Source organism: Mercenaria mercenaria, chromosome 5 (assembly GCF_021730395.1).
Source record: "Mercenaria mercenaria strain notata chromosome 5, MADL_Memer_1, whole genome shotgun sequence".
NCBI classification, from domain to species: Eukaryota; Metazoa; Mollusca; class Bivalvia; order Venerida; family Veneridae; genus Mercenaria; species Mercenaria mercenaria.
The window spans coordinates 33279445-33350192 of NC_069365.1; the positions used below are offsets into that span (position 1 = coordinate 33279445).

The following is a 70748-nucleotide window of genomic DNA, read 5'->3' on the forward strand; positions in this document are numbered from 1 at the left end:
TTCATTTAAAAAAAGTTACTCTTTCCGTGTAAAACACCGGCTGCTAAAAAGACTCGACGATAATATCTATTAAAAAGTGATCCCGACCAAACCTAACGGACAATTTTACTAGGTCTACAACTCTAATACCCTCCATTGCCAATAGTTAACATTTTCATTGTACTACTACTACCGGTGCCGCTACTTCTATTGCTATTACTACATGTACTTCTTCTTCTTCTACTACTACTACTACTACTACTTCTACTACTACTACTACTACTACTGATACTATACCTGATACTATACCTGCTTCCACTAATACGTCTTGTACATCTACCTCTTCTTCTCCTGCTGCTGTTGTTGCTGTCACTTATTCCTCTGCTGCTGCTGCTACTGCAACTGCCACTACCACTACTACTACTACTACTACTACTACTACTACTACTTTCTATTGTTGCCGCTACCGTACTTTACTGCCACTGCTAAGTATTGCAACTTCTATTAATACTAAGTTCTATGCTAGCAGTTTCTTGTGCAGTTTTCTTCTGAAGAATAACTTAATACCGAAGTTCGCAAGGATTATTGACACTGGTGTGTTTTGTGAACGTATTGTGAATTGTTATTTACCTGAAAAAAATGTATACACCAAGATACAGCGTCTAGAAATAGAATCCCTTTTCCCGTTGCGGAATGCTCTGATTTCTGTGTCAAGTGATAGTATCTGGGGCTAATGGTCAAACTGAAGGACGGACGGACAAGTGCAAATCTATATGACCCCCCCCCCCCCCCCCCCACTCCTCCGAGTAGGGGCATAAAATGCTGCAATTAGGCCTTAGATACATGAGTTATTACTAAATTTGACCAAATGACCGGGGGTCGTTTTTTTATGGGAGTCAATATTCTTCGTGAGGCTCAGTTTACTTCACGTGGGAGAGTCATAGTACTATGATCTGGAGGTCATACTACTACTACTACTTCTACTACTACTACTACTTTCTATTGTTGCCGCTACCGTACTTTACTTCCACTGCTAAGTATCGCAACTTCTATTAATACTAAGTTCTATGCTAGCAGTTTCTTGTGCAGTTTTCGTCTGAAGAATTACTTCATACCGAAGTATGCAAGGATTATTGACACTGGTGTGTTTTGTGAACGTATTGTGAATTGTTATTTACCTGAAAAAAAAATGTATACACCAAGATACAGCGTCTAGAAATAGAATCCCTTTTTCCGTTGCGGAATGCTCTGATTTCTGTGTCAAGTGATGGTATCTGGGGCTAATGGTCAAACTGAAGGACGGACGGACGGACGGACAAGGGCAAATCTATATGCCCCCTCCCCCGAGTGGGGGCATAAAATGCAGCAATTAGGCCTTAAGTACATGAGTTATCACTAAATTTGACCAAATGACCGGGGATCGTTTTTTTATGGGAGTCAATATTCTTCGTGAGGTTCAGTTTACTTCACGTGGGGGAGTCATAGTACTATGATCTGGAGGTCATAATACTATGACCGGGGGTCACTTTTTCTATAGAATAATGACCGGGGGGTCATTATTCTATGGGGGTCGAAATACTTCATTACACCGGCCCTCCTAAGTATATATGAGATTTTATATCAATTTAAAGCTATGAGAAGAACTTTACATTAAAATCTAAATTGTAGAAAATTTTCTATTCGGGAAAATATTATCAAAATTGACAAAAACTTGCTTGAAGTCCAACAGTTTTAAATCAGTCGTGCAAAAGCCGTATTTTTTATTTGCCGAAATTGCTACATAAGTCATAATGTTTCTATGAGTCAAGATTTAATCAAATTCTACCTTTTAGATTTGTGTTATATTTCAGAAGGGTAGAACTGACTTTACGCCCAGTAAGCAAAAAAAAAATCATATAAAGAAAAATGTCCGTAGACATATAACAATTAATAATCTAATAAAAGCAACTGTTTATAAAGGTTTAATTACATATAATATTTAATAAATTTAAGTTTGAATACGTTTCTGTTTATATAAAACAAAACAAAAAGAATGGAAAATAGTGTGATATATGAATCACTCATCGAGCATTTCACTGATTTTACAAAAACAACATCCACATTTACAGTCTGTAACAATAACAATCCTCTCAATAATCAATATAGAAATATATCTAACATTACAATATATAAATTTAGTCAGACGCATATACTTTAAAATAAACTAAACATATCATAATACAGCATTTGCCATCAGAATGTCAAAAAGGGTCATCTTCACTAATTTTGGCTTCTCCATGTCCAGCCTGTCCCATTCTTTACCGCGTACTGATCCTTTCTTCCTTGTGCAACACCTTTGCTAAGCAAGGGTCCATCCTTATGTAGACACATTGCTGGCCAAACAATAAAGTCTAGATATTTACCACGCCTCGTATACTCTTTGAATAGTTCTTTATCAAACAAATACCCCGCTTCAGCATTTGTCGGTGTTTCTTCCTTCATTTTTTCATTTGAAACAATAGTGTTTTCATTCTGCTGTTGGTTTAAATAATCGCTAGGAGACTCTCCTGGTCTGCCGTTGTCTTTGTTGGGATCAGTATGGACCGTATCATTCTCCAAATGCGAAAGCACCCTTTCTCCCACGTGTAAATTGTCGCCAGAACCTTCGTCCGCCGATCCACGACTTGAATCTTGATTACCATTTATCAGTCCTTCCTGTGGCTCTTCTTCAGCTTTGGGTACACTTCCCGTTCCGTTATCTTTTTGTACCCCGTCATCTGTCATATTACCAGAGCAGGTAGCTCCATCGCCATCAAATCCTGTGTCATCTTGGTTTTTAGACTGCTGCTGAGGTTGTAGTTCAGAAGCATCTTTATTTTCAATGACTATACTATCAGCTCGATTGTTCATGATATCATCGGAGCCCGGTACATGATCATTATTTTGATTTTTCTCTTGCTGTAATGGCTGTGGTAAACTGTCCGGGATATCTTCATTAGTGATACTATGGTTTGTACTGTCACTTTCATCTTTTAGGTGCGGGTCTTTTACGTGTTGATTTTGGGTCTCTGGTTGCGGTTCATCGATCGCTTGATTTTCTTCTGTATTAGCACGTATTAACACTTTCTCTTGCTGGTCTTCTTCTTGAGTATAGTTATAATCACCTTGTTCTGTGTTGTTGTTGCTAGCGGTTTCGTTATGATCTTCGTCTTGTTGTGTGTTGTTACGACTTGAGGTTTCAGTATGATCTCGATCTTGTTCAGTATTTTCATGGCTTACGGTTTCGTTGTCACCTTCACCTTGTTCCATGTTTGTATAACTTGCGGTTTCGTTCTGATCTGCACCTTGTTTCGTAGTGTTATCACTAGCGGTTTCACTATGATCTTCATCTTGTTCATTGTTGGTTTCTCTATAATCTGTGTTAGTATGACTTGCGCTTTCGTACTGATCTCCGCTTTGTTCCGTGATAGTAAGAGTTTCGATTTCGTTCTGATCTCCACCGCCTTTCGTGTTGGTATGACTTTCGGTTTCATTCTGATCTCCGCCATGTTCCATGTTGGTATGTCTTGCGGTTTCGTTCTGATCTCTTTCCTGTTCCGTGTTGGTATGACCTGTGGTTTCGTTCTGATATCCTTCTTGTTCCGTGTTGGTATGACTTGCGCTCTCGTTCTGATCTCCGCCTTGTTCCGTGTTGGTAAGACTTGCGATTTCGTTCTGATCTCCGCCTTGTTCCGTGTTGGTATGACTTGCAGTTTCGTTCTGATCTCCACTCTGTTCCGTGTTGGTATGACTTGCAGTTTCGGAAGGATCTTCTTTTTGTTCCGTGTTAGTATGACTTGCGGTTTCGGTAGGATCTTCACCTTGTTCCATGTTGGTACGACTTGCGGTTTCGGTAGGATCTTCATCTTGTTCCGTGTTGGTATGACTTGTCGTTTCGGTAGGATATTCACTTTTTTCCGTGTTGGTGTGACTTGCGGTTTCGGTAGGATCTTCACCTTGTTCCGTTTTGGTATGACTTGCGGTTTCGATCTGACCTTCCATCATTTGGTTTGTATGAGTTTTCTCTTGTTCATGTTGCAGCTCTTTATCGTCAGCAGTCCTCTGAATGGCATCCCAGCCAGGACATACCAGAACAACGGGTGGATCGGTTGCCACCATTAGCAGACAAAGCTCGATACATTTCGTAAAGTAAAATTTTATGTCGGTTTGCGACAGAAGTGGTTTCAGGCTCTCTGCAGTGCACATTCTCAATATTGCCTCACTGAAATTCTATACAAAAAGAAAAGGTTTTTAGCAATTTTTTTACCTGTAGGCATACGAGAATAATTTGAAAGGCATCCATTTAAATGTCATCAAAAACGGATGAGTGATTTAGGTTTGATTAGGAAACACTGAAAATTAAAGGCGTTTAAAGAAAAAGAAAGGTGTGCTTGGTAATCGATAGTCAAATACTAGTATAAAGCAGTTTTCTTCATCGTAATTACGATACACTAGTTTCCCTCAAAATCTAAGAATGTTTCGGTTCTAGGTAACTGTTGTTTCTAATACAACTACTTAGAAGGTTTTACTAAGACTTTTTTACTTTTTGTACAGTAGTTCTACTTTATCAATTAATCAACAGTGATAAACATTATATAAAGCATTTATACGGAAGAGCTTAAGTACCAGGACGTAATATTTATTGTCTCGGAATTTCGAGAAATTAACTGGAAATTTCGACTTATAAACTTGAAACTTCAATTTACTTTCCTCGAAATTTGGACAGGGTAACGAAATATATCGACTTAGTATCTTGCCCTCTTATTCGTAAAATTTCAACGTCTGTCCGTTTGTCAAAGCTAATATAACACCAATGCTTGGAAGGAATTTTATTGACTTTACATCCTTAAAATGCAAGGTAGTATTCACACATCCATGGTACCCAATATGTACGTACATGGACATAACCTACAGTAACCATACATCCGTGTATGGCTACCTCAGCCTCTAGAGTTACACCAGAGTTCAAACTGAGGCTAGGATATATACATAAATGTCAATCTATAGTATGTTTCAGTGGTAGGGGCTCGAATTAGGTCGAAAACCTTCCAGACATGGTAAAAAGTGAAATACTCTAAGTTCGAATACTACTAAGTCAACTTCTGTGACCTGCAATCAAAATCCAGAGCTACTCCAGGTACCCGATCTTTGTCTCAAGGGACAATCATAACCTATGAGTAAAAGTTTGTGTAGGGTCTGTCTATATGTCATGTTTCCAGCCGTCATTTTACTAGTGTTGATGGACACCGTATAATGTTTATGCGTCAATAAAATAATCTTGAATCTTGTTAGAATAGTGATAAATTATATACATGTATATTCATTGTTTTGATGTTTAATATAGAGAGAATATTACAGGAATATTTTTGCATACTTAATTTATTAAGGAAATTGAATAAGATGATAAAATTTCGAAGCTCTGTCAAACACGTTATCAATTCTATTAAACGAGTTTAATAAATCGACGTGGAAAGATACAAATATAATATTTCTGTTCATTACATGTTTATCACATACTGAAACATCTTTTTTCTTTACCCAATATACACTAAGTCAATTCAACCAGCGTCTCCTGTATTTATTACGACGTCAACGTCAAAGCTTTAAATTAAATTACATTTGTGTTTTAGCAAACTTATGTAATGGTTTTCGTTCACTCCTATGACGTCAAACACGCAATGAACGTTGTTTACTTGTTTTATTTTCATCTGCTGATTAACGTCAACTGAGTTCCATTAACGAATCATTATCATATCTCTGTTAGCTAGAATAGTTTGATGTATTTGCGGCTTTCGTCTCTGTCATTAAAAGTAAATGTGAGATATACGCACATACACTTGACAAAGATCGATTTACCTTCTCTGTTTCAGACACCTTTTTCTGAATATTCGTCTTACGACTATCCTTAAGCCATTTCGTTGTTTGCTGGACCCCTGGAAGACTCTGCAAAGAAAAATACAACCCTGCAATCACTGCATACTCTTTCCTTCGCATGAAAACGTAATATTTCATGTCAACCACTGTATGTAAGGGATGCTTGTGGTACAATCATAAGGTCAAGTCCAAACATATAGAAGATATATATGGAATATATTACATAACTGATAAGCTATATCAATGGTAGGGCCACTCTACATTGATTATTAATTCTTCTGGATTTTTTAAAAAAAAAATAAAGGAGCAAGCGAGCGAGCGAGCAAATTTTTATTTTTTTCTCAAGGTAGGTATATTTTTTAAGGATCGAGTGGGATATTTTCAATATTTCTTAAATTTATGTTAACTATTTTGATGTCACGTTTCCAAATGATACCGCTTTGTAGCATACAAATGTCTACAAAAGTGGTATTTTTAAAGACAGTCTGTAAAAAATCTATACATTTACATATTTATAAATGTACGAATTTACAGAACTCGTCCTCAAAATCACAGGTTGCAATATATTGTCATGCTTATGGTATGTATAAATGAAGATCATATGCGAGTTTCAGTCATTTTTTTCTAACTCTTGATTTTTGCAATTACAGTGAAGGGAAATTACTGAAACTAACAAAATGAAGTCTTATGGAGTACCTTGTTACATGTACTATAAAAAAAAATACAATTTTATAAAATGCAACAGCAAATATTTGAGTCAAATCAGCACATGCACACGTTTATCTTCAGGTTGTAATACTTCATATCTTTATAATGTATTCCTTTTGGATACAAAGAAGGTAGTTTTCCAACAGTCCATTTCTCTAAAGAAAATGCCTATTTAGCTTTTACTGACTGAATATTTAGACGCAATCATCCTTTTCTAAAAATATTTTCATTAAGTTTTTTTTGTATTTTCCAAGAAACTTCTTAATAGAGATAAGTTCTTAGATGACAAGTTTATATATACAAAGCAATTATTTACGTAAAATTTTGATAACATATAACTACTTGTTCTACTGAACAATGTGTTCCACAAGACTGTGAAGGGAGTATAAAAGGATAATACTACCCTTAACAGATTCAAAATCTGGTTCTGTTATCTGTTGAGAGAATAGAAATAGCTCCAATCCCAGTAGAGGGTCATATTTTAAGAAGCTGGTTCATTTTCAGTTGAAGTATGCGCTTAAATTCCACTTAGTGGTTAGTTTGCTTTTGCTGACCAGGAGCAAAATAAAAAAAAATGTTATTGTACAAGCGAGGGGGTGAATTAAATTTTTTCTGAAATATGAATTTTTTAAGAGCTCGTTCCAGTTCCATAAAACTACTAATTAATTTGATATGTCCTAGTGAGTGATATGCAATGAGTGATATGGATTATATCTCACTGATAAAACACAGTATTTATCAGTTAGCATAAAACAAAATGTGTAATCTTGTTGATAAAACATATACGTTACAAAACTAAATAGATACCTCATCAATAAACCAGTCTGTCAATACTTGCCAAGGTTCATTCACCTTTGTCTCACAGAATCCATACGCTATCTGTATAATGAAAAAATAAAAATATATATTCTATTATAAGTTCTTTAAACTACATAAAGCTAAACATAAAAATGTGAAACAGATTTGAGCGATATCGTAGACATTTAGTTCGATGAGTTTAAGATCATCAACATTGGAAGGTCAAGCCTAAGAGATATTCGTTCATTCTGACAACTCGATTCCAGAAGTAATGGTAGTCATAATTTACAGAGAGATGCCTGTGCAACCCCACCCCCTCCCCCCACTCTCATCGCATTAAAAATATGATGGCTGGGATTTCCTTAAACCACTATAGACCAAAGTAAATCAGCATACCATTACAGTATCCAGTAAAACCACAATTGCCTGTTCCTCTGTTAAAGCGTCTTCAAGTACACTGAAAGCATTCGTCCATTCATTGTCGTACAACTCGCTGAACATCTCTGCAAGTTTTGTTGGTCGACACTGGTCACTCAAATCCACGATGTTTGGATTGTTGTCTCTAAGTTTTACTGACACTTGTTCACTCAGTCTAAAATCATATAATATCCGGTTAAATCGAGATATATTCTGACAAAGAGAGATAGAGACAGATTCTGAAATCGTATTATTTCATTTAGAAATAAAATCTCATAATTAATTAATAATATTATGTTCTCAATAAAAATACTTTTATCATCATAAATCAAATCAATACATGTTACAAAAAAATATAAATGAAAAGCCGTTGTATGCACACTCGTTTTGCATCAATCAGTAACAGAAAAAGTGTGAACATTTTATTTCTACAATACAATCCCTCTCTAAAAATTTTCTATGATTCTGAATGTAAGACACAACAACTGCATAAATATGCAAATTGTTGTTATCTTTTTCAAGTTTATATTTTGAGATGCAAACTGATCTACAACGGTACCAAAAACATAACTTTTTGCAAAGTTCGCTTCTAACAGCCTTCAAAATGGTATGTACCTTCTAAGTGCATCTAACTTTTCTTCCTCTAGAACACTCTTCTCTTCAGTTAAACCCTGTATTCTATCATGAAGCTCTGAATTTTCACATATTTCAGTCTTTAGCCTGTCTTGCAATAAACATGCATTATTTTTCAGTGACTCGATCTCCTTACTCAAAGTTTCAATTTCCACGAGTTGAATAGCGATTTCTTTATTTACTGAATCGATCTGTTGTGACTGCTGTTCAATTGTTTGCTGAAGGTTTTTGTTCAATCGTTCTTCTTTTAAGTTTTTCTCGTCTAGTTCTTTGTGTTTGTCTGCTTGTTCTTTATTCTTCTTCTCTAGTTTGCTGCTCTTGTCCCGAAGTTCTTTAATCTCTCCGTCTAGTTCTTTGTGTTTGTCTGCTTGTTTTTTATTCTTCTCCTCTAGTTCGCTGTTCTTGTCACGAAGTTCTTCGATCTCTTTATCTTGTGTTTCGTTCTTAACCTTTAAATGTTTTATCTCTTCGGCTAGTTCTTCGTTTTCAAACAAAAGTTTACTTTTTGAGTTTTCTAGGTCTTCCTTTGATTCTTTAAGTGCTATGTTTGCATCGGTTTCTGCGGTGTTTGATTCTGTTAAGCGGTTGTTTTCGTCCCATAGTTGTTGCTTCTGCGTCGTTAATTCTTTTATTTTATTGGTAAGTTTCGATATTTCTTGCTTTGAATCTTCTGTTGTTCCTTTTAAAAATAAAGGCGACCTTCCAGCAACTTTTCTAAAAAAAAAAAAAAAAAAAAGAAATATTATATTATTGCAACATTTTAAAGTGTTTTTAATCAAAGAAACAAGATGATGCCTAGTAAATATAGTGTGAAGTAATATGATAACCTGTCACTGGTTGTAGATGCAGATCGATGGTACCTGTTTTCTTTGAAACTATGCCCGGTATGAGTAATGTCATCGGAAAAGTTAATATTCTACAGGCTAAAACAACGACAACTGTAGTTTCATCATAGTACATTTTAATATTATAAAAACCTGAAACAGTATGAAATTAATTTCACATATGAATATTTTCATTATCTGTTCCAAAACATGTCATACTTACTGATATGTAAATAACTGTAGCCGCAAAATACTACTGATAAACCAATCTATGACCAATGAAGGGTAACTTATGCATCTCCTCCCTGCAAATAAAACAACGTATTGATTTCATTCAAAATACCAATTGTATTTACAGCGAATAGTTAATATAGAGTCATGCCAGTCAGCAGAAAAAGATATCTACAAACATGTTGCCCTTCCCCAGCAACTTAAAATGATTAACGTCATTACATATCTGTTATATACATTTATGCTTAAATAATAAATAATTAAAGAAAAGCTATTAGCTAATTTGCATGACTGCGTGCTTGCAATTGCTGGTCTTGACATTTTTTGTAAAACTTTTATTCATTTCGAGAAGTTATCGCTGTACGTTATCAATGTTTTTGCAGGAGATATAAGCGCTATGTATATCAGTAATACTGTTTATTGATGTTCACTTGCTTACTAGACATGCATAAAAAGAGACATATTCACGAGTGTTCGGCTTGCTATCTAAGTTGACATTCATAAACACAAAGTGTCTCAGAAGAGAAATTTACAAACCGGCTATTTCATTTAAAGTGGTCTTGCAAATCAATAAGAGACCGCTTTAGAGGTTTGTTATAACTTACATATGTGTCTTACCTTTATTTTTCACTTTAATTTTCACAATACAATAGAAAATTAAAAGTCTCATTAATAAACTACAGAACTTGGAATTACGCACATACAGTCGGAAATGTGCAAAATAAATTTCTCAAAAATAATCTTTTATTACTATTACACAAAAAATGACAATTATTATTTTGATCTTCCAAAAATGGTATAGAAAAACTTCAAAATGATATTTTCCTGTTAATAAAAAATTAGTATTATACGCCAATCGTGTTGAAAAAAATGCAAAGCAATAAATGTCCCCTATTGGAACGGGATTTGGTTATATTTGCTGCCATAGGAATCTTTTTTGAAGACTGAAACATACTTGAAGAACCTGCATATTCACCACATACCCTACATCTATAAGTCAAGTTTGTATGGTGGCATATTTCTGCCAACCACATATCCACTTATTTATGTAGACAGTTTTCACTAAAAAGATCACATACCTAGTTATTTTCTGGCAAGTGGCAAAATTGCGTGTTATCCAGGTAATTATGTTAACAGGACAAAACTGCCTGTTAGTCCCCACTTCTGCCATCCACATATTTACTTAAATAATCGGTTATTGTGAAAGTTTTCTTGATATCCAGTTAATATTCATACCCAAATTGGCGATTAACGGTTAGACTAGACTATTCGTCCCCTATACGGAATGAATGAGTGTATATCCACCTCGTCCCCAACCACCACCAATAATGGGTTTTGCAACTTATAGATATGATTTATAACATTCAGAATTTATTTATTTGGTTGGGTTTAACGTCGCACCGACACAACCATGGGTCATATGGCGACTTCCAAGCTTTGATGGTGGAGGAAGACCCCAGGTGCCCATTCGGGCGTTACTTCATCACGAGCGGGCACCTGGGTAGAACCACTGACCTTCCGTTAGCCAGCTGAATGGCTTCCTCACGCCCCAAGTGAGGTTAGAACTCACATCGACGAGGGGCAAGTGATTTTGAAGTCAGCGACCTTAACCACTCGGCCAAGGAGGCCCCTATAACATTCAGAAGGAATGATAAATTTGCATATTTATTATGCCCATTTATGTATTTCATTCATTCCGTAATGATAGGGGACGATTATGGTATATTACCAATCATAACTGACTATAACGTAAGAGAATATGTAGATGGCAGTAGTGGGCACTAACAGGCAGTTTTGTCCTGCTAAGATACTTAAGTGGATAACACGCAGTTTTGTCACTTGCAATTTAATAACTGCATAAGTGACATTTTTTCGAAAAAGTTCCAGATAAATCAGTTGATATGTAGAAATATGCCACCAGAGGTTTGATAAAAAATCATTGTACTTTGAAAATTTAGAACGGATACATCTTTTCAGACTGATGAATGGACGAACGGTCGGATAATTATGTGGCAAATAAAAAGATCTGTATTATCCTGCTTACTTTCCCAGGAATAAATCTCTTGCACAGGTATACTATTAAGAGAATCCACTATTTGTGACTGATAAGACAGACGATTAAAAAGAATAATGTACATGTTTCAAAATGTCTTTTGCGTATATGTATTTACCAAATTTCCCGAAAATCCCTTGGTTTTTTAAATTATCCAAGAAATATGTTTGGATGATCTGTTATCATAGCAATTGCACTTGTTGTCATAGCAACACAATATAATGACTTGCATAACCCCAACATTACCATCTATCTAGGTATCAAGTTTTATGGGAATATATTGTGCTTTCAAAGTTATTGCAGGGTCCTACTCTGCCACATTTTGTCATATTTTTGCTATTTGTTGTTGTAGCTACCACAAAGTTAGCACACCAACAAAAAATAGACGTAAATAAGGCAAATACTGTTGCCATCTATCCGTATACAAATTTACATGAAAAAATATCCTGTACTCTTAAAGTTACCGCAGGATCCAACATTCGGACTAACGGAAAGGCAGACACGGGAAGGCGGCGGGATGGAGGCAGGGTGCAAACTTTTAATTCCAGGGATTTAAAAGATTATACCAATCAAGGCAAGCATATTGTTTTTCTAGGAAAACGTTGTTGAGCATTTTAATATGTATCAACTACATTCTGGGGTAAATAACGACATAAGTAGACAATAATTGATATCCAATTTGAAAAAAAAAACACCAGAAAATGAACGGTTGACTTTCTGTATTAACCTGACAAGGTTAACATGATATGCCAATGTATTGAGCTTGAATGTGACAATATATGGATTAAACCTGTCTGTTTACCTTTTCAAATCTTGAAATAATGTACTTCCAATTTTCTATTGTTTTGATAATTAACATATTAGTGATTACATACTTTTTCAAGCTGTTACTAATAAAGGAAGTTAAACTTGATTATTGACATTTCTACATAGTTTATAACAAAATCATCTTTGCTCGTGTGTCTGTTTTGAACTTGAACGAGGGTTATTCTAAAATGCCCGATTGTTCCCCCACCCCAGCTTAATATGTGGGGTGAGGGCATTGTAATATGTCATAAACTCCCTAAATTGATAAGCTGGCCATTAGATTTACCTTTTTCTTTTTTCAGGAACAGAAAAAAATATTTTGATGAATTGAAATTAATCCTTTCGCAATGAGTCCAAAACTTGTGTCTGTTTCAACAACTGATTATTAAAAACAAACAACAAAAAAAAGAAACAACAACAATCATACGCTGCCGCAGGACAGCGACGTTCGACTATTCACAAGCTTTGTCACTAAAATGTTAAGATAATGAAACCATTTACATAGGTACAAAGGGGTCATAGAAAATTCTTTAGATGCTAAATGAGATAACCGATAAAAGCAAAACAAATTCAACAAGAGCGCCGCCAAGCGGGGCAATATACGCCCGAAGGGTTACATCAGAGGACGGGAGTAAAATTTAAAGAACTTGACTGTTGAAGCCCAAAGGACAGGAACAAGAAAATGAAAAAAATTCAAAAAAAATAATTTCAAAGTCCACAAAAAAATCTTACCTGGTAAACTTATGTCAAAATACATCTAAAAATTGGATGTACCATCCATGTTGTACCACAGAAAAGTGGTCTTGGTTTTTCCCTACTGCCAATAATAAAAAAGTTTCAAAATAACCTATTTATAGTAACACAAAAGAGAAGTAATTCAAAAAATATTGTAAGAGAACAAAAAGGGATCTGCCAAATAAAAACAAGAGCACTGCAATGCATAGCAATATACACAAAGCAAAGTCATATATGACCTTTCACTCCTAAGTGTGACCTTGACCTTGAAGCTAGTCATCCAAAACAAACGCTCTGCACGTCGTCTCAGTGTGATGAACATTTGTGCCAAGTTTCTTTGAAATCCTTCAAGCAGTTCAAGAGTTACAGACGGACACGAAACACACTCATATGACCTTTGACCCCTAAGTGTGACCTTGACCTTGAAATGAGACATCCAAAACATGCGCTCTGCACGTCGTCTCGGTGTGGTGAACCTTTGTGTCAAGTTTCTTTAAAAATCCTTCAAGGGGTTCAAGAGTTACAGAGCGGACACGAAATTGCTAACGGACGGACGGACGTACAGACGGACACCTTTCGGGCGTATAAAAAGGGGGCATAACTTTGTTAATACTTATTTTATTTTGTTGCGTTTAACGTCTCACCTACACAATTTTAGGTCATATGGCGGCTTTCCAGCATTGATGGTGGAGGAAGGCCCCTGGTGCCCCTGGATAGAACCACCGACCTTCCGTAAGCCCGCTGGATGGCTTCCTCACATGAAGAATTCAACGCCCCGAGTGAGGCTCGAACCCACATCGATGAGGGGCAAGTGATCTGAAGTCAGCGGCCTTAACCACTCGGCCACGGAGGCCCCTCATAACTTTGTTAAAAAGCAAAACATGCCTATATGACTTGTACACTGATAGTAAAAAGGTGTGTGAAATGGTTATTCATTCCCAAAAAGGGACACCGAAATAGAATTCTGTAACTTATGCACTGCATGTCAAATTTTCACGGTCCCAGAGTTGGTTATATACTGAGATACCAGCTTACATAAAAATAACCTAATCGGGACGCACGAGTGGGTGCAACGGCCTTACCTATTCTTCGAATAGACGAGCTAAAGATGGATAGTCAAATCTAACTGCTACAAGTTAAAAAAATAAGTTTACCATAGACTCCTACATAGCATTTAACTATTTTAACAAATGCGTCGCTGGCTGTAACTTTGAACAATAGGAATAGGGTAAGGGTGGGGGATATGTACACTTAACAAAATTCCTAATTGGTCAGTTTATATTGTATTACTATTTTGTTAATAATGCATGTATTTAAAAGAAATTTCACATACCGACATTTGAATAGGTACTGCAGCTAATTATTGATTTAATCTTGGTCGACTCATGGCCAGCGTAACCGCATTAGGCGTTTTGACCAATATTGCATATTTTGCACGTGCAGGGCAGGCGCACTAATATGCACTTGTTAGTGAACATTTTTGGCATTACTGACGAAAGTCCTACTAGAAAAACACATATCATTGTGAAATTGACACAAGAGCAACGTGCCCGGGCTGTCGGAATTTTACAACAAAACTCAAAATCGGTCACTTCAATGAATTGTCCTTGGGTTAAATTTTTGCCAAAAGAGCGCGGATGGTAGATAACCAACGACTGAAGGTTCTTGTAAACGGAAATAAGGTTAAAAATGGAAATAACCATCAAAGTAACAGCTACAAACAAATTATATCAAAATTCCTTTGAAATTGCAAAAATAATTACTCGCATGTCGTAACATTCCGACAGCTCGATCGCGTTGCTTTTGTGTCAATTTCACCATGATATGTGTTTTTCTAGTAAGACTTTCGTCAGTAATGCCAAAAGTGTAAACGAACACGTGCATGTTGGTGCACATGATCTGCACGTGCAAAATATGTAATATTAGTCAAAACGCCTAATGTCGTTACTTTGGCTGTGAGTCGCCAAAAATAAATCAATAATTAGCTGTAGCACCTATTAAAATGTTGGTATGTGAAATTTCGTATGAATACATACATTATTTACAAAATAGTAATACAATATAAACTGACCAATTAGGAATTTTGTTGAGTGTATTATCTGTTCACCGGTTGTAAAATATATATTGAATATTTTTTATGTAATTAATTATATTTTGTTTATTGAAAAGGTTTTGTTCATAAAAAAAAATAATGTAGTTAAGAGAGAACGCTCTATCGGTTTTCAAATCGCCACCCTGGTCTGTAAGTACTACGCGTAAATATTCTATTATGTGTTCAATTTTGGTAAATAACCTAGTGCATGTCTGTAAATATAACAATATGACATTCCTCCACTAAAATTAAGAAAGATAACACGACATCATTTACACATGAGAGAGGAAGAGAGTATACTACAATTAAGTACCTTACCGCATACTTCCGTAACAATTTAAACACAATACCAAACTGTTTATCCGGTATATAACAATATACTAGAAATATCACACAAGCAGGAAGGAAGTATAAATCCCGCACGATAACTCAAACGATAACATGTTAGATAATTATGTTTTTTCTTCATTAAAACGTTTCAATACAGAAAACGTTTTTGTATAACATTACAGTATGCACTTAACTTCTTCAGTTCCACGATGCATGAGAACCATAACAATCAAACGATAATATAAACATGCTGTCGTTTAAATTATCGTGCGGGGTAAGTAGACAGTAAGTTATTTTGTAAATAATATTGCTGATATAATCATATGCTGATTTCGTTCCTTCCCTGATATGCCTGATGAAGAATTATAATATACGAAGATGATCATAACATACAAATAATATAATACTGTTCACATCAATTATTTGTACACGATAATGCATATCTAAAAATAAATAAACAAACAAAATAAAATGAATGAATCAATAAATATACAAACAAGAAATATCTTTAAAAATGATGGTCGGCGAATTGTAATAAGGAAAGAAGTTTATGAATTTTTCATCTAACATTCATCTTTCATCTAACATTTTTCAAATTGCAAAACTAAACACCGCACTTTAACAATTTAAATGGTTCTCTTTTAATTTTTCGCTAAGGTTTCGTAGGGTTGCAATTTTGTTTCGTTTATCCTTAGACGAATTATTACAGCAGTAGTTTGATGAAGATATATGAAGCGGTTCATGAGAAGAGGTCATTAAATGTGTTTATATTTTTAGCTAAATTGGTCCCTATCCCCATTTGTAACAAAATAGCAGGAGACCTTACGATATTGTTACACATCGAGTTTGATAAAAATCCATTACATTTTAGTGGTTAATACGAAGAAAGGCATATCTACTTTTAGCTATAGTGGTCCCTAATAGGGCCCAAGTTCCTATATAAATAAATTTGGAAGAGGACCTTATAATGATGCTCCAGACCAAGTATGACAAAGATCCACCAAGCTGTTCATGAGACGCTGTATAAAGGCATTTCTAGTTTTAACTCTAGCAGCCCCTAAAAGGGGTTAAATGTCCCAGCTGAACAAAGTTGGCTGCGGGCCTAATATAGATGCTACAAATCAAGTTTGATTAGAATACATGAAAAAAAAAAACCAATTAAAGGATTTTTTATTTATTATTTTTATTTATTTCTAAAATAGGCCAACTGATCCCGCTTTAACAAATGCATATTCGCTATTCATGAATCTTTGGACAATGACGTCACACCTATAAAAAAAGTGAAGGTCAAGCAAAACATACAATTGTAACTATTTCAATATTTCTGTTTCATAAGCAAAGTTTGACCGTAGTTATATCACATAGATAAACTGTATGCAGCGTACCTTCATTTCAATGTAATGAGATTCAGTCATTATATAGCATATATATAATAAAACAGATTTCAACTCAGTTCAATATTTGCATACCATACTAAAGAAACATATTCATATATAATAAATCAGTTAAAAAATTTATAACAAATATATCAAAGCAAACAAGTATTCATTTTAATATGCAATCTGAATAAGTCACAATAGCGAGAAACCTTTTCATATACAGACGACAATTGTAACAAGGAAAATCTTTTTAAAGGCACTTCTCTACATAAAAGACTCTTATCACACTCTTATTCATGTGATACGCAGACCGTATTCAGCTCTTTCTTTAATTTGATATATGTTGGTATTTGAACAGGTTGTTATCATATTTATTAAACTTACTTATCATTTTGAGATATATCAATATTCTTGCTAAATATACTGAGCCAAAGTTAGATTTAAAACTGTGAACAGCGTCGTTTAGGATAAACGCTTTGTCTACATTTCACTCAGCGTAGCACAATCAACAGAGTGAAAGAAATTGACACTCTCGTCCAATCAGGCAGAGTGTTGCATAAATCTTCCATTTTGATAAATTATCCATAATGCGTTAACAAGTAGTTTGATTTGCAAACTGAAGTCACGTGGCAAAGGTAACGAAAACGAATTTAGACGGCGTCGCCGAAAAAGATAAATACTAGTACATAAATGCAATAAAAAAGCATTGTGTATAAACGTAAACGACAAGATAAGTTACCAACAGGTCTAATGCAAATGTTTTACTTCCGGATAGAGTTGGAAACGACTAACAAGTTTATGATAAGCATATGCATAATTATATTATGTATACTAGAGCAAAACATGCACTTCGTTCGTTTTTGTAGTTATCTTTGATCTTGTTATCACAGTACGTGTCGTAAAACTGATTTGCACTTTGTTAACTTTGAGCAACAAAAGTATTTCTAAATTTAATGAAACTTACAAAATGATTCCGATTTCCTGGTACCATTCAGCGGATCTTCCGCGTCAGTAGCCATTTTCGCTTCTACTTTCACTTTTTCCCGAGTGTTTGACTTTAATTTCGCCTTAAATCGAAAGAGGAAGTAAATTAAAAACTGTTTGAATCACTTACTTATTTATATCGATTAAACAGCTTGTAATTTAACATGAAATATTCATGTACATATAACAATGAATACTTTTGGCAATATTTTAATACCTTTTTTCTCCGTGACATCTTAAAGCCTGTAATTTACGTGTAATCTGCAAGGTGTCTTTCCACGAAACACGCTATTATCCAATATTTATATCTACCTGTTCATAGTTCGCTGAAAACCTTTTATCAGTAAACCGAAGGTTAAAAATTAAATGACAGTAATGTTTAAATGTATAAACCTTTTCGATCAAAGAAGTGCATTTATGCAGAAGAAATAAAAAGCGGTAGTAGCCTACGCGAAGAATAACGATGTTATATGTTTTAAACCACCCTTTCTTAACAAACGGACTCTAATTATTTTACCGTGGCTACAATAAGCTTAAATATGGCCTAAAAAATTCCTTGTTTCCGGTAACATGATAAAAAAATAAGAGTAGGTAGGTCAACATTTTTTATTATTATTTTTTTTTGGATTTTTTTAATAAGGGAGACTTTTCGGAAATTATTTTCATGTCAAAAAAAAAAAAAAAAGAATAGAAATAAGGGGGTTATGCCTGTAGAGCATCAGTAAATTGATTTCTAGCATCACTGGTCATGTTTAAAGCATAAAAAAACAGTTTTGCAACTTTTTGTTAAATTCTCCAAGGACATAAAAACATTTAGGGTCGGGCCAAAATTTTAGGGTAGGTCGGGATACCGGAAACAAACATTTTTTTACGCCTAAAGAGACTCATACTGCAGATAGAAGCACGTGCCCTACCAGTCACTGAATTTCATGCAAATAGTAAAAGCTAGCGCTCTCTTGAGTCGAGTGGTTAAGTTAGCTGACTACAAATCACTTGTCCCTCACCGCTGAAGGTTTGAACCCAGTTTTGGATGTTAAACTATGTCATGTGAGGAAGCCATCCAGCTGGTTCACATAAGGGCGGTGGTTTAATCTAGGTGGCCGCTCGTGCATGAAATAATGCCAGGAGATGCACACGGGGTCTTCCTTTGCCAGCAAAGCTGTTAAGTCGTCATATGAAACTCAACATAAACAAGATGCCCAAATGGGCCTAAGTCGCTCAAATGAAGAGAACCTTAACCATCTGACCCTTTCAAGGACCAAACACCCCAAACTGAAAAAAAAATATGAAAGTACCTTATATTAATGCTACAGACCATGATCTTGAAACCCTTTTTAAAGACAGTGGGACTTTAACACAAGTTTGTTTATGACATACCAGTAAATGACATTTTTCTAATTTAAACGAGAAAGCGGTTCCTTTCAAACGTATTATTCGTGTGAATAATAATGATCTCCATGTTCAGAACCAACTTAGACTTGCCCGAGAATCTTTAACAGATTGTATTAACTATCACAACAGCAAGCTTCGTGTGGCGGTTGTAAGTCGCCCCCGTACTTGGACTCTGTGTTGTTATATGAGCCACACAATGAGAAAACCAACATAGTGGCTTTGCGATCAGCATGGATCCAGACCAGCCTGTGCATCCGCGCAGTCTGGCCAGGATCCATGCTGTTGATTAACAGTTTCTCAATTGCAAAAGGCTTTGGAAGCGAACAGCATGGATCCTGATGGATCCTGGATTCATGCTGATCGCAAAGCCACTATGTTGGTTTTCTCATGGTGCTGCTCATATTTTCTGGTCCTTTGGGACCATGGGGTCCATTCAATATATGTGTAGTAGAGTTCCGCTTAATAATAAACCGGTGATAGGGGGTTTTAGAGGTGTTGCACGTTTCATTACCTCTCGTTAACAGACTCAATCGAACCGAGTCTGCTTGGTTGCATTCTATACTTCAAAAGGATCTTTTTACAAATTTTACAAACTATCACAACAGCAATCTTTAAGTGCCGTGTGGCGGCTGTAAAATGTCTCCCCGGACTTGGATTCAGTGTTGTTATATTTTCTGGTCTTTAGGGATCACGGAGTCCATTCAATATATGTGTTGTAGAGTTCCGCTTAAGTCGGTGCTAGGGGGCATGAGAGGTGTTGCACATTTTATTACCTCTCATGAAGCATAACAGTTGTGTGCCAAAAGTATTTCACCTAGGGCCATGAAACATCACAATAATATTATTCAGCATGTGGAATTGTGCACTTGGGATTTTGTTTCAGATTTTTGTCAGTCAGGTCAGAATTATGGCCCATGATTGTCAAAAATATGCATAAATGGTATACAGGATTTTGTCGCATGTATCTCAAAACGTATTTGACTTGGAGTCATAAATCTTTAGGGGATTGTTATATAGCATGTGCAGTTGCGCCCCTGGTGTGATTTCACTTTTGGAGTTTAATCCTTGACTTAGTGAACAAGAGTGCCAGAATGTCACAATATACGCCCGTCACAGCAAATTTCTTTACAGTAGCACATGTATTTACAAATGGAATTTTAATTTTGTGGTTGTTTAGTAATTATTGTAATTCTTTTGTTTCTCTAAGTCCACAAAAAACTCCTTACCAGACAGAGATACCTTTAAATACACCTAAAATTTGAAAGTAACATCTATGTTGTACCACAGAGAAATGGTCTTGGTTTTTCCCTGCGGTCAGTTATAATTAAGTTACAAGTTAATCTTTAAAAAAACAAAATAAAAAAAATGTAAGTCCACACAAAAATTCTTACCAGGTAGAGATAGGTCAAAATACACCTCAAAATTGGATGTAAGTAGTCTCGATTTTTCCCTACGACTAGTAATGAAAAAGTTACAATATAAGCTATTTATAGTAACAACGAATGGAAGTAACTCTAAAGAAGGGACGTGCGCATGACACTTCGTCTCATAATGGTGTACAATTGTGCCAAGTTGCATCAAAATCTCTCAAGTCAAGTAACATTAAAATCCCTTCATGCATGAAGAAGATATGCTCCGGACAAAGTCTGTGGACGTTGCCCGCACGTTCGCCCATCCGCCCACAAGTGGGGTGGGGGATTCCCATAATACGTCCAGTTTTTCAAACGGGCGTAAAAAAATACACGTAATGTGCTTTGAAGTTTTTGTTGCATATATCTTAAAATATTTAATCTTGAGTCATAAAACCATGTACATGTAGGAATATTATCATCCAGCATGTGAATTCGTACACCTTAGCTTTTTTTATTTCACTTTGCAAGACCAGAGTCATGGCCCTTGACTTAGTCAATAAATAAAAGTTTGTGCCTCATGTGTCTCAAAATGTACTTGACCTAGTGTGTAGCTGTGAACCTGGTGCTCCCTTAGGATTTTCTCAGCTAGGCCAGAGTTATGGTCCTTCACTAAAGATCTTAAAAGTTTTGTGTTGCAAACATCTTAAAAATATTTGACCTATAGTGATGAAACCATATTCAGAAACTGGAGTGTGTGTGTGCGGGGGGGGGGGGGGGGGGGGGGTCTGCACCTTTGTCCTATGCACATACTTTTAGTTCTTCCTGAAAGTTGTTGATAATATCAGAAGTACAATGAATACGATTTACACTAATTACAGAATATATAGCGGAATGTTTAATGCATAGATGTTAGGTATGTTTTTAGTGACAAAGCATGAATTATCAACAGCTTCCCAGTCCCAGGCTAAGTGCGGACCGTGAAATACTTCTTAGTGTACTTCGTTATGTTTTGTTAAAAGTTTATATATTGACAGTAGGTCAATGCTAAGTTCATTAAAACAGTAGATACCAGTTAATTTCACAGTATAGTTCCATTATATATGGTCCTAAACTTATTAAAAGTCAACCATGTAATAGCAATCGGGATAGCAGAGAAAACACTTTTATTAATTTTTCAAACCATTTATTCACATTTATATGTAAATATTTTTAAAAACTGCACAGTTTTGAACATGAATGATTCGTGTTTCCCAAACACACAAATGATACAAATTTGACAACGAGGTTTCATAACTTTTTCTTGAAATATATCAAATATATACCTGTCTCTATACGTGACATTTTGTATTAAATGGTGCAGAGAAAGTTCACAGCTATATCATTTAACGGAGATTTTATAGAATAGGAAAGCTCCATAACATTTACTGAACGACTACCCATGATCATGTTTTGGGCTTTACTATTGGATGAATTTGGATAAATGCAGGACATTCGGCAAACACTTGCCCTAATTAATGCATTCTGTGAAAAAAATATTTTTCACTAAATTTCATTAGTCTAGGACACTTCCATACTTAACAGCGCACATACAATATGTTCCATTATATTTTGAAGTTACTTGTTTGTTTTTTAAATATAAAAGTAGTTGGATTTTTTTTGTATAAATAATAATTCAAAAGTCGCCATATGACATAAAATTAGTCGGCGTGACTTTAATCCCAACAAAAACAACAAATAATAATTCAAGAGCAGACATAAAATGTTGGTATTAGAATCAATCAAAGACGAAATTCTTATATATTTAAAAACAATGACATTTCTGAACTTAGTATTTAGAATAAATTATACTTGTTTCAATAACAGAATCTGGAATTAACGTAATTTCTGTACGTGTCTTACTTTCCATGTCTTGGCTATGCTGATTTACTCTGGAACGAAGTTTCCTTACACCCTTCAGATAAAACATCAACATATTTTGCATGTTGTCTTTAACTTACAAAATTTCAGGAAATTTGGAACTATTTGGGACTATTTTCTTAGGTATATTCTACGTACCTTTTTTTTCAGCCCGCCCGCTTAGCTCAGTAGATAGAGCGTCGGTCTACGGATCGCGGGGTCGTGAGTTCGATCCTCGGGCGGGACGTTAGTTCTCCGTGACTATTTGATAAACGACATTGTGTCTGAAATCATTAGTCCTCCACCTCTGATTCATGTGGGGAAGTTGGTAGTTACTTGCGGAGAACAGGTTTGTACTGGTACAGAATCCAGGACCACTGGTTAGGTTAACTGCCCGCCGTTACATGACTGAAATACTGTTGAAAAACGGCGTTAAATCCAAAACAAACAAACAAACGTACTCTTTTTTATTTTCTTTATTCAAGGTTGTGAACTGGCTATTGAAAATAACTTGCAGTTTGAGACATATTATCCTACACAAGTACATGGTAATAACATGGAACTAGACCTGAATTAAAGCCGAATTTATTTCGTTTGTCCTACTGTCAGCCATGTCCATCCTTCTTTTTCTTCCTCCTGGTACTGTTCTGTGCCCTGTGCAATACCTTTGCTAAGCAGCGCCCCATCCTTATGCAAGAACAAGGCTGGCCAGACTACGTAATCAAGATATTTACCTCGACAGGTATATTCCTTAAACAGGTCTTTATCGAATAATAACTTTTCTCTAGCCTCAGAAGATGCATTTTCAACAATGTCAGTTAATTCGTCATGAGTTTTTGTCAATGTAATTTCACGTGGTCGCATGGTATCTTCCTTTCCTTCTCCAGATTTGCCACATACTGACTTGTTTGGTACATCTTTAGTAGACTCGCTGGTATTTGGCTGAGTTATAGACGTCCATTGAGGACATTCAAGAACAACAGGCGGATCAGTTGTTACCATCAGCAAGCAAAGCTCAATGCATTTGGTCCTAAACAGTTTCATTTCCTTCCGCAACAATAGCTCTGCTAGTTTGTCGTTCTTACATATCGCCATTATTTTAAGTTCATATTCCTAAAAATGAGATGTTATTATTTCATTTTGTCATAACAGAACCAGGCTCTTATAAATTGCTTGCAAAATTATACAGTAAAACTTTTAATATAGACGTACTCGTAAAACAGCGATAAAACGAAATAAAGCACAAAATATGTAAATAATGAGTATTGAGATGTTTTAGCTACTGATAATAAACCAATAAAACAAATAGTTTTATTTACATTTTCTACAGCATGAACTTTTGTACGGATGGTAGCTTTAAGACTGTCCTTTAGCCACTTCCTTGTTTGTTGGGCACCGGGAACACTCTGAAATAAACAGTGTTGTTCAATGTTCAATGTTCAATGTTCGCAATTATTGTATATAGTACAAATTAAAGTTAATTAAAGAGACATGTAACATGGCTTAAATGGTCAGTTGCGTGTAACGGACAGAAAATCAATTGCAGTTGACTTAACCACATAGTGCCCTTTAAAATTATTTAAATTACATCCATATATGTAGAAGCAAACCAGAAAGCATAGATTTTTCTAAACACAAGACACATTTGAAATAGTATTAATTCTTTGCAAATATTCATATGTTACAGGAAAACAGTCCTACCATATCTAGAAACCATTCGGTTGTTACGGTCCATGGTTCGGCTACTCTTGCTTCGCAAAATACATAGGCTTCCTGGAACAAGAAGTGGGATTTAAAATAGCAATAACAATATTATTAGAATCAAAATTGCACAAAGTTTGTATTAAGTTGCCACTGGTTGGACAATAGTATTTAAATATATAGGTCATATGTTCTTCGAAGTTGTTTGCACCGTTATAATTCCTATTGTCTAGTATACAATCAACATTGTATTTTCGAATAGAAAAAAAAACATCCTGCAACTGCACCGTTTTCAGGTCTGATACACAACATTCTAACGGTAACGTGAACTATGTTACCATGACGATGCCAAGGAGAACAACGATGGCAAGCTCTTCTTCTAATGGTCCTTCGAGTAAAGCATAAGCGCTAGTCCATTCGTTGTCATACAATTCACTAAACATCTCTGCCAGTTTCGTCGGACGAAATTGATCATTTAGATCTGCTATGTTCGGATTATTGTCGCGCAATTTTACAGACACCTGTTCACTTAATCTGAAAATATATCATTCAAAATTCGTATTGATTAATAGCTTTACAACAAATATATGTACAAGATGTACACATGTTTGTTGAAGTAAAGCGTTTTTTTCTGAAAATAGGAACTTCTTTTGCTTGATCTATGGTATATTACGAATATGACTTGTCAATTTGGTCATCTGCTAAATAGTGTTTATTGCTTGATACTCTGTTTTGTTGGGTTTATATTCAAGCGATAAAAATTATTACTTTTGCATACATCGTGTTTTTTTTTGCAATGCAAATACATGCACTTTTAAAATTAAATATGTTTGCTCGAGTTTAACACCCTTTTAAGCAGCATTTCAATAAACCTAAACCGTGTTCCTGGATGTTTCACCAGTATTAACCTATTCTATGCAAGTAACTGACAAGTGACCATCAGACCTTTCACGCAATGTTCTCAGTCAAACATCAAGATGAACATAATCATGTCCAGGAATTGAACATATGACCTTTAGACGTCCTGTGCCTTATCTATTATTTGTATATGTATATATCAAACCGTTAACTAAATCATTATCCCAGCTCTCGATGTCATCTTACTCAGGCAAACAAATTCTATATTGCATTCAGACTGTTTAAAAATTGCTTTTACTCCGTATATCTATTGAGAAATATACATTATTTACTGCGTTTATGCTGGATTATTGAGTTAGAGTTGACAGGTTGGTTTGAAGGAAAGCTATGTATATTTATTCCTCATATCAACAGATACAATCTTCATAGAACAATGTTCAACCTCTCTGAACGTAACAAACAATTCACTTGTAACAATACCTTCTGAGCGCATCTCGTTTATCTTCTTCTAAGATCTTTTTCTCTGCTATTAATTCCTGTACACGTTCTTTCAGTGCCATATTTTCAGCTTCAACTAAACTAAAACTCGACTCTAAATGTGTTATCTCTTCTTTCCTTGTTTTCCTCTCAGAAACTGCGCATTCTTTCAACTCTTTGATTTTGTTCTTCAACCCTTTCACTTCTGCATATCTTCCGAATGTTCCCCTGAGAGAAATAAGGAAATAGTTTGTGTGATATTTTTTCATGTGATCGTGTTTGTAATACAGGTATTGTTGAATAAAATTATTAGTAAATATCGTGGATAATGTTATGCATGTTACATAAACAGTAGGTATTCACATGTACCTTTAATATATACTCGAAATCTCGGGGGTTAAAAAGAAAGCATCATGTACCTGATATTCAATTATTTTGCTGGATAAAACATATCTCAGAGTACTTATATACATTACATATAAAAATCAGTCTACTTATACTACGAGTTAGTCAGTTACACTGCGCATTTAAAAATGGCAAAAATTTAGTTTGAAAATTAAAAAAAATATATATTACATGTTACCTATATATAAACAATGTTAATCGAAACATATTGCTTAAGATCCAGTTTTTGATCTTAATTGCCACCGACGCTACTTTTTTCGTGTAGTTCAGTAGTAGCGACCCTGAAATAACAATCTAACAGTCAATTTTATTTCAAAAAGAAAAGAAAGTATGCAAACAATTGTATGAATTAATAAGGTAAAGGAACTTTTAAACTGCGTCGGTCATATATCAATAAATGCAAATGTTCAAATAAACACTTGATTTTCATTTCCACTCGTCATGTAGTGATCACTTTTCACTTTATTATCATACGAAATTTTTTTATTTAAAAAATGAACATTCTAGCATAAAACTGTTGTTCTTGTCACTTTTCGATGGTGTTTTAACAAGAGAAAAAACGTGTGTTAACAGAGAGATTCTCGCGCTCACGTGCTGTTATAACACCCTTTTATATATGCGCGTTCCGTGGCAAAGCGTAAACGTATTACGGCTCCAAAACGGATAATTCAAATGGAAATGACGTCAATGTGAAAAAATAACTGAGATATTCCCGCGCAATTCATGAAAATCTAATGACGTTGAGGTAGAATGTATTCATTTATTAGTGTTTTTGTTCGCGTTTTATGCTAGAATAGAGTTAACGCATGTTCAGTTCGCGTTATAACATCTTCAGAATCCCTCGGGATACGTTGGTACCCTTGCCCTACGGGCTCGGGTACCAACTAATCCCTCGGGATTCTGCAGACGTTATAACACGAAAAAAAAACATGCGTTATCCGTACATTCCAAATTTGTTTATTTACACTAATTTATTTTTGGCCGATTGTCAAGCAAGATCTACAACTTTGATTAATCACTCTCGACACCTATTCCGCCACGAGTGTATAACAGAAGAGAAGCCAGTTCCCCCTTGTAATGCTGAGCGCCAAGCAAGGGAGTTACTAGTACCAGTATTCATGTCTTTGGCATGACGCGACTGGGGATCGAACCCACGACCTCCTGCACTCGAAGCGGACGCTCACCACCTAAGCAGGCGGGAGGGGGGACGGGTATTCAAAATGTGTCATAAACAGTGGGAACATATTTCCATTTTCTACGAATAAGACGCTTGACTATTATAATAATAAAAGGTCATTTCTTTTAAGAATAGTTACATTGTTATTATATATATATAGTAAGAAAAATGGTCATTTGTTTGAAGTACAGTCGCATTGCGATCATTTGTCACTAACATAATTTGTCACTAATAAGCATTTCTTTGGCCCGCAGTGAATCATTTGAACGAGAAGACGTATTATCGCGGCATTTATAAGCATGGGGATTTGTCTATCCATTCGTGCCTTATATAATACTTTCAAACAATGCATGTAATAGGTATTTTCATTCATGTCATTCAAACTACGTTAACGCATATTTTGATTACAGAGTAATTTACTTCCTACCCAAGCTTATTCGTGCTTCCGGTCCTTTCTTTGACCTTTTCCCTGGCTTTCCCATATTCCTGAACAGCGAATCGAAAGAGGAAGTAAATTATTATTATCAATATAACAGTAAAGGCACTAATTTACATTTAAAGTTAAATAGTATTCTATTGTATCCAAAATATTTAAACCTGTATACACATCTCTATTAGTGTAATATCCTTTAAAAGTTTCTATTAGTGTAATATCCTTTAAAAGTATACTAAAATTTATCTAAAATAGGAAGAATATTGAAAAAGCTTGATATAAACTGAATGTACTGATAGCTGATAAGGTGAAGGCCAAGTTATTTATATGTTCATAAGTTCAATAAATGTAGTACCGGTGTGATTTAATTTGATTTAGCCATATAATATTTTATCATTGTCCACAAGTATTGACCTGGCACTCATGAATATTCCGTATATTTTCGTTAACTAATTTTCGGTGTCCTGACCTAATTAATGATATAAAACAATAATATTCCCCTCTTAATTTACATCATCCTGTCGCATGTCAGCTACCAATGTCGGGACTGTTGGCTCCAGTCTTCTGTCTGAGGATATTATTTTTTTTTCATCTGTAAACTTAACAGACGGGAACATGGTCACACTTACCATGATTTACCGGTTATTTATTGATAAATACCTTATTACTCAATATCCTCCTACGTCTATCAGTAAACCGTCGACTAAAATCTTCAGCACAGGACAGGTGTTCATTCATTCAACGGACAACGGACTTGCGTCAGTACACGGGTATCGATAAAATTGTATTAGGTCTACACTGAAATAACATAAATGGTCTGAACTGAATTCGAACCCATGGTATCGGAAAGCTTACCACTATGCCACCGTACGTTCGCGTACTATATCGGCTATTTAAATTAATGTAGATGTTTCAGGATACATAACAATGTTGTGGTCCTACATGACAATGTTTAGTTAAAAGTATTTTTGCTATAATTTCACACTCGAAGGTACATTTAAATAACGAAATTTTAAATTGACACCACTACCTACTTTAGTTTTACATGTGCAATGAATGTACGTGTCTTTGTTTGTTAAAGGTCACTACATTACAGTACATATCAGACTCTCAATCACAGGGTCGTAGGTTAGAGCTCCATTTGGGTCATTTAATATATGAAAGTTCTGGTTTTCCAAGAATGTGGACTCTATAGTGATTAAAATAACCTACAAGCATTAATCACCATCGAGCTAAAATGAATGAGTTAACATTGAAGTAACTAAAATGGTCGCCAATGTTCTCGCGTAAAACTCCCCATTGATGGTATGTAAATGGGACAAAACTAACTATCCTATACAGAATATACATGTATGCGACCTATTCATAACTTAGACGCGTGTTCATAAAACTGGACTTGCACTTCAAAAGGCTTCTTTTCTTTCGCTCTATCATTGTTAAATAAGCTCATATCGTAATGAACTTTGCATGTTTAGCGAATTGCAGCTGCAAATAGTTAAGCAAACTTTCATTTGTACAAAATTTTACGCAAATTGAATATTTACAATTATAAGTCCAATATCAAAATTTAATGTTGATGAATGCGACTCAAGTATCGTTTATGTATATGTGTTATATTTAATAAATTGATTGATACCAATTTAAAAGTTTTGTTTTAATACTTGTTATATTGCTTCAGTAACATCACCAGACAATACTCGTGTTGACATAATGTTACTCTGATCTAGAATTTAGGCAGTTCTCCTATTTTTTTTCAAAAACAAACAACAAAACACTCATACCAAAAAAGAAAACAGGTAGATATAGAAGCGTCTTTGTGCTAGCAGAGAGATTTGTAACAGTTCCCACATATGACATAACTTAGTTACTTTTACGGTCGACTTACACTGTCCTGCATTGTCTTTGGAACATAGTGGGGGTAAGAGTGAGGTTGGGTGCGCATCATAAACCGGTTTAAGCTCCAAAGTGGCGATTTTGACACTGACCTTTCCCAGGCGGTGCCCCACTGTTTTCCTTTATTTGCTCGTTTTGTCCTAGTGTGTCTGCTTTTTGTGAGATTGTGTGTGTTGGTGGTTTTGCTTTCTGTGACAGTGTGTGTTTGGTCGTGTGCGCGTCCGCGTGCTGGGTTAACGTTTGGGGAGGCTGCGTTTTTGGAACGTGGCATTTTTTGTTTGATATTTATTCTTGGTTTTACTAACACCTACGTACTACTCAATAAATCCTACGTACGGCTTAGTAACTTCTACGTGCGGCCTACTAACTCATTCGACTTATAACTCCTACATACAACTCAGTAACTTCTACGTAAGACTTATTAACTTCTACGCACTACTTACCAACTCACTCATACGTACCAGTTACGCAGCACTTATACATACGACTTATTAACTCCTACGCACGTCGTACTAACTTCTACGTACCACTTACTAACTTACTCAAACGTACGACTTATCAACTCTTACGTAGGACTTACTAATTTGTACGTACGACTTACTAAAACACTCAAACATGCGACTTAGTAAATCTTATGTACGACTTAGTACATTCTACGTGTGACTGACGTACTTCAGTAACTTCTACGTACGACTTGACTTACTCATACCTTCGACCTATGTGCCTTGCAGATTGAAGTAGCTTTACTGCTTCATGCGAACGTAACATTTTGGCAAGTGTTAACAGGTAGCACTTTTGGAATAGTTATGATTACAGGCTGTAATGAAAATGTGTATATATGTTTTTACAATTCAGGATGTTTGTTTTCATGACGGTGTGTAGACACAGGCGGTGAGACTATACATACAAAGCATGCAGGAGAAGTGATAATTCTTTTCGAAGGTTCAAACCAAGAATACGTTTACAACTAAGCCAGGTGCAAATGTTCTAATATTTTACTTAATATGACTTCCACAGTCAGAATATAGAAAGATAAAACTAACTTATCTCTAGCTAATGGCGCAAGTCTTATCTGTAAGCTCGTCATTAAGATGCAAATCGTAAATATTATAGCATTTTCTGTTTACATAATAAACATATGCACTGACATCTCGCAAAATTAAGATCACCGATCTTATATTTCTGCTATGAATTTAGATGTATAGATTACTTGAGGAGTGTTTTTACTTTTATTTTTAACTAAACACATTTAGTGACAGTTTAGGTACAGGCAAACATTTTAACCCTTAGTCTGCTAGATTTCAATAATGAACTTGTCAATATTTCAATTTAGGCATTACCATATATTATTCGAAGGGGTGTTCGCTGAAAACTTACTGACAGAATGGCGAACAGTGCAAACCATGATCAGCCTGATCTTGGTCTTCACTGGTCGCAAAGACAAAATAACTTGCTGCCAGCAGGCTAAAGGTTAAACGTATTTTTCACAAATAAATTATACGTGATTTTTGAAGATATGAAATACTAACTTTCCGATCGTTTTTTTTTTTTTGCAGATGTCCAAGTACCCCCCCCCCCCCCCCCCCACACACACACACCGTTTAAAGTTTTCATACCAAAACAGACTTACAAAGTTTTCGAAGAGCTGCGACGAATTGCTGGACTTATTATCAAAGTACATTACAAAGAAATGAATTGACTTTAAAACATTCTGTTCACGTAGCAAGTTTGTGTTGTAGGTATATATTTCGTTTGTTGTTTTCCGTTTATCTAAAGAACTAGGAACAGGAACAAAAACATATTTTCACCAAGTTGAAAGAACGCAAAGCAAGTATGTGAAAACCTATGTTAGAGACAAAATACTTTATTTTATAATGCATTTGATATCTCATATCAGACTTTGTGGAAAAAATAAAATGTTTATCTATGTCATGTCAGTTATTCTTTTTCTGGTTCCCTGCTTTGATTAACACTTCCTTGTGCAATACCTTTACTAAGTATGGGTCCATCTTGGTAAAGGAACAATGCTGGCCAGACGATATAATCAAGATATTGGCCTCGAACAGTGTATTCCTTATATAAATCTTTATCGAAACGTTCTCCTTCTTCCTTCAAACTTTTTTTTGGCTCAGCCTCGTCTTTAAGCAACTCTTGCTCGTCTTTCTCTTTTTCTTCGTCGTTATTATCAACTGCTTTTTCGGCCAAAGATTGACTTATGTTGCTATGTTCTTGATTCTTTAGACGAGCACTCCAACCAGGATATAACGGAACAACTGGAGGGTCAGTGGTTACCATCAATAAACACAGTTCAATGCACTTTGTTCTGTAATGTTTAACCTCTATTAATTCTGCTACTTTGTTTTCTTGGAATCTGTATAATGTTTCCTTTTCGAATTCCTAAAATTGAAATATAAGACCATAACACAAAATAAGAACAAATGACTTTATTCAGGAACTGTTAAGCAAAACAGTTGTTAAACTCTAAGTCAATAATGGAACCAATGAAACTCTTTTACTAATAAATTATTTGGTTTTCAGAAATGTTAGAATGTAGAATAAAAGTATTGAAATACAGTTGACTTTATGCTTTACATTAAATATTTACATTTGCAACTTCGGGAACTTTGTTTCTTATATTAGTCTTACGGCTGTCTTTAAGCCATTTTGATGTCTGTTGAGCACCAGGAAGGTTCTAAAATTCAAAAATCAAATCATATATAAAACATAAAGATAAACAAAAGACTTGCATGCAGAATGAAACAACACGAGCTGGGTAATATTTCACATTAAATGTAAATGTAAATGTCTCTGCCTGCATGCCAAGACATCCGTTAACTGACACACATCTTTAAAGTTCTGACACCGTTAAATGAATATCAGTATTTTATGTACATTGGGATAAAACTTATCGAAATACAATATATCACATCAAAAATATTATGAGTATTACCATGTCAAGAAACCAACTAGTAACAATGTTCCATGGCACAGCTACTTTTTCCTCGCAAAATTCATAAGCTTGCTATAAAATTGAAAACAAAGCATGTATGTAATTGCACAATCTACTACTTTATTGCTTTCCACAGGAAAGCATTAACAAAAATATTAACTGCTTATTGTGTGAAAACTAAAGATCTTAAACTTCAGTTTGCAGTTAAAGGGAGACTACTTTCGAAGATTTTTTAGACTAAATTATTCATGTCAATTTTGACAAATTTCATATCCATTTTTGTGCAACGCAGTAGCTTTTATTATTTTGATACTTCATACCGTAGACATTGCGTCTCTTTTTACGACAAAATATATTCCTTGATAATTCCCTCATCCGGATTTATATCACAAAACCAACATTTTAAAAACAATCTATAAATATCCAAATTCATAAATACTATTTTTCGATTTGCATAAAATACTTTGTAAATTGTAAGTAAATATCGTTAAATGTCGATTGTTTTTACTAAACAAGCTTACCATAACAGTATCTAGAAGAATTTTAATAGCAGATTTGTCACCAACTGGTCCCTCTAGAACAGCAAAGGCGCTTGTCCATTCGTTGTCGTACAATTCACTGAACATCTCTGCAAGTTTCGTAGGTCGACATTGATCGTTCAGGTCCACGATGTTAGGATTGTTGTCTCGCAGTCGCACAGAAATTACCTCACTTAGTCTGAAACATGCAGCGGTTGGTTATTTAGGCAAAAGGAATGAAAAAAGCAGAAAAATACTGACCCAATTATGCAATATTAATGACATGAATGCCATTTTTATCACGTGTAAAATTTCATACTGGATGTAAGCCTAAACGTAGTTTCTTTTCTGGTGATATCATACAGTCTCAGTAAAGTGTAAAATACATTTCTTCTAGTATATGAATTGTGTACTGTCATCTGTCTTGGCACTAATAGCGTCAAAGAACTTTAATAATTTATATCTTTTATGTTCGGTGATGGCGAAAGCTCTTAGTCAGTTTAAGTCGCTCTCGAGTCCGTGTGCTTGGAGAGTCAGTGATGGTAGTAAGCATTGATTGAAGTTCGAATGACATTCTTCCCTGTCGATCGGCCTATACCTTAACCACCAGACTGCGGTATGTGACGAAAAAGGCTGAACAATCGATATACATCTTACAGTCCTAGTGGAGGATAAATCAACTGTGGTACGAAACACATGAATACTGCATGAATTCATCAGCTACCGTTACTTTACGTTAAACTAATAATGAATAAACAAACCTCCTCAGTGCATCTTGTTTCTCATCTTCAATAGTACCTTTCTCTTTTTTCAGTTTCTCCTTTTCCTTTTTAAGATGTTCAATTTCCTTTTCCTTTTTAGCTATTTTTTCAGAATGTCTAAATTCTATACGTTTTTCTAAAAACTTCGGATATCTGCCTACTATGAACCTGTAATAGATTGTAATGCAGCAAATATTTCTTGGTTTTAAAATATGACGTGTATGTTGGTGTACAACTGATAGCAAGTGCTCGAGATAATTTTATTTGTTTACAAGAGAGTTACGATGGTTCTAGATTGATCATCGCGGCAAACAAGCATTCTTGAGCAGAAATAATACAAGGACGTTTCAGTGAGTTCCTAATTATTTTTATCATTTGTAGAGTAACATTATGTTTTTTCCGTAAAATGCTTCTTTAAATTGAAAATTATACTATAAGGCACAAAGAACAACTATCAAAAATTTTGATTTTTATCGTATTTTACATAAACAATATGTAATTAATACGCTAACCATTGTCATTAACGGCATGAGAGATATATGGTATGTGGAAGTCAGACGGGTTTTGCCGGCATTTGTAAAATCCCCGGAAACGCCAGTCCAACGTGCAAGATATTCATATTATTTAGATAAAAGAAACAAATTGAAAGTACTGTTTATAGAAATATTAAAAGTATATACCAATATACGTATAACTCTAGTCGAAAGATATTGCTGGTGCCCCAGTCAAAGAACCTCAACGGTGTATAAGTACACATTTGTATAAAGTGGTATACCAGATTAAATGCTGAAAAAAAGCAAGATTATTTCAAAGCAAATTATATGAGCTTTGAACAGTTAATATATATTTTGTCAATGATTTTTGTCTGTTTGTTACTGAAAATCTTTCCCCGCTGCTGCTAATTCTATCACAGTTGAAAAGTGCGTGAAAATTCTGTCAAAACAAATGCCCAATAGAAATAAAACGTAGTAATGTGCAACTTAAAGCGCCCTTAATCTCGAGAGAACGTGTTACAATCCACAGATTAATATATATACTGGACAAAACAGCTTATCCGCCTCTTGTTATTCTGCTAATATTTCATTCTTTAATTAGAAATCTACGTACTCCTATAACAAACAATGTTGATAATATTTCTATTTTCAACAAATCAAACTATGACAACATATCATTTTACTAGCTTTACAACTTCAATCCATGTTAAATACACTATTAATTAATCTAAAAATTACAAACTAGCAAAAAACGATAAAAGGGGAGAAAACGACAAGAAATAACGTCGTTTCCATGCCCTTACGATATTTAATCAATTTCTAGTGAAACAAAAAGTATCAGTCAAACGTGCATGCACTCTGCACTTTTACATACGATCGGATATTTATTAGGCAAAACAAAAAAAAATGTAGTTCTTAAAGTAAAGTTTTCATGTTTTTTTTATGTAGAACATATTTTGCAGAACAAATATTTTACATCGTGATTGTATTAATCATAATCTCGGAAACTTTGCCAAAAATAAGACGAAAAAGGAGAGGTGAGTGTGTGTGTTTGTGTGGCGGGGGGGGGGGGGGGGGGGGGGGGGGGTGAATGCGAAATGACCATTTTTGAAATCGTCAATGGATACGAAATAAGAAAAATGGGAACGTGTTGATTGGGGGTCGAGTTGACTAAATCGTTTATGACGTTTTACAAGCTATTTTCACAGGAGCAACGGATTATACTGCCTAACAATACAGCTCAGAGCACTTGTACACCCCTTTAAATAAGAAAATGTTATCTATTCCATTCGGAAACCTTTGGAATTATTTATACACCAATCAAAACTACAGTTTTAATCAGCTGTTAAATGACATGCACCCCAGATATAAATAGGAAGTGGAAAAAAATACAATTCTGTATTCCTCTCGTTTTCTAAAACCACAAATTTAAAGTTTATTTTTGAGATGTGGCAGCAAAATGAACATTATTATATATTTGCTTGAAATCTAATTAAAAACAAATTACGCCTTCAGTATTTTTATAGCAAATGAAGGGTTAGCTGTTTTGTAAATACGAATATACCTTAAACTAAATAATTTAACAATATCTTTTGATGTACATGACCGGTCTAATTTAACCCACACTTATACGCATTAGTCTATACATGAGTGATAAAGATAATCTTTACTTACATCTTTCATTTCTGGGCTTTAACCCGCCATAACCTCCAAGCATATCAATCATGGTGGCGCTTTTGGGATCCATAATTAACAAGGTATTCAATTCGCCCTTCACTCCGTTTGATTTGAAAACGAAAGAGGAAGTAAATTGACTTTTTAAGGTACATGTAGCTACATGTAATAAATTTACAATTTATACGTTTAAAGTTTTTTAAGGTTAACAAATCACTTGCATTCACCCCATTGTCTTTTGTTGATTTAACTATATTTTATTGCTTATATATACATGCAAGTAGACAATAAAATTACAACAATACAAATGTAAATGGGTTGGGCAACAAGTTCTATCAACACTACATTAAGCCCTTCCCAGGTTTTTTGTTATATTAGAAGATGTAAAAAATAGGGACCAAAAGAAGAATTTTCGGTTTGAATATTCACAGGACGCAGAAATTATAAAGCGTAAACAAGTGCTAAATGTCTTAATACATACAATGTAAGTGTTAACCATAGCTTTACACTTTATAATCGTATTAGGCCTAAAAAATTCTTTGTTTCCGGTAACATGCTCAAAAAAATTAGGGTAGGTAGGTCGGATTTTTTTTTTATTTATTTTTTTTTTTTTTTATTTTTTTTTTTTGGATTTTTTTGTTAAAAAGTTTAAAATATTCTCCAAGGCCATAAAATCATTTACAAATTTTTTTTTACGCCTAAGTAATCTTGATCAGTTTTTCCTTAAGTGGTCTAACTCAGCTGTGCCATGACTATGAGACTTGGTGTTAATATTTAACTAATGGTTGTCTAGAGAAAATAGGCATTTGGTGATTTATATCAAGTTTTATTTAATTTGAATGAGCACTTTACAAAGAGCTGAAAACGACAATTATTCACGGTGAAGGACAGACGGACGACGGATACCGTATGCCTTGTGGGTCTTCGACACCCGGGGAATAAAAGATCTGCTGGTGATTCAATAATAAGGAGATGACCATTATACAGTAAGTGGAGCTTGGGCTGCCAGATTTTCCTCAGACTCGTTCCCCCTTTATTTACGTACATAAAAAAACTTGTTGAAAACATCTGTTAACATAAAAATATACAGTTGCGAGAAGCATTTGTGTGCGTTTTTGCCAACCATAATTTTACTTCTTCTGTTAACAGTATCATATACAAATAAACATGAATAAATGAATGAAAGGCATATGTGAAACAACACAGGTTATGCACAATAAGAAGTTATTACGGTGTAGACGGTTAGGCACAAAGGTAAAATTTTGCCATGTCATTTCTTAAATTTAGTTGTAATAGGCAATATAGTTACTGCACGAGAAGCGCATGTGGATATCCTTGCTGTAATATTCTTTTCCATTGAAAATTATGACTTTCATTTTGTATGCGCAGCAAAAGGAAATGCGTCAAAGTTACGACAACGCTGCTAAATGATAACGGGCCGTTGTTTTGACGACGTCCGCGTATAGTCAGGGAGAGCGCTCCTGAGATTACGTCACAGATGTTCCGTCTGGTACACAGAATAGCCGGGAAGCTAATTTTGATGTTTGATGCAACACAATGTGTGCAATTTTTAATATAACCTTGTTTACAAATGGAAAAGAGATACAATGTATAGTGTAAATATTAGAAATGAATTTTTTTTTTCGGAGCTTACGCGAAATGAACGAGTAGGGTCGGCAAATTAAACATTACCGCTAGCTGTAATACTGAAATATTTATTGAGAGTATTTAAAGCGAGCAAATTGTCCTATGAGATATTAGAATATATTTCCAGAATTTTTTTTTATAAATGAGACAAGACTACTAATATATAAAATTATTAAGTTTAATGGTGGAGTATTTATTTACTGACAGCCTCGCCCCTAATTTTCTAATAGTCATCGCTTTAATATATATATAGGAATAGTTTGATGGCTCCAGGTTTCCTATGAAATGCGATTGTGATTTCAGATTTGTGTAAACATTTCACACTGGGCGGCAAAACTACGGAGGCCGAGCGTAAGAAGAGGCAAATATATTCGATCATTTTGGAATATTTATTCGTTTAGAATCTTTCAATATTCAAAATTGCGATATGCAAGACCATTTCTTAGGGTGGTCAAAGTTAACTGTGGCATGCTTATGAGACCTGGTATTAATATAAACCGATGATACGTTATTCGTTGTTGTCTTGAGACAACCCCCTACTTTTGTTTGAAGTACATAATACATGTACGTAGTCGCATACATATAAATTTACGCCGAAAAGGTCTATAAAGCGTAAACAAGTGCTAATAGACCTTTTCGGCGTAAATGTATATGTATACAACTACGTACATGTATTATGTACTTCGGTCAGAAGTTGGGGGTTTTCTCAAGACAACAACGAATAAAATAGTTATCATCAGTTAATATTAATACTAAATCTCAAAGTAATGGCACAGATTAAATTGACCACCCTTAGAAACAATCTTGCTTATCGCCATATTAAATACTAATATTGAAAACGTATTAAATATTGCTAAATGATCGAATATATCTGCATTTACTTCCGCCCGAACTCTGGATGTGAAATTTTATTAAAATTTGTAGTCACAACCACATTTCAAAGGTGACTTGGAGCAATCGAACTATTCATATCTTTATTAAAAAGCGTTGATCATTAGCAAATCAGGGACGAACCTGTCAGAAATTGACCCAGAATAGTAAATAAATATTGTATTCCGGCTCCAGCACTAAACTTATTATATACAAAATGTACTAGTCGTTTGGTCATAGTTATAAAGAAAATAAATTTCACGAAGTTTATTCCAAACTATCATAAGACATATTGCTAGCTTCGCTCTCAGTAAACATTACAGTATTTGACATATTCTACTGCCCCTCTCTTCCCCCCCCCCCCCCCCCCACCCCACCACCACCCAAGCCAAGACAAGTTTGAAATACAAAAGTTATAATCTGGCTTCCATTAAAGGATATCCTAGAATATTTAACGAAAAATACGTTCACTTCGCTCGTAATAACTTCAAGTATCTATTCCGTTCCATATCCTACATATTCAGTATAAACGACAGACAACACTTTTGTAATCAGCTTTACTTCCAGCAAGAATATCTTACAACCTTCATCTTACAACCTTCAATTAAGTCCTTCTCGTGCAGTAATTATGTTTCCCATTCAAACTATACATATGTATCTAATTCGGCAAGTTATTTTTTTTGTGCCTGACCGTTTACACAGTAATACACAATAATTAGGAGCCTCCGTGAATGAGTGGTTAAAGGCGCTGACTTCAAATCACTTGCCTCTCAACGATTTGGGTTCGAGCCTCATTCGGGGCGTTGACTTGTTCATGTTAGGAAGTCATCCAGCTGGCTTATGGGAGGTCAGTGGTTCTACCTGGGTGCCTGCTCGTGATGAAATAATGCACGGAGGGGCACCTGGGGTCTTCCTCCACCATCAAAGCTAAAACGTCAACATATGACTTATAATTGTGTCGGTGCGACGATAAGCCCAACAAAAACAAAAACGAAATCTTTAAAGTATTGCTATTCAAAATACGTGCTGTACAGTGTTTTGAGAAAATCTCTCAAAATTGTTCAAAATACTTCCATTTACGCCTTTAATGTCTTAATATATGCAATGTAATGAATCGATCTACAGTTAACAATTGCACCAACATAATTTTACACTTGATAATTATACTATACTATTGACTATATGTGTTTAAATGGCAACAAGATATGTTTAACATTTCCACATGATTGATTGCCCTGGTATAGGTCGACCACGTTTTCTGAGCCGTGACTAATTTATGCAGGACAGTTGATTCGCCAAAAAAGGGTAGGAACATACTTGTAATACATAATAAAGCGGTGTAAGTTTTCGATGAATGGCCCAAAGGATATGGCGTTGGCTTAACAAACTTGCTTTTCGAGGTTCGAGCCTTGGTAAGTTCACATTTTTAAAAATGAATTTAATCGTTTGTTTCAATAAATATTGCACGAGAAAATTTGTAAGAACTTGACGTTTAAGATGGCGCATGTGAAAGACCTTATTACGGAGGGTTCGCAAACAGCTTCATCTTCAGATTTGTCTAGGTGTATTGACCATGTACTGTCAGTTAAGCAGAAATACTTGGAGTTAGATATTGCTATAGACGATCTGCCAGCAGCTTAACTCGGATTCCGATACATCATCTGACTCAGAGACTGACACAGCTGAAGGGTCGTCAACAGACACAACAAGTGAAGTTGAAATTATGTGACATGAATTAAATTGAAATAAAAGTAGCAAAATATATTAGAAATATAGAAACAATGAAAAGAAATAAGTCAAACATTATTATTAAAATATATAAAATGGTTTTTAAAAACAGTCTTCAAAGATTTTTGACTAAAATAAAATAAAAACTAGAGCTGCTTTTGAGAAAAGCGCATGTCTCCCACAACCATGCACCAATGACTTAGAGTGCGGATACTGGCATCTGTGTATGCACCAATGACTTAGAGTGCTGGTACTGGCATGCGATTTTCGGTAATTCAAGGGCCATAATTCCGAAGTGCCTGGGCAGGTTTGCCTAGTTATCGAACTTGGCCGAAGACTTATTGGCAAACACATTTTGTTCAAGTTTCGTGAAGATCGGATGAGAAATGTTCGACTTAGAGCGCGGACAAGATTTGTGACAGGCAGACAGACAGACAGACAGACACACACACACACACACACACACATACACGGACAGGAGTAAATCAATATGTCAGTGGTGTGGGAGACATAATAATGTATACTAGAGAAAAAATAAGGCCGCAATCTGGGCTTGAACTCGCACTTCACGGTTTGTAACCTTTACGCTCTACCAATTGCGCCAGCGATATAATCAAGTTCATTTTAAACAAAACATATATATCAACTTACTCCATAGAGATTTTTCAGCCAGGTATGGACCGAATATCGATATAACCCAATTGAAAAAGTGAAAAGTGTATTATTCCGTCACGGCTCAAAACACGTGGTCGAACTATAGTCATTCAATATTTACTTTTGTGTAAAGTAAATGGATTTTACATTCACATTTACATTCTTTTTTCCTTTTGTGACAATAGTACACACTTCATAAGACAACCAGGGGATGAATACCATTCCGATGCTCTACCGACTGAGCTACCCGGCCACCTACGCACTTCCTCCACGTTTTAATAATATTCAAGTCTAATACCGTAAAATACTCCACCGCTATATGAAATTCGTCCTCGAATTTCTAATGGGACAGAGAACAAGGGGAACATGATCTCGGAGTAAATGAAGTCACGGTTATGTTCACAGGGAGAGGAAAATGTGCAGCCACACCCGGACTCGAACCCGGGGCTTGGGAATACCGATGATCTACCGACAGAGCTACTCGGCCACCTATACATGTTCTTTCCGTTGCTTTACCGTTATATATTTCCCCACCATTTCGAATTTAGTCCTCGAATTTCAGCGAGTACTTTATTTTCAAGCAATTACAGGCGTCGGAGACTAACCAGTGTAATGCTGTCACGGTCCCACGTTGGACGCCAAATGTCTCAGGGTGATAAAATATGCAACCAGACGGGACCTCAGAATACCGTTCCGATGCTCTACCAACTGAGCTACCCGGTCACCTTTACATTTTCTCCCCGTTTTAGTATTCAAGTTCTATATCATAACATAAAAAGCGCCGACATGAGACTGCATGAGCTCAGCGATTATTTTTCCTTTGTCAGCATTACCCCAGTATGGAAATTTGCTTCTCTCTCTCTCTCTCTCTCTCTCTCTCTCTCTCTCTCTCTCTCTCTCTCAGAGTTAGCTCTTGACATATATAAACGATACCATTCAGAGTCATTGGTATATAAACGATACCATTCAGTTTCATTGATGTGGTTCAACAGTTTTGATGATCATTCTTTTGCCACATGAAAACTGTAATTTTGGCAGTACAGAATATGTTACTGAATATATTAAATAAATAATTTTGTTATAGGTTTTATAAGAACTAAAGATATTTTACAAAGACATGCCTTAATATCTAATGTAAAATTTCGGATCAGTTGCTACGGAATGTTTCTGTTAAACTTGACTCTTTTCTATAAGATGATATTTGGCATTGAATGACACCAGACTCTGGCTGGTCGAGTCTATTCATGAGACATAATGAAGTATGCATCACCCCTCGCGTCCCTGAGAAATATTGTTTAAATCTAGTTCACAGTGTACGACCAAACCTAAAGCAGACATTCCCCAATCAACAAAAACTACGTTATGTTTTACTTACCAATCATGAGAGGTCGTTTTCATTTCTTGTTTTTCATTAACCTTTCCATCAACAAGGAATTAAGATGGTCGTTACTTTAAATAGTTTGCGGTTGATGAGAAAGCATCAAAGAAACATTTTTGTATTAATCTTTAATGCTTCCCACCAAGCTTCGTAGGCTTCTTCACAATCAAGTGTATAAGGTCGTTGACCCGCGATACCAAACATGGAATGTAGAATTATTTCATTTGAGAAAGCTACCCGTCTGAATTACGGATCAGGTGCCGTCCGTGCCCAAATACTAATAGGTATTGAAGTTTTCTTTGTTTACCTTTAAAAATCTGTTATGTCACCATATAACCTATATCATATTATAGCAAATTTATATAACTATGACTCTAAATACCTTCAAAGGTGCTAACAGACACAGCAACTCAGGACGCGAAATTCATCCTCGACCAGTACAGAAACAGAGCGATCTGGCCAGAGGGATAGGGTGATAGAGAGCTGTTATGCTCATGGTGAGGATTGAGGACGACATATCAAGAATAACTGAAGATGCAATGTTGTCGTTGTATTTATTTCGGATGTTATATTCTTACTATGACACCGGCACATGTTTATTATGCGGATTATATAAAGGTTATTCTACACAAAAAGATAGGTCACTACAAGAACAACCAGAACAGAGATACACACGTATCTGTCTAACCTTTTAATAGACAGCATACATTACACATGATTTGAAAGTAATTAGATATAAGTTTGAAAATAAGTGAAATCCTTCGTCCAGATGCAGTATTCTAATACATTATTGTAATCTCATATTTTCCGTTCCTCCGAGTTGACGCCATCCGGCTATGGTCGTCGGCGATCTCTATCGCCCGGAGCGTGACGACTGCGTTCCTCTGCGGCAATTTCGTGACATCATTTTAAGACAGCATAGCATAAAACTTGATCTTATTCGGTATAACATAACAAGAATACTCGGGTCCAGATGCAGTTTTCTGACCGGGTAGTCACATAAAAATGCAGTATGGAGATCAGCTCTGCATCGCTTGGAATAACATTTTTAGTCTGGCTGGCAGTATGTGATAAACTAGGAGCTCCTTCAAGACCCCTCATAAAAGGTAAGTCTTGTATTGCACCGCAAGAGAGACACGTTGCAAAACGAACTATAAATTAATGTAAGTACGGTTGCCAGAGAGAACATTTCTCTTTCTCAAGAAGATTTTTTGACAGTGCTTTCATATACAAAAAATGCATAAGACCGCGATATTCTATTGTCATTCTAATATTTTTATCGTGGGGGTGGGGGGACGGGTGGATACTCCCTCCCACACTTCCCTTTTTGCGCCGAGGTGAATTCATTCGCCATTCAAATTCCCAAATAACCACAAAACTATGCGCATTTTCATTTGCCTTGCTCGCAACGGTCCTAACTGCCAAAGCCCTAAACTAGCATATGGACATCAATGCCATATATCATATATCATTTGTTAAATACAAGTTTTACCGTTGAAGTTCGTTCAATGTATCACAGGACACGTATCAGATTATAATAACAAAATAAAACTAGTTCGTTGACATATTGAAGTTTCACAGGACATGTATCAGATTGTAATAACAAAATAAAACTAGTTCGTTGACATATTGAAGTTTCCTGCAAACAACTTGTCTGTAAAAAACAAAGAAAATATCAAACAGGGAATGCCATGTTCCAAAAACGCAGCCTCCCCAACACGAAACCCACAACCCCGGGAGAGCAAAATAAAATACTTATTTTTTTTTGCATTGTCACACATTAGAATGAAATCTATCACACACTATAATAAAACTTTGAACGAAACATTCTGTAGCAGAATAGCATCACTGTAAATTTCCTATATACACAATATATACACAGATTCAATATTTGCTGTTCTGACTCTTTAAGTTTTATACGCCAATGGCTGATAAAATGTATTCCGTTGTCCAATAAAAATGCCTTGTCACAACAAACACGCTACCATTTACGTCGTTCCACTGATTTCTTTATAGTGCTGTCTTGTAATATCTCGTTTATAAGCTATGGAGTATTGAGAATGGAAAATTTCTAGCGCACGTAAATGTTCGACGACCATTTTTTTGTGTTCATGTCAACATACAAACACTGTAAACATTATAAATTTCGGTACTGATACAAAAATGAGACAAAAAGAAGTGGTGATAATATCAGTTTTGTCTAAATTCTCGTTTCTTTCACTATGCTTATATATTCTCCATGCTATCCCTGTATTTTTCTGAGCTTCCTTGTGCAATGCCTTTGCTCAGCATGGGACCGTCCTCATGAAGGAACAAAGCTGGCCAGACAACATAGTCAAGATATTGTCCCCGAGTGGTGTACTCTTTGAACAAATCTTTATCGAACAATTCTCTTTCTCTCTTACTCCCCCTAGCCAGAGTTTCATCTCGGCTTAACTGTTGTACATTTCTGTCTTTTTCATGCTTTTTTATTTCAGTTGTCCATCCCGGACACTTAAGAACAACTGGAGGGTCGGTGGTTACCATAAGCAAACACAGTTCAATGCACTTTGTAATGTAACATTTCATGTCCTGTCCTGATAGTGCCTTTGCTACGTCAGTTTCTTTGTATGTAGTCAATAGCATCGCTTCATACTCCTAAAAGAAAAATGTTTTGTTATGCAACAAAAACACACAAAAAACTACATTGATTTTGTATGATTATACTTACCCCTAAAATGAAAACAGCTTGTTTAACAATGAAAAGTTACAGCAATTTGTATATTATAACAAAATCAAATGTCACATATAATCAGAAGTTGTTTTAACGCACGTTTTCAATTTATCAACTAAAATGAATTGTCAAATAATAATTAAAAACATTTATATAAACAAACCATCAAGAAATTACATCCTCTTATTTTGAATAACCTTAAGCCATACATAACTAGAAATAATGTATGCTGTTAACTATTAAGTAATGTCAGACGAGTTTGGCGCAAAGAAAGTGTTTGTTTTAATGTTTACCTTTTCAACTTCAGGAATTTTGTTTTTTATGTTAGCCTTTCGACTATCCTTTAGCCATTTCGATGCTTGTTGAGCCCCCGGGATGTTCTGAAATGAAATAACAATGTACACTTACTATATACTTTCAAGAAAAGGGCACACATGTGATGTTATGTCAAGCATTCAAATTTCCTAGTTGCAATAAATGGAACACGCAATATATTTGTCTGAAAAATGTTGACAATTCAAACATTTTATATGCCAAATAATTTTATTTATATTCATGCAAGGAGTTTCCTTAAAAACAGAAAAATAGTTCTGGCATGTATAACTCAAGATATCATCAAAATTCAAATTCTTAATCAGCTCTTGCAGAATTGTAATTCACATTTGGTGGTTCATGCATGACTGACTAAAGGTCTGTTTTTCATGTTTCATAAAAAAGGCACAGAAGTACTTACTATAAAATGATATGCCCTTTTCTCCACAATAACACTATTTTGTCTTAATACCAGTAAGCAAAATTTCTTAACAAAGATATTCTTATTACCATGTCCAGAAACCATTCCGTCAGTACCTCCCATGGCTCTGCTACTCTTTCCCCGCAAACTCCATACGCTTTCTGCAGGAAAGAAACATAGTGACATCCGTATCTACATGTATTCTTTAATAAAACTTTCTATTGTGATTATAATCATTAACTGAAAAAAGTAATAAATACATTACTCCGTTTGTGTTATACGTTTTTTTTTCAGGAGTATTACATATTTGTTTCCTCCTACAGTTATTTATCCAGACAATAGAAAGTTTTATGTAGGTGTTACCTAAATAATAGAAGTATGTCCTGAATCACTGCTATAATATCTGTAATCTATAATATGTGATACCTCATATTTCCATTTTTAGATTATTCAAGTAAACCACTCTACATCGAAGAAACTGAAACTAATAGATACAGCAAATATGTGAACATCTACGGTAAAAAATGTTATGTCACGCATTGATGTACTAACTAACTTAACTTACAGTAACAATGTTCAGAAGAATAACAATGGCATATTCTTCTCCAAGACCTTCAAGAGCAGTAAACGCGCTTGTCCATTCGTTGTCGTACAACTCACTGAACATCTCTGCAAGTTTCGTAGGTCGGCATTGATCGTTCAAATCCACAATGTTAGGATTGTTGTCTCGCAGCCGCACAGATACAAGCTCACTTAGCCTTATAACAAAAACGTTCAACAGACTCTCATCAAAGCAAAGGTGTAAGAAATATAGGAAGATACAACACACCCTATTACCTAATGTTCTCCACGCCGAGGGATGCGGCTACCACAGAGGTCAGAAATCAGTAAAGTCGAGTAGTGGTGTTAGGTTTTTGAGCTGTACTTCTTCACTTCGACTTTCCATGAAGCTATTCTGGTGCAGGCATACGTGTAAATGCCTTAGCATATTATATAATTAATCCTGGTCGCCAACTTTGCGAAATGAAGTATTCAACTGTTTAAATTTGACGTTTATTAAAATTGATGCGAAAATCATATTCAACGGCCAAATTCAAAGTGTTTACAAAACAATCTGATAGGATTTACCTAACACGTCGAACGATCAATGTGGGGATAATCCTGGCAAGTTTCAAGTTTGTCCGTACGTCTACACCAACGTTCCGGCCTTTTAAAGGGACCCGGGTATGGTCACGTATGATAAACTTTACCGCAGAGGGCATTTTTAAATGATACCTATCCCGCCGAGGAGCCAAAATATAGGATACCGTTTACGGCAGAGGGAAATTTTGCTGTAAAACGTCGATTCTGGCTGTTTCGCTTTTCAGACATGGAAGGTTATGGAATATTTTGCATTTATTATACTTATGTTTAATAATGGGCGATTTTCAATGGCGAACAAAGCTGTAACACAGTGTTTATCAGTCTAGATTGTATTTCTTTTTATCTCCGACATTGCATACAATCTGCTACATGTATAGAGTTTGCTACTGTAAGTCTTCATTTCTGTTTAAAAGATGAAATATACAGAACTAATGATATCCTTAGTCTGGGGTGATATCGGTTCTTGCGTTCTTGCTGTATTTAAAAAATGAAATGATTTTTTCGGTGTTCATGCGAAATGAACGACAGAATAGGATCGGCAAATCCATGAATGTTTACTTTGCCGATCCTATTCTGTCGTTCATTTCGCTTGAACACCGAAAACAATAGTTTCATTTCTTATATTTACATTATATTTCCTTTCCATCTGTAAACAATATAATATTATTAATTGCACATAGTTTGTGGCATTTAACATTAAAATCAGCTTCCCGGCCATTCTGTGCACTAGACGGAGCAACTGCGACGTCATCTAAGGAAAGTTCTCCCTGACTATACGCGGACGTCGTCAAAACAGCGGCCGGTTATCACTAAGCAGCGATGACTAACTTTCGCGCCTTTCTTTTTGCTGTTCATACGAAATGAACGTCATAATTTCTAATGGAAAAGAATGGGGCGAATGTAGATATTCAGTGTTGATTTTACAGTTAATATTAAATATTAAATTTTATTGCATCATAAAGCTTTCATATAAATACACTTCAGTTCATATATGATTGGTTAACACAGTTTGTCGAGTAGTATATTTAAGCCTATATATTTGAAATATATGAGAATTGTTTTTAAAAAATCATGGCTAAGACACTGATTTTGCAGCTTACGCTAGAGTGATTGACCATTTAGTTACAGGGAACTGGAATAAGATGAAAACATTTGGAATGCTGGATAAAGGACAAAAACATATACTGACGGGATTCCAAACGAAGGTTAAATCAAGTTCATTTCTAACGACCAGCCTGTGGGTATTTATCGAAGTTACAGGGCAAAATATCAAAATTGAATACACCTTTAAAGTTCATTTCATATAGCAACTCGGTAATATCATTTTAGCAGGTGCTTTAGTTATTTCGATTTCATTCTGGTTGATCTCTCTCTTGACATGACAATTAACTATATGGTCAATCACTCCAGTGTTAACTTCAAAATCATTGTTACAGCATTCTGAAAATGAATAAAAGATAAATTGTTTAGAACATATCTGTAAACGATTTATGATTAACAGCTTTATTTAGAACCGATCGCATGACTTATTCCACTGACAACAAATATATTTAAATTCTCTAACCTTACTTACTATTTTACTATCAATAGCCTCTTAGTACGAAAGCTTTATAATGCAAAACAATTAATGTTAATCGTAGATTCAACACTTAATCCAGCAAGAACGCAAGTACCAGGACTTAAGATTAAGCTGGCAGCAAATATTTGTATATTATGATAAAAAATGAAACAAAAATGAATTTACAAAACGAAGACTTTTAATGGCAAAACAATTCTATACATGTATCAGATGGGATAGAAATACAATCTAGACTGATTAACACTGTGTTACAGCGATGTTCCCCATTGAAAATCGCCCATTATCAAACATAAGTATAAACAACGCATACTGCAAATAATTCCCTGACCTCCCAGGTCTAGAAAGCGAAACAAACAGCAAGAACATACGTTGTAACAGCAAATTTCCCTCTGTCGTAAATGGTATCCTATATTTTGACTCCTCGGCGGGTTGGGTATCATTTAAAAATGCCCTCTGCGGTAAAGTTTATCATACGTGACCATACCCATAAAAGGTCAATACGTCGGTGTAGACGTTCGGACAGACTTGAAGCTTGCCAGGATTATTGATCGTTTGACGTGTGAGGTAAACCCGATCAAATTGTTTTGTATACATTCGAATTTGGCCGTTGAATATGATTTTCGGATCAATTTTAATAAACGTCAAGTTTAAACAGTTGAATACTGCTTTATTTCGCAAAGTTGGCGACCAGGATTAATTATATAATATGTTTAGGCATTTACACGTATTCCTGCTGATGGAAAGTCAAAAAGAAAAAAATACAGCTTAAAATCTAAAACCACTACTCGCCGTTATTGATTTCTGATCTCTATGGTAGCCGCATCCCTCGGCGTGGAGGACATCAGGTAATAGGGTGTGATACAAACATAATAGGGAACGACAACAAAACAGTTTTTAGATATCAAAACATTATTGCTATATTTATTAAGAACTCTTAAAACTTTGCAACCGGGTAAAGATTGTAAACTGCCTTAATTATAATGCTTTATATTTAATGACCGGTATTTACGTTTTCCCCCGCTGTGTAATGGTCAAGAACAATGCAAAATACTTTTGCCATGGTGGCCAATGTTTGATTCCCGACTCAGGCGTGTTTTTCTTCTTCTTGATTTGGCTTTTTTATAAGACAATTTAGAAACAAAAACTCATGTTCTAATGTTCATATTATGACCAAACTTCATTCTTGAAGAAAGATTATTTTATGCCAAAATCTGGAGGTCAGTGCCTTTAAATTCACTGACTGAGATTCAATTGTCCCTCACCGTTGTGGTTTCGAAACCTAGCTTGGGTGTAGAATGCTTTCATCTGAAGAAGTCATGCAGCTAGCGGACGGAAGGCCGGTGGTTCTAAAATGTTTATATGCCTTTACTAATGCATGGAGCGGTACCCAAAATATTCCTTCATCAGTTGCAATATGACTTATAAGTGTGTCGGTGTGACCCGGCAAAATAAAACAATGTCACACATCCTACATCCTAATGCAATAAAAACCTCACGGTTGTGAGTTGTCTTTCGACGGACTGTATAGTATGACTGGATCAAAACAGCTACACAAATACAATATAAGAGTAGTACCATCTGATTAGAATCCCAATCTTCTCGTACACGAAAATCTGACTGTGGTCAATTATACACTGCTTACGCACTGTATCGGATTTCCGAAAAAGGTATTAATAGTTCAGCAAATGAAATGCTTGCTACAAAATTAACGTAGGCTCAGCCGTCAAAATAGCGCTGCAATTTGTGCTTTGAGTACTATCAAAACTATTTTGGAAAAAGTTAAAATAAAATAAGTACTGATCCCTAATGATAATGTGATTCCCGCCCGAAACGCGAGAACGAGTCCATTTTATGAAAACTAATAGAATAACAATTTATAATGCTTGCACATTACTTGACAAGTAAAAGGTAAAGGTAAAGGTCTTGTTTATTACAGTGTCACCCCTATTGAAAGGATAGCCAATTTGGCTTATGAGACACCTTTTTTGTGTGTCCAATTACCTCCCAACTCCTACCATTATGCCAGGCGCCAGGCGGATAGAAATCGGTAACCATTCATTTAACTAGTTCGCTGCTCAGAACGAGTCCCATGACAAACATCCCGCAGACGAACACTCCTCATGGGGCTCGAACCTTCGAACTCCCGATCCCGAGAGGAAGCCTTAACCACTAGGCCAATATTAGTATTTGTTTCTTTTTAACTATCCTGTAAGTATACTGTATTATAGCTCAGTCTGATAAAATGCAGATAAAAATTGGATATAGGCAAATCGTTTTGTGAGTTCGAATCCTCATGAGGATTTTTTTCAGATTTTTTTCCCAATTCGTTTTCATTTTTGTTTCCATATTTTCGTTTTTTTCATTGATGGTTTGTATTTGCATATATGCCTTTATATATCAAAATATTATGTTCAATATTCGCTTAAGTGCAAATATGATGCTAAAGCTTTCTCGTCTGCAAGAAATTAAATGTCGATGCTGAGTTTCGAACCCACACGGCAAAAGATCTGTTTAACATTGACAATATGCTTTACCTGAGAGCTAATTTGTAATTGGTACTAAAACTAGAAATATTCAGATTTTAACATGTTAGAAAAATGTTGAATACTATATGTTCCATTTTAATCTATTTATAGAAATGTTTGTAAACATGAAGTTATCGTATTGCATAGTAAAACCTAAATTTCATGAAATAATGAACGGAAAAGATTATGTCGCAATATTGAGGTCGTCACAAGAATTATAAACGTGTGTTAATCACGCATAAAAAAATTGGGATCCTAGGCTCATGAGGCTGAATATAAAATTTTTTGACTTCTACTTTCACTTTCAAAAACCTGAAAATAAGGCCTTGATTGGTAAGTGGAAAGGTCTCGAGAAGGTGACCTCCGACGAATCACTGTCAGATCCTCATGCGTAGCGTTATTGTGGAGATTATTTTAATCAGACTGAGAGTAGTAAGAGCTAAATACCTTCTCAATGCATCTTCTTTCTCATTTTCCAATGCGTTCTTCTCTTTAGTCAAACTCTGCAGACGTCCATACAGGGAGTCCTTTTCTTTCTTAATTGAATTATTTTTTTGCAGTTCAATGTTTAAAGTCGATTGCAAATGACTTATATTTTCCTCTTGGGTTTTAATTTTATCGTGCAGACTTCCCAAATCATTATTTGCTTTTTGCTTCAACTCAAATTTCTCATTCTTCAAACGTTCTACTTCCTCTTCTACCCAACGCTCATAATTTGCTAAAAATAATGGGTATCTCCCTGCTATTGCCCTGAAATTATAATTTAAAGGTCATTGAAATATGCATTTTGCATTAACAGGGTTTTGTTTTATTTTGTAAAAATATCCATAGTTTAAAAAGAGGCAATTTCTTTTCCTTAAGATCGCATGATCTGAGAGATACGTGTTAAAATATAACGTTGACGAAATTGTTGAACATTTCAAAGAGTTTAGTGAAACAAAGAGGTACATTTTAGAAATGAAAGATTTTTTTCGGTGTTCATGCGAAATGAACGACAGAATAGGATCGGCAAATCCATGAATCGCGCTAGCGATTCATGTTTAATTTGCCGATCCTATTCTGACGTTCATTTCGCATGAACACCGAAAAAATAGTTTCATTGCTTATACAATGTATTTACATTATATTGCCTTTCCATTTGTAAACATGATACTATTATTAATTGCACATATTTTGTGGCATTTAACATTAAAATCAGCTTCCCGGCCATTCTGTTCACTAGACGGAACAACTGCAACGTCATCTAAGGAACGTTCTCCCTGACTATACGCGGACGTCGTCAAAACAGCAGTCGGTTATCACTAAGCAGCGATGACGTACCTTTCGCGCCTTTCCTTTTGATGTTCATACGAAATGAACGTCATAATTTTCAATGGAAAAGAATGGGGCGAATGTAAATATTTTGACGTACTGTGAAAATGTCATTAGTCATCAATTTTTGACAGAAGAATCCTTTAGATCCAAAGTTCATTACATTATACCATACAAACGTGCGTGCTCCATGAAGTCTTGAAACAAAATGCAAATGTCAACCAATACTTTTTAGTTTTACTGTAACATAACTGCATTTTAAAATACCTTTTCTATATATTCGGTATAAAATATAACAAGTCATTCAAAACGTTGACATACACATTTACAAAATATATATATCGTCATTTTGCAAGTACAAAACCAGTTTGCCCTTTAAATTATAAGTAAAATACGTCGTATTTTTCTTGTAATAATATCATAAAATACGTCGTATTTTTCTTGTAATTATAATGTTTGTATGTATGTGAAATGCTGCTTTAAGTGATACATACCGATATACACATAACATCAGTTCTAACGCACCACTGACAAACCAATCTAAGCAAACCAGTACACATGCACACGGCTTTATACAGAAACACACACGTGAAACATGCCTTTCTGAAAAGAAGATCATAAATTAAAAATGAATAACATACACAGAAACATCTCTAAACTGAATTTTATATATAGCATTTCGGTCCTGATAGTGCCTAGATCTGTAGTATATCGTATTGCTGGATTCTTATTCCAATAGTACGTATTTGAAAAAGTTTAAGAAGTTGACAAGAGAAGTTTTGGGTTAGTGTGTTAGTGACCCTAATGCTTGTGTATATATTACCATTTTAGAAAATAGTTAGTTACGAAGCAGCTGTTCCTTCCATCATATTTCGTTTTACACAGGCTCGTTGGATAATAGCATGATTTACATTTTAGAACCACATGTGACATTACAGATTTTTAATAAAAATCAATACACTTTAAAGCGAATTGCTTTATCTCAATGAACAGGTTTAAACTTAATTTGTAAGGGTGACTGCGTTCTTTGAATGTTGGACTTTTGTCATTGATTTTTACATAACTTATGAGGTGTGTTAAGAACATTATGTTCCTCTTGTTTACCCATTAAAATAATGTTAAAACCATACTTCTGTAATGTTTTTGTTAACTATTGGTCTACACTAGATACATTTGTACCAAGCCTAATGAAAAGTTTATATCTGTGTAGTCAATGACAAAATGCTATTTGTTAAATATCTTGTTGCATTATCTTTCAGAAGCAAGAGATTGAAAACAAGATTTAAAGGGAAATAATTTAACATGAAAAAAGAAGAGGCTATGATTATCAAATGTCTTATCAGTTAAGTTTTATATAAGCTTATTTTCAGAAATCGAAATATTATCTTAACTCTAATTAAATTAATCTTTAAAATAATTACCTAATAATCAAATATTTACTCACTTTTGGAACTGGAAGTCCTGTCGTTAGCATCGTCATTATCTTCAATATCAATTAAATGATATTTAGTATTCGCCATTTGTCCTCTTCCACTCAAGATTTTCATACCTATATTTGAAAACGAAAGAGGAAGAAAATAAAACTTGTTATCAAGATTACATCATGAATTTTTATCCACACCAAAAACAAAATTATCAGTTATTTTATTGAACACAATTAAAATGTATAATACTCATCATGAATAAAATTCCTATATTGATAAATTTAAATCGTTAAAGACTCACAAAATAAACATAAACAAACATTATACGGAGTAACTGCCGACAAATTGTTAGACTATATAAAGTTTACCTAGCTGTGTTGATTATTAACTTCCTCTTTGTGTATATACACACTCGATATACCATTAATTACGGTGTTCCGTTGGGGCCATCGCAGTTTCGCGTTGTCGTCCTAAGGGCGAAATCGCGAAAACACGATATTTTTGCGGGAAAACGCGATACTTTGATGCGAAAACACGAAGCAAAAAAATATCGCGTTTTCGCGCTATTAATATCGTGTTTTCGCGTTTTCGCCCTCGATCTGCCATTTTCTTTTCGTGTTTTCGCCTTCATGGTAAGTAGGGCGAAAACGCGAAAACACGATATTGACAGCGCGAAAACGCGATATTTTTTGCATCGTGTTTTCGCGATCTTGTATCGTGTTTTCGCGTTTTCGCCCCTCAACTGCAAAGGCAAAACCGCGAAAACACGATGTTTTAATATCGTACTTTCGCCTTCCTGATGGACTTGCGCAAACGCTTGTGGCCCCAACGGAACACCGTAGTTTCTTGATTTATTTGTTGGAGATTGGTGGCGTACCTTTCATTGTACATAATTGTTGATTGCTCGGCAAAGATTTTGGTTGTTTAACTATGGTTTTGTTTTGAAGTTGATACTTTGGTTGTTGGCGGTTGAAATTGTTAGTTCTCTTGTGAATTTCAAGTTTATAATTTGGTTAATTGTTTGAATTAGTGTGTTGATGGGTTCTTTTGAGTTTTAGAGGTGTATAAATTGATTTTCTGCAGTTTGGTGGTGTATTGTTTCGAATATATATTTTGCTCTGAGTTTTGCAGATTAATTGTTCGGTTTTGAATGATTGTTGGTTGAAGCTTGTTCTGGCCCAGCATAAGTATTGAAGTACTTGCGTTATTTTGTATATCATATATACCTGCGTATATGTGATAAAGCTTGACGAAAAGCGGTGCAAATTTAGTTATGTTTGTGGACAGAATGTTTGTGGTGTGTGTTTGATTTAGGTGTAAATAGTACGTCACCATGCTAAAGTATATATATTGTATATATAGTGAAAAATATACAAAAAACTACAAAAAGTACACACACAAGATAAATAAGAAAACAATAGAAGTGTTAGTTTCCAAAGTAAAGATTAACCATAGTCAGGCGGTGCACACTTCCTCCCTAACCATTGGTAACGCCTCGCACCGACCACCATCAAATCCTGACACAGTAACCGTTTTACCGAGTTGTCGCTATTTCAATTTGGACAGTCGTTGACCATGTAGCAAAAATGGTTGGAAACAGAAGAAATTCGGTCATATATAAAAGTCCGCAGTAAACTCTGTTGTTCTTTGAAAGAGCTTTTTTGCCGAAATAACCCTTGATTATGGGTCTAGTAAGGTGTCTTATGAGACGGTTCACAGGTGGAAAAGGAAATTTGATTGTGGTGTAGAGTCTGTTAAAAATGCTCAACAATCAGGTCAAAGACAGCAAGGTGTGACCAAAATGTTGAAAAAACAAGAGCTGTCTCCATAGGATGACACATGCCCCCGATGGCACTTAGAATGAATAGTTATGGCCGATGTTAGAGTTTAGGACCTTTGACCTACGGACCTGGGTCTTGCGCGCGACACGTCGTCTTACTGTGCCACACATTCATGCGTAGTTATTTTAAAATCCATGCATGAATGACAAAGATATGGACCGGACACGCCCATCATTGCACTATTATGAAATATGACCTTTAACGTCTAAGTGTGACCTTGCCTTTTGAGCTACGGACCTGGGTCTTGCGCGCGACACGTCGTCTTACTGTGGTACACATTCATGCCCAATAATTTTAAAATCCATGCATGAATGACAAAGATATGGACCGGACACGCCCATCAATGCACTATCATGAAATATGACCTTTAACGTCTAAGTGTGACCTTGACCTTTGAGCTACAGACCTGGGTCTTGCGCGCGACACGTCGTCTTACTGTGCCACACATTTATGCGTAGTTACTTGAAAATCCATCAATGGATGACAAAGATATGGACCGGACACGCCCATCAATGCACTATCATGAAATATGACTTAATCTTGATCTAAGTGTGACATTGACCTTTGAGCTACGGACCTGGGTCTTGCGCGCGACACGTCGTCTTACTGTGGTACACATTCATGCCAAGTTATTTGAAAATCCATCCATGGATGACAAAGATATGGACCAGACACGAAAATTGCGGACAGACCGACAGACCGACAGACGGACAGACGGTTCAAAAACTATATGCCTCCCTTCGGGGGCATGAAAATAAAGAAGTACCACAAGAAACGTCGCGAAGTCACAGATTTTAAACATGTTCGGCTGTTGCATGACAATGCTCCAAAAGTTCACCTCTAGTACACTAACACAGTTTTTGAAGTCGGAGACAGTTACTGTGCTACCACATCCACCTTATTCCCAAGATCTGGCGCCATGCGACTTCTTTCTATTTCCAAAACTGAAAAACTTTCTGATCGTAGATATCGATCGCGACCAGCTCTCGGTTCTGCTGTCCATCAGTACCTCCGTAGTATACCAAAACCAGCCTATACGTTTTCCTGAAATGGATCCATAGACTAAAATTATGCATTTCTCACCACTGGGAATATTTTGAGAGTATGAAATAACAATATGCACGTTTCGATTTTCAAGTTTTCAAAGTTTCAGACCAAAATATACAATACTTTTCGAACACTCCTCGTATGTTAAGTGTTTTATTTTTCAAGGATTTAATTTTTCATTTTATTAGGTGGGTGTAGAAAAGAAAGTGTTATCTACAAATATTGTAAGTGGGCAGATAGCAGCGTTTTGCTTATGATATATTGCTAGTAGTACGCTCCTAGAGAACGTGGTCGAATACAGTCATCTATCTGTCTCATATTACATGCAAATATGCAATCTGACTTTCAGTTTCCCTAATATCGAATGTCATTAACGGATAAAGAATATTTGCCTTTACATGTTATACTTCTTATGAAAGACAGATTTGAAACAGAAACATTTCACAGATTTGAGATTGAAAATTTAAGCGATCTTCTTACTCGAAAATAATGTTATTGAGGACGCCTTGTCCGCAGTTGAACATGTTTTTAATATAATGGACCATTACCCTGAATATGAAGAAAGAAGTTTTGGCCAGGTAATCAAGGACCACAGGAATGCTGTGATAGGATGGTCGAACCTGAGACAGAAACTATACGGACAATTTAACACTCATTACAATATTTACAATTTTATTTACAAAAAAATGAATATTTACAATGAATAGAAAAAAGAACTAAATAGAAGAAAAGCAAAAAAGAAAACTGAGCCCAATGTCTATGATGGTTTATAGAAAAGATATTCGATTCACAATGTCATAGTGACGATTTTTCAGATCCATTCTAAACTTAGGGTAGCACTATAGATGTTGAACACTACTTAAGATACTGTCCCATCAAATCGCGAAGAAGCTGATCCCATTATGGCTCCCCATATCCGGTGTTTGTATCCCTGAGCTATCTCAGTCGATTACAAAGGTCAGCAGTTTGGCGGTTAGAAGAAGGGCGATGCACAAGTAAGAGTGAGTAGGATAACTCTTCTTGTTAAGGGCGGTCACTCTCAGCACAGATATGTGGTGGCCTCATCATAGAGTGACACAAAATACACTCCCAGCCCCCCAAAAATAACAGGAACGAACTCACCAGATTGCAAATAACTCAAAAAATTTACAAAATTATGATGCAATGCCTGTCTTTACACTACAGGTACTTGAGACCCATTCGTCAGTTTGTGACAAATGCAAGAATTGGATGCTCGAACATTATTGGACAAGAAAACGAAATAAGTAAAGCTATCGAAACATTGAACAGTTCAGATCACAAAGGTATCATTTATCTATTCCGCCTCGTATTTTGTATGTTGTCTCATATACATGATTACATTATTTCACAGCAATATGTTGTTACTCTATATCATAACTGGTACTTAATACTATAGATCTAGCTTTTTATGCTATTATTTCTTACCTATTTTTCTCTAGCAGTTGGGTACAAATTTCATTGTAAAATTAATTATAAAATACGTTGACCAATCATGTACCTGCATGAAATTCACCTCTCCCATAACTCAGTTATTATCATTATTCTTGTTATTTACTGCGTTTGCGTGATCAGTCGTTTCGTAAAAACAAGGAAGAATATCCAACAGGGAAAGCCACGTTCAAAAATCGCAGCCTCCCCAAAGACACACACGAACAATTCTCGCACACCACACACAAAAATGGACACAAAAGGACAAAACAAACAAATACAGGAACACAGTGGGAACGGTCAGCGGCAAAACCACCACTGGGGAGTTTAAACCTCACTATTACCCCCACATTGTTCCAAAGTCACAAGACAGTGTAAATAAAAGTAATCCCCGCCAGGTGAAAATCTAAGATACGTAAAGGCAACAGAAGGTATGTAATGTAAAACACAAAGATGCCCTTGTAGATATAATATAAAAATGCAATCCTTAAGAACCTAAAACGCATGTACTCAATGCCTTTGCAGAAGACAGAGCAACAAGGGAAACACCCTTAAGGGCCCGACGAAACAGGCTAGAAGACGGAAGTCAAAATAGCTCAATCCTGTTGGGATTTAAGATAGTAATCATAGAGTGCTCCACCTGATCCGTCAGACACAATCAAAGAGGAACGCGTAGCGTCCAACTGTAAAAGGGTTGAACACCAAACATGCGGTGTGTCTCGTAAGTCGCGCCTGTCTAAACTGTTCCTTTTCTTTCTGAACAACGAAACCTAAGCACATGATATATTTATCAGTTAAATGTGATATTGATTTGTACTCCTACCAGCACACCGACTTGACATATATGTTGCTTTACCATAATACTCGTCCAGATACATCACCATGTTAAATGCCTTCTCTAAAATGCGTGTTCCCTAACTTTTTTGACAGTTTTCAGATAATGAAATCAAAATGATACAAAATATGTAGTTATAATTTTATTAAGGTTTGTGGTTTCATAGGCATGGAGGTCTTGGAAAAATGAAATATGTGCAAGACTCTTCTATTCAAAGAACTGGAGCATTTTAAGATTTGATTAAATGTATGTATGTTTTGATATTTCTATGAAAATTTAATAATTCTAGTTCGCTGAAAAAAAAAACAATAAAGAGATGGAGGTTTCAATCAAAATATTTTGTCATACGGGGAATAGTAACCGGGATTGAAAGTTGTTCACCGGGGTATCGGTGTTTGTTGATAACGATGTTAATTTGATGCGTAAAAAGTGTATTATGAAAAGGACAATCAAACTTTATTGTTATTCATTTAAAGACAGGTGACGAGAAATTTTACGAAGACTATTTGCCAAGTTCGCAGAATATATAACTGCTCCTGATATACAAGGTTTGACAACCGAACTTTTACATCACATTAAACAAATTTCACAAGGTAAATTATTTAAGTAATTAGTATTAAGATTTCACTTAGATTTGTGAATGAAAGTCCTATCAAATAATGTAACCCGTCTCCTTTAACGAACACAAAAAATGTGCTTAACAGTTTTCTACTTCGGGATTCTACAATAATCGCGACCTGGGCGGTGCCCTGGTTTGTTTTAAGTAAACGATCAGAGGCCTTGTCTAGAGACTTATAACGTCATTATGGTAAAAATCGTACGAAAATAAAAATAAAAAAAACATACTTACAGTATGCTTCTCACTGATATACAAAATCATGAAAATGTATTTGCTAATTGTATTCTATTATTTACTAGACACGTATATATTACTTGATACAATAGAAGATGTATATCAGTCGAAAGAAGAAGAGGTTGATCAAATATTACAGAGACGTCCAGATGTACCGGTAAAATATTTTATTAGACTATGTTCTTACATGTATCTCTTTGAATTGCTTATGTGACATTTGCAATCGTTTAAAGTGCCATTTGTATAAATATACAAAATTTTATACGTAGGTTAATGAATTAGAATAAACATTATCGTATGTATAGGCCATTATCTGACAGATAAGGTATATTTGAAATCATAAAGGATTTAATTGCAGATATGATTTCTCTTATTCAGTACCTCATCTAAGTAAACGTGTTACAGCATTTAAGTCAATATGCTTACAGATTAATTAGTTTTCTAACAACATCTTGATTTTAAAGAATAAAGACTTCAGAACTGCAGCCGCTACTCCAACAAGTTGTTGAGGCTTTCACAACGACCAGTATATATTTAACTTTTGGGTGATATTTCTTTAAAATTTCGGATTTTAATAAAACGATTTCACATAATTATACAGGGTCCCTGTACAATAAAATTATAAAAGATTATTACGAGCGTGTTTAAAACATGAAGCACATTTTACATTTTTTATGTTCCAGATTGAGTTAACATACATACAATGCAAAATACTTCTTGACATGACAGGCAAAATTCCTCTTGCCATTAGGCTGTTGTAATCTGCCGTGAAGTTGTATGACTTTGCCGTTGTTTCTGACGACCTACTTAAGCCATTACTGAATGAACAACAGCAGAATAGAATGAAAAGCTGAACTGAGTATTCATATCGACCTTTGAAAGAATCCGAGAAGCATCAACTAAATTTGTTATCAGAAGTTGAAACACCATTTGACATCGGGATAGTAAAGGCTGTGCTAGAAATCGAAGAAGAAGAAGCACTTTCCTTGATGATGAAACTAACAAATCGACAGATTATTCAAAGAGTGTATATACCGAACAAAAGGATATGCAGTATTGCATCCATCCTTTAATATACGAATATGTACATGATCTTCCGAAGCATGGCCAGTTCTCATCTCAAGCCCAAAACAACTGATGTAAGCACATGATTGAAAGAATGGAACAAGACATAGAAAATGCAGATAGGAATTACACAAGGACCAGCGCGAAAGTTTCAGGAAATCAGCCTTTATTGAAAATTTTGTTCCATGTTCTTTCTTCGCGGAAGGATGATAGAAATAATTTACCTATGACCAATAAGAGCATTTATTTGAGTAAGTTGCAAGAAATACTTCATATGACACAAAAAGAGAAGAAGCAACTTTACAAAACTCTAATCAGGCAAATGGAATCTAATGGTAGGCAACATTCATTAGTGTTTTGGAAACTTGAACAAATACAGATGATGGTTGACAGCAAGCGGTTTCGTAGGGCAGAAAACGAGATAAACATAACAGAAGAAACACTTTTTCATAAGATGGCTGACACTGAATCAAATACATATCTAAAAGGGCGTTTCTGGTTTGTTAAAGGAAGATATTTACGTCATAAACTTGACAAAAATCCTAATGACGCAATAGAATGTTTTAAGAAGTCGTTTGATATCTATCAGATTACAGAAAATGTTCCTGAGGCCGCGAAGGCTTTGAATGGAATGGGAAATGCTTACTTTGACTTCAGTGAATATGACCAGGCTTTGTTTTATCATAACAAAGCAGCGGATATGTTCCGAAAATTTTCTTCCGGCAATATACATCCAGATATTGCCATGTACGATTTTAATGTCGGTACCATATATCTGGCAAAAGCTCGTCAATTTTCCATTGATAAATGCATCAAGGAAGATGCAAGCAAATACTTCAAACAAGCTCTTCAAATATTCGAAGTTTCTATGGCTAAAGATGTCCAAATGGGATCAGACAGAATGCCAAAATATGCCGATAAGCTGACAGAGAAAGCTAAGGCCTTATTTTATCTAAATAAGATACAAAGACAAAATTCTAATGGTAAAAGTCATTTTCAAACAAGGCAACGATGTGAATGTGAAGAAGCAATAAGTGATATGAAAAAAGCATTAGAAATAAAGGTTGCTCCGTTCACAGCATCTAATGAGAATGTAACATTGGCATACTTCAAGACAGGGAAAACATTTATTTACTGGCGTGAAGAATTTCCAGTTGGATCACGTGTGTAGTTTTGTTTGATTTTTTTCCGATTTGTAGCTTAATTTGGTGGCTATTAATATTGAAATAACATCTTAACATCTCAACCAAACCGAGTCTGCTATTATTCTTCTTGGTTACATTCTTTGCTTCCAAAGGATCTTTTTACAGATGTTATTAAATTAAATCTGAGCCAAGTTTGCGAAATTTGACATACAAATTGGTCTACAAATAGTTACATTATTTATCTAAAATCAACATAATGAATATTACAGTCACTGCAAAATGTTTGCTGAAAGAAGCTCTTAACTTAACTGCTTCCGAGGTGCAGAAAAAGAAATCAAATCTGACTATAGAGCCAGTCTTACTGACGAAAAATCCGACTTCATTTCTTTGTACAAACAGGTAGGATCCCCAAGCATGGTTACCAGAAAGGAGGCTAACCACATAAAAAAAATTGTGAGGTAATATTTCGCTATGACCTTTTTGTATGTTAGAATAGTATGAATGTTATGAAAATACAAGACATAGGAATGCTGGCAAATGATAAGTACAAATAATATGTCCATTTCTGTGTTTTTCTATTGACAGTTATTTCTTGTTGCAAAATTGTGAAATTAAAAGTAAGAAATAATCTATAGTAAAATCATATTTTAACGTTAAGCATACACGAAAAGAGGTTATACGCCCGCAGAATAATTTCACGACGTCGTTTACCCACGTGAATTATTCTAGCGACGTATAACCAATTTTAAGTCTATTAATTTAAGTTAAACACGATCTTACTAAACATTATTTCGATTCTTGTATGCCCTTAATCTAAAGCAGAAGATAAAATATAGCAGCGCTCTTTTTTTGTTCGCAACAAAACATTGATGTCAGCGCCCGTTAACGTGGCGTCATTCTAGCGTAAGCGTGTTTTAACGGAAACTAGCATATTAGAATAATACATCAAATATACAACCTTTTAATATACATTTTAGTTAAAAATCATGAGATAAGAACATATTGTACAGGAATATATCTCTTAACGATATACTAGTATGAGTAGCAGTCGGAGTTGTTTATATATATAGTTTACCATCTAAAATATATTTGTTTAGCGTAAGTTATTCTTTTAATACAGTAAATAAGATAAATATGAAGCAAAATAGCAAAATAATATCAATTATAAAAACATGTTTCACTTTTCTAACAGCGATATAAAAGCGGGGAGATATACAACTCGTAACCAGAATCCACTACGGGTTCTGAAACATCAAGCGCGTCTCGAAATGAAAACTCGGAAAATAGTAATCACAGCAACAATAGTGACAACGATCAGATAACAGATTGTTTGGAAGGGATTCCAAGTGCAGAAGCTCAGAAACAAGATTCATTGGAATATATGCAGACGTTGTTCTCGGATATAGATAAACAGCTAACAGATTCAAAACATAAAAAGAGGCGACATCCTTCATCTGGGTCAGAGTGATATATACCTCATGCATTCATAAATATTAACTTCCAGTGTCACATTAAATGAGACACAATTAGAACAGTAAAAGAAAATGAAATTATGTGAAATTATTCAAAGCGTAAGGCTGTTAGACTGGTTATTGCTTCTGAATGGTATCGATCAAACTTAGTCTTCAAATTATTTCGCCTGATATATAACAATAGTTTGAAAGTTTGATTTTTTCGGCGTTAACTGCATTACATGGTTTTGACCTAGATTTTGTACTAGTCGGAACACGGTACAGGTGCACGCTGAAAAGATAAATCATTCATTAAGTATTAAGTGACAATGAGTATCAGAAGGCACATATTAAATGGAAGATATTTAGAAGTGTTGTTACCCAAAACTAAAATGATTTATTCTAATTTTAAAGTTTTAAGTAATCTATCTCTCCAAGAAAAATCGAAAGAAAACTTCTCCCCCGTTGCGTACCTCGCTTTCTGATAAATTAATGGTAGCTGGTTGTAACTGAAGAGTCAGTGCACCCGCTTTTAGACTGTATGCGGTTTCGCACACACGGCAAATTGATGTTCTTCCTAAAAATAAAGCAGAAAATTTAACAATTCTTTGTTACTATTTAACGAAATTGAGTTATTCCCTACATAATCTAACACAAGGGGTCTTTCCGCATTGGAGCCTCGCTCTGGTAGGTGCAGACGTAAACAATAACAACACTAACGTAGGCCAGTATGTCAGCTGAAAAATCTTAAATTGCATGAAAATAATGACTATGCAAACAACAACGATGTGCAAATTGAATTTAAAAACTCCTGTTCCATCATATATTAGGGTAGTATTTACCTATTACTAAACCCAAATAAGCAAGATTCCAACAGTAACGAGGGGTGTTCAATAAATAATGATACTCCGTGTGTAGTTCCGTAACCGGTGGCTATTTTTAAATGCGGTTTTCAGGACATTATAGAACATTTTATTGGGAACAAAATGCCATATGAATGATAAAAATCGGTTGATTCAAAGTAAAAATATAATCATTTAAATGAGAACACCAGCGAGCCAGGCCTGAAACAAAACAATTAGTGCCAGATACCCAAATGAAATCTTTATTATATTTTTTATGACAGAAAATAGTGTGAGTTTGAAATTGGCGAAAATATGCTAGCACGTTATTGCCGTGGTAAAGGAAAACGGATAGGTGGTTAAGTCATTTCCCGTGATGGTCCGCATATGTATAAAATAAATGTATGTTATAAGATACTGTGGGGGAGATTACGTGAACCGCGATCCATAGATCACCTGCATGAAATTCACACGTATTTACTATAATCCTCGTACTTACCGAAAACGTACTGCGTAATACAAGTACCCATAATGGGAAACAAAATAGTGCCGAGAAAACTGATAAGCCATCAATAAACAGGACAGTGGTACTGAAATGATATACCCATTTCAGGCTAAAAATCCTCTAGACAGATACAGTTTGGATTAAGTGTGATTATGTAGAAAAAGTGTGACATTACAAATTACTCCCCATGACAAAGACACATACTTGATGTAGTTATCCTATATGTAATAAGAACAATAGGCTTAAACTTAGAACTTATCTCACTTTACAACAAATTATTCAAGTAAACAAGTCCGTGGGAAGTTTTACAGATGGAAATATTTCATTCTGGTTTCTCTTTTGTAGAATTCAAATTTATGTTTATATGATATTTAATTGATATTTGAGTGTTATGTCTTTCAACCTTATAAAGGAGAGAAATATTTTATATATTTTGTTTAATAGACAAATGAAACGTAGCTAAAGTGTTACAACAGGTATTTTGAAATAATGTTAATCTATATAGTGAGTAATTAACAGTTGTATCCTATATATTAAAGACTATAAGTAAAACAATGCAGTGTTCGTCTCTCACATAATATACAAAACTACCTTTTAATTTTTCAGAAGAAATAGTAGTTCGTAATATATTAGCAACTTCGAAGTGGACATACATCTATCCGAGGCTATCGAGCGTTTAAAGATGTCACTGAATGTTTTCAGTGCTCGAATGCAAAAGAAATACTTAGTTATGACAACTCTTTGCTTTCTAAAACAAGAAGCAGCAGATACGTTACGAAACTATTCTTCCGACAATATACATCCAGATATAGCTGTTTATAAATTTAACGTCGGTATCATATATCTGGCAAAGGCTTGAAAAAAACATTCAATTCAAAATATGTCACTAAAAAAAGGAGGCGAAAACTTCAAGAATGCTCTTTAAATATTCAAAGGTTCTATGGCCGAAGCCATCCAAACAGAAAAAAACAATAGAATTCCAGGGTATGCAGATAAGCTGTCTCAGGAGGATCATGCTTTTTTTCACCTATATAAATTCAAAGAAAAGATAAATGACAAAATTTTGCTAGAAATGAAAATCGTTCTGTTCATGGCACCTATCAGAATGTAATATCGGCAAAGTGCAAGACATTGCAAGTTAGATCACGTATATGTTTATGTTTTATATTTTACGTTAAACTTGAAGATATGTGAATTTCATTGAGTTGATACATTGCTTCTTCAATGCACAGTTAGAAAATAATATCAGTTAGAATGGAGACCGTTTTCGTTTTTATGAAACTTGACGTACTGTTGTAAATTTAGCAGTCTTATTAAAGCTGATTTATTAATTGATGTTACTGATGAGAAACTTTGGCCTCTGCTACTTGAGTTGTCATTCACCAATTATCCTCATAAATTGCTTGGGACTGGAGTGTGTATCATTTTGTATCATTTTATCAAGGTATGTTGTCATCATGTACCATCGTAAACATGTCTGATTTGTTAGAGTTAGAGGTGGCTCCGTATTTGGGATGGTACCATCAGTCAACGGTTATCCTCATAACTATTAGCGGTAATCTTTGTCTTTCATCACTATGATACACTCCAAATATGGGAGGGTACATACTTTTGTATATAAACCTAGGTCAGAGCTTGGGAGAGGAATTCTTTACTTTTGGCTCGGACTTTGAAAATGACAGATCATAGAAACAAGAAATGAAATATTTTACAGTTATAATTATAAGTGACTTTAGACCAGAGGAATGAGAGAATTATAATTTTGATGTCTATATTTCCATCACCATCACATAATAAACTAACATAGAAAACTAGAATTGAAGTGTATTTATATCAATGGTGTATAAACCCCCACACCCGAATTTACGTTTTTCAACAGTACACAATTGTTAACAAATACAAACACGTATGATATGATAATGAGCTATATATCGCTCTACGGATATTATAAATATAATTATGTGTCTGAGACAGAAACAGTCGACAAAAGAAACTTTATATTAAACAAAAATCGAAACTGATTGTAGAGTTTATCTGACTGACTGAGAAGACATGTCCGCATGGTTACAATAGAAGAGGCAAACAATATGAAAGCATTCTGTGTGGTCATGTTTTGCTTTCTATGTTTAAATATATGCTATGAAGTTTAAAGTATATGTCCATATTTTCAAATATGATTTTGAAGAACTTCACACAGCGTTACAAAAGCATAATGGTAAATTTATAAGAAACGATTCATGCGAAAAAATCCTTTTGTCAGCTCTCTTTTCTTGGTCAAAAGTAAGTCTCCAGTTGTGAAAGTTAGAACTGACATTGTTCTGAACGCGTTAAGGCAGTTTCCTGGCATACCGCCTGAAAAAACTTAAAGGTGCTTGGTACTGTTGTTTTGCTATTATAATAATAAATATTTCAAAAGAAATAAATTGAACAAATCTGAAACAAATAGTGTTAACCTATGTATAATACAACAGCTTAAAAACGGCAGAGTGAACAATTTCCAATCCTCTCTATATCTTGTTTGATAGGGAAGGAAAATACATTACACTGTATCTCTTTATCACATGTTACATCGGATTGTCCTCTCTATATCTTGTTTGATAGGGAAGGAAAATACATTACACTGTATCTCTTTATCACATGTTACATCGGATTGATGAAGGAAATGTACGGGAAATGTATGGGCGAATTGAACCTATAACTTAACCTTTTGCAGGCACAGAACGCCAATAAGAGATGCACAAAACGCATCTAAGCAAATAAATCGATTGAACCCTTCCCCACCGTAGAAACAAATTTAGTAGAACACTCATAAATTACAAATTGAACTGAATCGTCAGTCACAAAGGACCAGAAAAATAATATCACTAGTTCCAAGCAAGGAACTACTTTTATGATCACCAAATGGCACATTAAGACTGCAGCTGTGGAGGTTGATCAAATTTATATTTAATAAGAACTGCCACTGTAAGCGTCATATGTGCCCGAAACAGGCTTTGACACAAAAAGCTGGATCGATCCAAATGACACAAACTATTTGGAAACTGTCTTTAAACATACATAGTTTGAATGGTGCCATATGAATTGTAAATGAACATGCAGAAAGATATTTAATTGCAGTTACAGGGTTTTATTTGCTCAAGGTGAGCATAACTTTGACCTCTGACCTACTGACATCGAAACTGATAACAGTAGTCTGTTCTGGTCAAATCTGCATACTAAGTTTGTGATTCCTGAGCCGAAGCATTCTTCAGAGATCAACAAGAAACCGATTTGCAGCTCAAGATCACTACTACATTGACCTTTGACCTACCGACCTAACGGGCTTAAAAGCAATGGGGTCGTCTGCCAATCACGGCCATTTTGAGGTATCACCTGAAGCGATCAATTGGAAACCCATTTTAACCCATGTCACCGCGGCTTTGACTCTAGGGCAACTAACCTTAAAATCAACAGGATTCATCTGCTGATCACGACTAACACGTTCTTCACTTATCGACCAGAAACCAATATTCACCTCAAGTTCATGCATCCTTGACTTTGAATAACTAGCCTAGGAGTATCTTCTGATCACGACCAGTCTGCCTAGTACCAAGTATCAAGATCCTAGAATGAAGATATATTCAGTAATTGACGACAAACAGATGTTTAGTTCAGGCTTATCGCGACCTTTGCCTTCAGGTAACCGATCTTAAAATAATTTTGGTCATTTGTCAGTCAGGAACAATCTGCCTGCTAAGTGTGAGGCTCCTGAGTTGTACTCTGAGGTACCCAGTCGGAAACCGATTTTCATTCGCAATATCCCTGTAACCTTGAATTCAAGATCAGTATAGGTCATCTGTCTGTCACCATAAATCTACCTACCAAGTGCACACCCTATAAACGACTGTAGTCCCCTCTTCCTCTTGCGAGTGATCAAAACAATAAACTGACAGCTAAAAGTTAAAAAATAACATTTTAAAGTGACTGATTTGCTTTGAAGGTATGTATATTTACATTTTATTGGAAGCTGAACATGATTTGTTTCTGTATATAATGTGTTAGTCTGATGACAGGTAGAATTATAGCAAAAAAACTCGATTGGTCACTGATTTTGTCCAGAATTGTACATTGTCGGCGCCAAATGTACTTATTTTCTTGCTTGAAGAATGACCTACATGTAAATTTCACTGTTTCGTGGAAAAGTGAAAAAAAAGTCTTATTATAAGAAAGAAAGAAACAAATCTGAGCTCAGTAACTTTGTATAAAGTTAACTTTGAACTTTAAGTAGCACAAAAATACAACATATCTTCAAGTAAAGTCCCTTTAAACCGTGAATACGTTGATTCCGTTTTGGCTTCCTATGATGGTAGGTGATTGCATCCCTTAGCTGACTTCAGTGGATCACAAAAATCATCGTCTTTACGGTTTACGGCACAACCATGGGACAAAAGCTCTGCGCTGGGAAAATCACATCCAGGCGAGTGAAGACAAATGAACCTCGGGTATTGTAATTCCGGGTCGTGACAGCATCACCAGGTAAAAGTCGTCTGGTGGAAGAAGCTAAAATATGTAACATATGGTAAGCACCATAGCAAAACAAATAAGTAAGGGCATAAAACTGCTCCTTTGGGTACACAATACCTCCGTAGGCTCCCATAAATAATACGTGCTACTTATACAAAATATATGTGCTACTAAGTTCATACGTCACGTGATTAAAATACGTCACTTATTACTTCCATTATTTCTAAAATTACTAACACGTCTAAAGTTAAAGCATGGAAAAGATATGAAAAGTTTATGATGAAAAATTATAGATAAGGAAATGATAAACTGCAACTATTATTTACAATCAGAAATTAATACGATGCAATGCGAAATAAACGTAATACAAAAGCTAGCATTAATATAATATCAATTTGACGTGAATTCGTCTAATGTCGAAAGTGGTGTGCACTAGGCATATCTATTCCAGTCTATTTGTAGGGTAATGTCCCGCCAAATACTAAATTTCATGGGACTCACGGCTTATGCGTTTACTCTGACTATTTGCATTTTCACGGGAATCACGATATAGCCGGGAAATCTGACTACTTTGGCGCGGATTGAAATTTACAATTTAAGGCCCGTTATAGTGGTTTTGGGGATAAAAAATAAATTACTGAAGTTTATAAAACACCAACTTTCTTGTTACTGAACCGAACTTAATAAAATTTACATGGAAATTTAACTTTTGAAATACAGAAAAACATGAGAGATATTTTATGCGTAAAATCTGACATTTACCTCAATAACTAAAAAACTTACAAAAGATGATGCAATACCTGTATTTACACTACAGATACATTGAGGCCCGTATGTCAGTTTGTGACATATGTGTGTAAAACCAACACTGAATGCTTGCATGTTAACGACGCTGAAGCATTCAATTAATTATTTAATTAAGAAGGATAGCGAGTCACAGACACTCCGTCCCCACCCCAATGGATTAGTACAAGCATCGCACGAGGGGTTCGACATTAAATGACATTATAAACATGACGACTCATCAAAAGAGACAATTTTGTATGCATTTGTTTAAGTTTCATTTACGCCTTTAAAGGACATAAATCGCCTACAGTACTCGCAAGATGGAATACAGTATCACTTGCAAATACGCGTTCAGATCAAATATCAAAATTGGCAAGTCGGCATACAGTTAATGTTTTTACACAGATTAGATAAAAATCAATTTCATTCAAAAACGCAATAAATACGAAACATTTTATTTACATATATTTATGGAGTATGCATACATATTACAGAAAGCATCATGGATAATTGGATTACAATTCAATTTGGTATTTGATATTCATCAGTTTCGTGACTTGGTCGAGTGAATTTTCATGCAATGAGTGTGATCATTCAACATTTTGTAAACATTACCTTTCAGTTTCATCTATTATATCACCATATACACATATTTATGTTAGACTTATCGTTAAACTTTAATACACATACAGTGTAAAGCAAAATAATGAATTTGAAGACGGTTCTTACCTTTCGCGTGTCTGTTTATTGTTTTGATCACTCGCAAGAGGAAGAGGGGGGCTACAGTCGTTTATAGGGTGTGAGATTTCTGTGCTAAAACGTTCTTCAGTCACTGATCGAAAACCAGTTTTCACCTCAAGGTCACTGCGACCTTGACA

The 70748-nt window shown here is 35.2% G+C and overlaps 4 protein-coding genes across 5 annotated transcripts; all 4 read right to left on the reverse strand.

Annotated features, from left to right (window-relative positions):
* Window positions 1–1924: 1924 nt before the first annotated feature.
* LOC123556823 (uncharacterized protein DDB_G0290685-like) lies at window positions 1925–17991 on the reverse strand. The gene is made up of 7 exons (XM_053543133.1): window positions 17843–17991; window positions 9475–9556; window positions 8410–9141; window positions 7774–7969; window positions 7387–7458; window positions 5854–5940; window positions 1925–4227 (listed from the first exon to the last, which is right to left on the reverse strand). The coding sequence occupies exons 1-7, from the start codon at window positions 17895–17897 to the stop codon at window positions 2239–2241; spliced, it is 3213 nt and encodes a 1070-aa protein (XP_053399108.1). The 5' UTR covers window positions 17898–17991; the 3' UTR covers window positions 1925–2238.
* A 4971-nt stretch (window positions 17992–22962) lies between these two features.
* On the reverse strand, window positions 22963–27866 carry LOC123556822 (uncharacterized). Its single transcript, XM_045347820.2, has 7 exons — window positions 27548–27866; window positions 26122–26224; window positions 25542–25766; window positions 24542–24737; window positions 24204–24275; window positions 23822–23908; window positions 22963–23615 (listed from the first exon to the last, which is right to left on the reverse strand). Exons 1-7 carry the CDS (start codon window positions 27600–27602, stop codon window positions 23088–23090), a joined length of 1266 nt encoding a protein of 421 aa, XP_045203755.2. The 5' UTR covers window positions 27603–27866; the 3' UTR covers window positions 22963–23087.
* A 3428-nt stretch (window positions 27867–31294) lies between these two features.
* Window positions 31295–36048, reverse strand: LOC123558279 (uncharacterized). Its single transcript, XM_053543134.1, has 7 exons — window positions 35844–36048; window positions 34356–34461; window positions 33676–33843; window positions 32918–33113; window positions 32397–32468; window positions 32052–32138; window positions 31295–31843 (listed from the first exon to the last, which is right to left on the reverse strand). The coding sequence occupies exons 1-7, from the start codon at window positions 35914–35916 to the stop codon at window positions 31385–31387; spliced, it is 1161 nt and encodes a 386-aa protein (XP_053399109.1). The 5' UTR covers window positions 35917–36048; the 3' UTR covers window positions 31295–31384.
* Window positions 36049–42657: 6609 nt separating this feature from the next.
* Window positions 42658–53911, reverse strand: LOC128556960 (uncharacterized). Of its 2 annotated transcripts, none has more exons than XM_053543136.1 (8): window positions 53850–53911; window positions 53569–53673; window positions 52619–52727; window positions 51261–51563; window positions 46132–46324; window positions 45656–45727; window positions 45127–45213; window positions 42658–44757 (listed from the first exon to the last, which is right to left on the reverse strand). In XM_053543136.1, exons 2-8 carry the CDS (start codon window positions 53669–53671, stop codon window positions 44347–44349), a joined length of 1278 nt encoding a protein of 425 aa, XP_053399111.1. In that variant the 5' UTR covers window positions 53672–53673; window positions 53850–53911; the 3' UTR covers window positions 42658–44346. The 2 variants fall into 2 exon arrangements, with proteins under 2 accessions (XP_053399111.1, XP_053399110.1); XM_053543135.1 differs by having other exon boundaries at window positions 46132–46348.
* Window positions 53912–70748: the final 16837 nt, after the last annotated feature.

Bases quoted from the DNA above. Each gene is read 5' to 3' on its own strand.
- LOC128556960 (XM_053543135.1), bottom strand. From the start codon at position 53,671: ATGAAAATCTTGAGTGGAAGAGGACAAATGGCGAATACTAAATATCAT. The intron at 46,349-51,260 runs GTATTTAGCTCT...CTTTGATGAGAG, and splicing joins AAAGAAGATGCATTGAGAAG to TCTGTTGAACGTTTTTGTTA. The intron at 45,214-45,655 runs GTAATAAGAATA...ATTTCATTTCAG, and splicing joins CGGAATGGTTTCTGGACATG to AACATCCCGGGGGCTCAACA.
- LOC123558279 (XM_053543134.1), bottom strand. From the start codon at position 35,916: ATGGATCCCAAAAGCGCCACCATGATTGATATGCTTGGAGGTTATGGC. The intron at 33,844-34,355 runs GTATATACTTTT...AATCTATTACAG, and splicing joins CTAGAGTTATACGTATATTG to GTTCATAGTAGGCAGATATC. The intron at 33,114-33,675 runs GTTTGTTTATTC...TGCATGTTTCAG, and splicing joins AAACAAGATGCACTGAGGAG to ACTAAGTGAGGTAATTTCTG.
- LOC123556822 (XM_045347820.2), bottom strand. From the start codon at position 27,602: ATGGGAAAGCCAGGGAAAAGGTCAAAGAAAGGACCGGAAGCACGAATA. The intron at 25,767-26,121 runs GTAACATGTAAT...TATTTCTCTCAG, and splicing joins TTAACATTGTTTATATATAG to GGGAACATTCGGAAGATATG. The intron at 23,909-24,203 runs GTAGGACTGTTT...TGTTTATTTCAG, and splicing joins CCGAATGGTTTCTAGATATG to AGTGTTCCCGGTGCCCAACA.
- LOC123556823 (XM_053543133.1), bottom strand. From the start codon at position 17,897: ATGGCTACTGACGCGGAAGATCCGCTGAATGGTACCAGGAAATCGGAA. The intron at 9,142-9,474 runs GTAAGTATGACA...TTTTTTTTTTAG, and splicing joins CTACAGTTATTTACATATCA to AAAAGTTGCTGGAAGGTCGC. The intron at 7,970-8,409 runs GTACATACCATT...ATATGATTTTAG, and splicing joins AAGTTAGATGCACTTAGAAG to ACTGAGTGAACAAGTGTCAG.